Below are 72,089 nucleotides of genomic sequence, written 5' to 3'. Positions count from 1 at the left end.
AAAGGAAGATGTGTGGCGCCACATCATTCAAGCCCTTGAATCAGCCCTTAAGGGAGTTATCTATTTGCTTACCCCTGCTTCGGGGAAGGAATGAATTCCATCTTGTGTAGCTGAGTTTCCAGCTCCCAAATCAGACGAATCATTAAAATGGTAGGTTTGGATCGGCGACCTAGCCACTTGTACCCATACAAATCAAAGGACCCCCCCTCAATGACAGGAGTTTCCAACTCACTCAGGATTGAGGTCATGTTACCTATTGTCATCCTTGTGAAGGGAAGTCTCTGTCGTGAACGATGTTATATAACGAGACTTTAATATTTCGTGGTTAGGTCTTATACAAACTCTTTGTATAGGACGCTCCCGCTCGTATGTCCCCTACACGAATGATCAGGATCAGACCATCTGTGACAAGTCACTATATTTGTGACCATTCCACAAAATGGGTCGCATCCATAGCATTACCAGGATAAGGTTTCCCTCCTATATTCATATACTAAAGACTATTTTGGTATCACTTAAAACATGATCCACTTGTATGTCACCACATACATACTTAAGGTACATACAGATAACCAAGGATTTTATGTTTATTGGTTTGTGATAAAGAAAATAAAACATGCAACTGAGCAAAAACAAGATGTGAAGTAAATATCATATATTATACAACACAAGCGTTCGTACAAACTACTTACAAACTACAAGACATGAGACTTTAGGGTATCAACCCCACAGATAGGTTGTTCCCTTAAGTACTGACTCCTAGTTTTGAACAAGGGGTCCTGTTCTCTCTATGTCTGAGAAGGACTCGGTTTATTGGTAGGACCATAAACTAATTGTTCATTAATGGATCGGTGGAGACTTAAGAAGCAAGATGTAATACAGGGGTAAAGTGGTAATTTTGACCCGATTGTAAATACGAACAACTTATGAAGGATCGACTTATCAATTATTGTTAAATCAAGTGGACATAAATATATCTACAGTGAAGAGAGTGTAGCTACTGGGCTTTAGTGAAGTGTCCCGGTAGTTAACGAATGTTGGTTGATTTGATTGAGAGAGTTTAACCAATTAATCTCGGATCGTTGGAGCTCATGACTTGTAGGTCCATTAGGTCCACCTGCTAGTTCATATCGGACTAAACCTTGGAATAGTTTGTTGAGAAAATTTGAAACTTTCAAATTCGAATTGGAGATTAGAATATCGTATACAAAATAATTAAGACGTTTAATTACCAAATTAAACTAATTGGAGAGTGGTAGATATTTAAATGTGATTTAAATATTACATACACGAATAGGGATTTGTGTTCGGGATGGGTATTTTATTAATTTAATATTTGATATTGGATTAATTTAGTTAATTAAATTGTTTAATTTATTATATTTAAAATTAATTATTAGAATTGATTTTATTTATAAAAAAAATTAATGTTTTTAATTTTATTTAAAGTTAATTAATTGAATTAATTTTATTTAAAATTAAAATTAAAAATTTGGATTTTTAGAAATCCAAATTTAAAAATTCAATTTCATATTTATTTGAAATTTAATTTCATATTAATTTGAATTTTGAGAAAATCCAATTTTGAAAAAGAAATTAAGGTTAGTGGTTTTATCCAAACTTCTCCACTAACCCAATGTCAAATTAATATAAAATTAAAGGTTAGTGGTTTTATCCAACTTTCTTCGCTAACCCTCACACCTTCAATTCCACTAAATTTTAACTTGTTTTGGTGTCAATTTTTAGTTACATGCATTTGCATGAAATTTATCTATAAATAGATTAATATTATTTCTTTTTGAGGTTCATGCAACTTGAATATTAAGTGATAATTGTTATTTCTTATTCTTAACTCCAAACATTTTCCAAATCTCAAAACTTCATTCAAATCTCATCAATTTTGGGTCCCAGAACCCATTTCAAGGCCAGAGGATAGCGGGAAAGATTCTTACGGTAGTCCTTATTGAGTTTGTGACTAGAATTAAAGGAGAATTTGGAGCAATCAAGGAGTTCTACAAAGGTTACCCTAAAACCCTAACTAGGTTTATTATGAATTTGCATGCTTATTTCATGAAATTATTATAATTAGAGTGTTCTTGATCTAATTGGCTTTTACTACCATATTCCTATGACTATCACCTTCGTAAATGAATCAACGATGTTGTGCTCCGAAGCGATATTTATGACGATCACATCTCTTCCTTGCACAATCTCCCTATTAAGTGATATTTCCTCTCAATATGTTTTCCTCGTCTGTGGCTGAGGCTCTTTAGAATTGGCCGCTCCACTGTTGTCACAATATAAGGTGATTGGAAAGTCCATGTTTGGAACTATTTCCAAATCACTTATGAACTTCGTGAGCCAAATAACTTCCTTTGCTGCTTCACAAGCAGCTACATATTCAGCTTTTATATGGAGTCTGCAGTGCATCCTTGCGTGATGCTACGCCATACTACAGCTTCCTCATTCAGGGAGAACACTAATCTTGACGTGGATTTTCTAGAATCCTTGTTAGTTTGGAAATCAGAGTCGGTATATCCCATAAGCATTAAATCCTTAGTTCCATGCATCAGCATGTAGTCCCTCGTTCTCCTAAGATACTTGAGGATGTTCTTAACCACAGTCAGTTGGTTTAACCCTAGATTAGGTTGGTACCTACTAAGTATTCCCACTTCATAATAAATGTCTGGCCTAATGCAGAGCATTGCATACATTAAGTTGCCCACAACTGAGGCATAGAGAATACGTCTCATATCCTCAATTTCGTGAGGTGTTTTAAGACACCGTTCCTTAGACAAGTGAACCTCGAGCCTGAAGGTAATAAACCATTCTTAGAGTCCTACATCGAATATCGAGTCAAATTTTTGTCGATATAATTTTCTTGAGACAGAGCCAACGTTCTGTTTTTTCAATTCCTAATAATTTGGATCCCAAGTATATACGCGCCTCTCTGAAATCATTCATTTGGAATTGGGCTATTAGCCGTTTTTTATTATCAGTAAGGTACCCTACATCATTCTCAATGAGTAGGATATCGTCTACATAAAGTACCAAGAAAGCTACTTTGTTGTCGATGATTTTGTTGTAGACACAACGTTCGTCAATGTTTTGATCAAAACCAAAAGATTTTATTGCAATATCAAATCTAATGTTTCAAGATCTGGATGCCTGCTTAAACCCATAAATGGATCAATTCAACTTGTAAACTTTTTGCTGATAGCCTTGGGCCATGAAACCCTCATGCTGAGACAAAAAAATGCTTTCTTCAAGATTTCTATTTAGAAAGTCGTCTTGACATCCATTTTTCATATCTCATAGTCATAATATGTGGCTATAAATAAGAGAATTCTTATAAACTAAAGCATGGCAATAGGGAAAAAAGTTACCTCCTAATCAACCCATTCTCGTTGGGTATAACTTTTTTATACAAGTCTTGCTTGGAAGGTTTGTACATTTCCAGCTACATCTCTCTTTCTTTTATAGATCCATTTACACCCTATGAGTTTAACCCCTTCAGGTAAATCTACAAGTTTCCATACTGAATTGAAATACGTAAACTCCATTTCTAGGTCATTGGCTTTGACCATTGATCCTTGTCTATATTATTCATTGTCTGCTTATAGGATAATAGATCCTCAATGCCATCATTTGGCATGACAACCTGAGTTTTAGTTAAACCCAAGTAACGGTCAGGTTGTGATATAACCTTCCCACTGTGTCGAGGCACTCTCAATGATTGAGAAGGACGAGACTGACTTAAAGTGCTGGCTTTTTCATTAACTCTTGATGAAGATCCAACTTCATCAACAACTCTTGTTGACTCTTCAGTAGCTTCATTCAATACTAATTTTCTTCATGGTTTATGATGTTTCATGTGGTCTTCCTCCAAGAATGTAGCGATTACCCATACAAACACTTTGTTTTCTTGAGGGACGACGAACAGACCACCTCTCGATTCCTTAGGGTAATCAACAAATTGGCATAACCTTGGACGACATTTCGATTTCTTAGGATTTGTCACTAGCATATGTGTAGAACAATCCCAGATTCTGAAGTAACGTGAATTAGGTTTACGCCCCCTTCATAACTCGAAAGATGTTTTAGAAACACTCATCAATTTCAAGATGTGAACTGCAGTCTCTATTGCATACCCCCAAAACAAGCTAGGTAGTTGATCATAGCTCATCATAAAATGAACCACGTCTAACGAGGTTCTATTTCTCGTTTTTGATACATCATTCTGTGGAGGTGTACTAGGTTCTGAATGTTGGGATTGGATTCCATGTTCAATCATGTAGTCTTGAAATGTTAAATCCATGTACTCTCCACCTCGATTAGATCAATGTGTTTTAATCGTTTTACCTAACTTGTTTTCAACTTCAGTCTTATACTCCTTGAAATTTTCAAGGGCTTCAAACTGATGTTCCATTAGGTATAAGTAACCATACCTTGAATAATTATCTATGAAAGAGATGAAGTATTTGTACACTCATCGAACTTTTACATTCATTGGACCATGAAGATCTGAATGTATGAGCTCTAAGGGCTCTTTAGCTCTATAATCTTTTCCACTAAAAGGTATTTTAGTCCTTTTTCCTTCAAGATAGGATTCCTAACTCGCTTGAAGTTCACTCTTTACCAATCTTTCGATCCTATCGAGATTCATGTCGCCTAATCTTAAATGCAAAAGATATGCATTATTGTTACTTGGAGAAATTCTTTGCATTTTTGTTTGAGTATTAGCAGTTTTAAATATCTCATGATTTAAAAGTGTTTTTGTTTTAGTTGGTCTTAACACTACAAGTTGTTTTTTAATTTAGCTGAACAAATAGTCACACCATTTTTCATAATGAATGCTTCATTAGATGAAAAAGAAACTAAATATAGTTTTTCAATTAAGCAAGAAATAGATACAGTGTTCCTTTTAATCTTAAGAACTATATACAAGTTTTCCAAAAACAAGTATCTATTTCCCAAAAACAACTTTGTAGCTCCCACTGCACGAGCTGAAATGACGTCTCCCACCTTGAGCATCATTTCACCCTCATCGAGCTGCTTGAAGAAACTAATTCCCTGTAAAGAAGAATAAACATGATTAGTGGCTCCCAAATTAAGTATCCAGGCATTATGGTCATTTTTCACAAAAAAGTTTCAAGAACGAGTGAATCATATTTAACTTTCTTTTCTTTCTTCTTCTCAGCAAGGTACTTAGGGAAATTGCATTTTCAGTGACATCCACATTGCAGTGGAAGTGACACACCCCCTCCCGAGCTTATTTCTTGCCACACCCCCTCCTAGATTACTCTCTTAATCCAGGAAAGAATGTGATGACAACAGTTATCAACCTTTTTATGCCACTCACTGCCCATATATATTTCCATAACCTGTTTAAATAACCCTTGATACAAGCTAACACCATATACAACTCTCAAACATCATTTCCATAATAAACTGAGTAACATGGTCCAACACATAATGTGTACAAACATATTTACATATACAAAACCTAGTAGGTCCTGACATTTCCTTACTAGTCCCTAAATATGTACACGACATCAGTACAGACATAGCCAAGATAAATACCTAGTTTTTCTTTTCCTTCTTTACTTTAACATGTACTTGAGTAGAAGAGCAGCATCGCAACTATCCTCTGAGAGTTGACTTTACCTGGGGAAAAAGGAAAACATTTGAAAAGATAAGCTATTAGCCCAGTGGTGACTATTGAATACATATATATTGAATACCAAGTAAACTTAAACTTAAAACTTTTAGAATTAAAACTACTGAAACTCATTAAAACAACATAATTCCTTAGTTGAGAAAGAACCCTTTTGCTCAATCTCTCAACACCAATCCTTAGTTGGTGTGGAGTAATCTAAACACAACCAACGTCAATTATACCTGCGTGCAGTGCACATGGTAATAATTGAGTACTATCATACCTTAGGTACTAGGGTCCGGATACCTTATCAAAGTCCTTTAGTATCGTGTTCAACATTAAAGCATCATAAAAACTTATTCTTACAAGAAAAGCATACTTTGAATGCATAAATAAGCTAAAATCATATGCTGAAAGATAGCATGCCATATCTAGAGCCAGTTTGTTAGGACGACGAAGAATCTGAGCCTAAAACCGTCAATTTCCAGGTGATGGAGTTAGATGTTGAAAAACCTCGCGCGTTCCACCCTTTGGAATATCATTTATTTTTTTTAGTTTTGTTCTTCTTTTTCTCAAGAGTCTATTGAGTCTTTTCTTTATTTCGACTCTTTTGGGCCGCTTGAGTCTTTTGATTCTTTCCTTTTACCTTTATTGAATAATATGAAAATACCAAATTTGACCTATCTGGTTCTTCAAAAGATGTAGAGCCTTATAGTCTTATCGGGCCATATTGACTCATCTAAGAAGGGGCTTGAGAAATACGAGAATTTCTTTGTGCCTTGACAGAGGACAAGTCACGTCGACTATGTTATGAGCTGAACTTAGCCACGGTTCTCCATTTTCTCTTAAGCTATGAAACCAACTTTTATTCTCATAGTATAGTTTGGATACTTAGCCACATTTTTTTTACTCCAAACTACTATGCTTCCAACACTTAGAAAATTTTCTTCCTCCAAGGCATAGTTTAAGTACTTAGCCAAACTTCTCCCTTCTAAGGCTTAAAATCTGAGTTCTTCTCTCCACCTAAGGAATTCTTTGAAGGCTCGGGTGTTATAGGAAGCATTTTTCTTTCCCGATCACCTTGCCCTTGCCCTTGCATTTCCTAACAGCGGGAGCCTTCCCATTCCCTTCTTGTTTCCTAACAGCGGGAGCCTTCCCGTTCCCTTCTTTCTTCTTCTGGATATTTTTAGAATCAGACAATGAAGGAACAAACTTACTTCTAGAGGATGAACCCTTATGGAACTTCTTGGAATGGGCAACATTTTCCTCTCCTTCTATCGGTCCCTTATTTTTCATAAGAGACTGATACATCTGTAAATCATTCAAGAGGGTAGTTATGGTGTACTCTATTTTATTCATAACAATATTGCTGTAGAATTGAAGGGAACTCTTTGAAAGAGATTTTAGAATAAAGGACACCTGACTTTGCTCGTCAATGATCACGTCGTTCATTTCAGCGACATTGAAGTGGACCATCAGGTCAAGAACATTTTCTTTCACTGATTGGCCTTCATTCATTCGCGCATTATAAATGTACTCGAAGACCTCATGCCGGATCTGAGAGGATGGTTGTCCAATCATCTCCTAGAGGGACTTTATGATTTGACGTGCAGTGATCATGGCCTTGTGTTTCTTGGTAAGAACGTCAAACAGAATTGCAAGACTCGGACCTTGTCATTGGCCTGTTTCCAGCGGTCATAAGCATCCCTAAATGCTTAGGATGCATTTCAAGCGAGGATTGGAGGAACTCCTCCATTAAGATGAACTACAGATTATCTATAACTAGAATCGTATTCAAGTTATATTTCCACGTCACATAGTTTTCATCGGTTAGTTTTTTGCTCTTAAGCAAGGATATAATTGTGAAAGACATGCTGAAACGAATAACAAACAATTGATCGTATCAGTTATATTTGCTTTAACTCAATACACAAAATACATGTATCCAATGAATTCAACAAAAACAATCAATCAAAGAACCATAATTTGACAATTGATTTAGTTTTTGCAATGATATTTCATAGGTTTAGAGCAACAACAACGAAGGGTGATCAACTATCCCCCCCCCCTCTCTAAATTGAGACAATCTTAGCTAATTACTAACCAGAATAACTCTTATTACTATAGTTTTTTGCCACCGTCTTTCAGCCGAGGATTCATTAACTAGCTTAATTCCTTTCATAAGTATAAGCTTACCATTTTCGGATCCCAAAGGTACGCTTCAATAGGCTACTGTAAGGAAAGGCAACTGTTGAAGATTAACCTAAGAAACCTTATCCATTAATGGAGTTTGCATTGTTCTGTATATTTTAAGAAGAAAGTTATTATTTCAAGAGACAAATTTGGTCCTTAAATTTTTAAGATTATCAATTATATTCAGATGTATTAATGATTAAATATTAAGTTATTGTATACATGATACATATATACACAAACAAATGTTCAACCTAATGGAGGAGATCGTAGGATACGTTGATATGCATCCTTCTCCCACATACTATAAACACTTTCCTTATTCACCTTGGTATTGACCCATATAAATACTTTCCAAAGGGAGGTTGTGTCTTGGGCGACATGAAGCCGAGCATGGATCTCATGGTATGAACTTATAGGGACGTGAGAGCTAAAAAATGATATATCCCATGTATCATTTTTCATCCACTAAAGTGTTTTATCGCTTTAGGTTTTTATTATACTTAGTTAAATTCCAGCTAATGAATCTATTTAAGTCTATGCCTATTATAACTCTTTTAATAAAATCTTTACTATGTTCTAGGTGAATTAATTAACTTAGTGACATTGCATGCTAACAGGACTAAAGTTAATTCAACTAAAGTTTTGGGTTAGTTTCCAGGTAGGAGGTGTTCCATAAACCATCATCTTAAGAACCCCCCCAACCTAGACAGAACTTCACCTGTAGAGTTCCCTTATAACTTAAAGTCTGGTTTGTCTTATTAGTCATATTTTAAATCTATTAGAAACAATAGGACTTAATTATAATCTTATTAGAATTAATGTGATCTAAGGTCTAAATTAATTTTAAACACTTTAAAATTAATTTCAATTCCTTAAGATCTTATGTTTGCATGCAACTTTGTACTATAGGTTGATGGTTATTAAATAGTAATTTTATAACTATTAAAAAGTTAATTATTAGCCATATAATCATACTTTCTATGGTTTAATTGAATAACAATCAAATTCTAATTAACAAAAAACCGTATTACATGCGTTTCATGACTTTAATGTAACAATTATATTAAACTATGAATGTGTCACGCTCAATACAAATTGATTTTACTTTATTAATATAACACTTATGTTAAAGAACTCATCAAAATCAACCATGCATACACAAAACATAAATAAATATAACTCTTTATATTTATCTAATTAATATCATGCATCATGCTTTTCCAATTTCATATATTTACATATCAAAATATATTAAATAACTCATGAAATTATATACATATCATGCATTAATGTCATACCTTATAACGCTTATAATATATTAAAAATGCATAAAAATGCTTATCCTATGGTGAGATTTATTTAAATGTCATCTACAAAGCATTTAAATAGCAAATGAATCGGTAATTTGGCCTTTAGGATAAAATAAAGCTATAAATTACAATAAATTGCAAATTTTATCCTAAAAAAATGCTTATGCCACTCTAAAACTGGATTAGATCAACTCGAACCAATCCAGATCGCTTTGAATCAGACCCCAAAACCACGAATCATGCCAACCTAGTATAAAATCGGACCAAACCACTTTGAACCAACCAAACCGGATTGAACCACCTTGGACCGGAGTTGGACCGTGCAAAACGCAACCCTAGAGTTGCACGTGTCGTAGCGTTGCAACGCCACGACACCATAATTCAATTATGGACAATTCATCGATTGTTCTTTCGTTTTTTGCCAAAATTGGTCTCGGTTTTCATTGTTTAGAGACCTAATTCTAGACATAGACTTACATAAGACTTAAATTACATGATTAAATGCCAAAAAATATAGGGACCTTTACAAATTGATTAATCAAAACATGAAATTCTATGGCCATAAATTACCGTAAACATTCATTCGTAAAACCACATTCATAATGCAATTCATCCCACAAAACCTAATGCATATTCCAAAATTCTAAATTAATCCTACTAGATGACGCTGAGTGGAATTAATATTTGCTATTGGAATAAAAGCCCAAGCGTAGTGGAATTAATCAGAACCTTTTCTCGACATTAATTTAGAAAACGAAATACTAGTACACTGGGAAATAAAGAATATCACAGAGATTTAATAAAATTAAACATACTTTAAAACCCTAGGTTAAACATGTTTAAAAATAAGTTTAATTCTAGAGAGAAAAGGAAACAAACTTACTTTTGTAGATCACTCGAATGAAATCGCCAATTCTCCTTTTGGATTAAAATCAACACGACCAATAGATTACCTTTCTATTCTCTAAGAATTCTTGGTATTGGTTTCTAGGAACCAAAATGAACGATGTGAAGAAAAAAGGAAGAGTATTGGAGAATCTATTTTTTTCTACAGAACGTTTCTGTAAAAACAAGAAGCTCAACACTAACCTCTGTCTTCTTCAATTCTTTTTGCAGATTTTTAATCAAAGGAGAGAGAGATGAAGGAAACGTGGGATACATCCCACGTTTCAAATAACTCCCTAAATCAAATAAACTGATTTAATTAATCAATCAATTAATTAATTAAATTAATAAATACATTATATTATTTTCCTAAGTGAATTTGAATATTTCAAACTCTATTCAAGATATAGCTACCTCAATTTTCTTTACGAGCTAGGAAGGGGATTACATGAACCTACATATTAGAAGCTCCAACTATATGAGATTAATTGGCTAAACTCATTAACCACATTAACCAATCCTTGTTAACTGTGGATATACTTCACTAAAGACCCACAACTGCACTCTTCTCACTGCATATATATTTTTGTGTCCATAGATATAGACCGATAATAGCAAGTTAGTCCTTCACGAGTGTTTGTAACACCAGCTAGGTCAAATTACCATTTTACCCCTAGGTTACCTCTGTATCCTTAAGTACCAGTGCTCTTCTAATGAATAGCCTATTTATAGTCTAACCATTAAACATAAACACTTATCAGGCCAGTGAGAGGGTAGAACCCTTTTTTCAAGTCCCGTAGACACCACTTAAAGGAACACTCATCTACTTATCTTAAATTCGAGAATGAGTGAAATTCATCTTGTGTTATTATGTTCCCAGCTCCCTACTTAGTCTTGTCCCCAAAATGGTAGGTATATTGACTCGACGAGCTGGCCACTCTCACCCATATAAATCAAAGGGCAATCCCTCGTGAATAGGAGTTCATAATAGACTCAGGATTAAGACTAAGTTGCCTAGGTCATCCTATTGAAATAGAAATCTAACTAGTCAATGAAGTTACATCTAGTGGTTACTATTTCACGGTCCAGTCTTATGCAAACTCATTGCATAGGATACCTCCACTCGTATGTCACCTACATGAATACGTTGGATCATTGTGTTTGTATCAAATACAAAGTGGATTGTATCCATAATAACACCAAGATAAGGTACTCAGCTTTATCTCTAAAATATAGACCCTTTAGACTGTATCTTGAATATTGATTCTTGTATGTATCTACATACAGTTCAGGACTCATAAGACAACCTAGAATGTTAATTTATTGGATTTAGGATTATTAAGACAAAATGAATACAATATAATAAATAACACTTATTGGAATAACATTGATAACTCTTTATTGATACAGTCAATTATTTACATTTACTATCTACGAGTTTTAGAACATAAAACCCAATAGTGGCAACATTTACCACTCCTTCAGTAAGACAAATCTAAGGTCGTCGATGACAAGTACAACGTTTATCATGTTTTTCCATGTTGTATAGTTATCTCTTGTTAATTTATCAACACTGTCATTTTGAAGGTAGCGCTAGTCATTTTGAAGTTTGCTGAAACCAAGCAAATTATTTATATTAAAAACATGTATAACCCTTTAAAATCAATCAAGCTTAGCAAGATTTTAATGTATCCTATATGACATCTAATTTTGTAATGATGGTTTAGTGATTTAGGATAAAAGTGTTGAGGTTGATACCCTAAATTTTGTGGGTTTTGTAGTTTGTAAATTTTGTACACGGTTATTTAATAAAATAATTTGTAAGTTGTTATTTTATTCGAAATTTAGTTTGCATTAACCCGATCCACTAAACTAAGATCTAAGGTTATTTTATGTAATTTAAAAATGTATGTGGTTGATATACAAGTAAATCATGTTTAAGTAATAATCTAAATAGTCTATAGTATATGGATAAGGTTGAATACCTTATCTTGGTGATAATACGAATGTGACCCACTTTGTAATTATCACAATAGTTATAAAGTGTTACAAACGAAGTGATCCTAATCATTCATGTGGGAACATGCGAGTGAGAATATCTTATACAAAGATTTGTATAAGACCAGACCGCGAAATGATTAGTCTTTCTTTATAATGTCGTTACTTGAAGTGACTAATATTTCACTAGGATGACATTAGGTGACTCGACCTTAATCCTGTGTGAGTTGTGAACTTCTGTTGGTTAGGGAACTCCTTTGATCAGTTTGGGTGAGAGTGGTCAGTTTCACCGACTCAATAAGCCTACGATTTTGGGAATTTGTCTAAGTGGAGAGTTGGGAACACAACTATACAAGATGGAATTCATTCTTTCCCTTCTTGAGGGTAAGTAGATGAATTGCTCCCTTAATAATTGATTCCGAGTTTAAAACAATGAGGCCTCACCTTCTTTCTGATCCAAGAGGGATTAGTTTATAGTTGGACTATAAACTATTTGTTCATTAGAGGGAACAATTATTGGGGTCGATGCCATAAATCTCATGAGTTTCTTAGTTTGTAAATTATTTGTATACAAATTATTTATTTAATAAAATAAAGTATTATTTTATTTGACATTTAGTTTGCATTAATCCAATCTAATAAACTAAGATAAAATATTATTCAATATAACTTAGACATGTATGTAGTTGACATATAAATGGATCATGTTTAAGTAATAACCTGAACATTTTGTAGTATATAGATAAGACTGGGTATTTTATCTTAGCGATACTATGGATATGGTCTACTTTACAACTGTTACAATAGTTATAAAGTATTACAAAGGATGTGATCCTGATCATTCATGTAGAGACATGTGAATTTGGGTATCCTATATAAAGAGTTTGTATAAGACTGGACCGTGAAATAATTAGTATTTTCTTATAACGACATTACTTGAAAAGACTTACATTTCACTAGGATGATCATAGGTAACTTGACCTTAATCTTTGTGAGTTGTGAACTCCAGCCTATGAGACAATTCTTTGATCCGTATGGGTGAACGTTGCGTGTCTTGTTTGGTCTTTTGAAGTCTTTGGTGAAAAGAAATGTGTGGTTTGTATTACAAAATTACATTATTCTCCTTTCCAACCACTGACGTTTCTCCTTCATCTTTCTTTTTGTCTTTTTCAGCCATCTTTTTTTATTTTTAATTGCTTGGGTCATCCCTTCCTTAGATTAACATTTATTGATCCTTTCTAATGACTCAGATCTTGCTCTTCAGGCATTTTTGGCCCTTCATAGTTTTCACCTGACACCAAGAGTCTTACTTTAAAAATCTTTATCTCCAGGTACTACACTTTCAAGTCTCCCCTTTTGTAAATCTATTCATGTCCTTTGAGATTGTCCCCATCAATAAAAATCTACAAAAAACTAACTGAGATTAAGTACACTACTTTATCTCAAATTTATGACTTTAACAAAATTTCTCTTTGTCAATTTCCTTTAATTGTTATCATCTAGTATGCTAGCTTTGACTTCCAATAAGTCCCAGCGAAGGTTGAGTGATCACATAACTCTCTCACTACTTAAAGGTCTATAAGTACTCATCTTGTCATCTTATATGACAATAAAGACTTAAAGTAAGCATTTGAACAGGTTGAATTATCTCATAACTCTCCTACTATGATGAAGAGCATTTGAACAGGTTGAATTATCTCATAACTCTCCTACTATGATGAAGACTTATCTGTATGACAGTTAGAAATTGACGTTCAAATGAAAATAAATAGTTAACGACACTTGTTAACTATTACGTGGTTTTACTTGAAACAAATTCATCAACATAACTTGATCATTTTATAGGTTTCTTTTCAAATGAATCAATATTTGTCACACAAATACATCAATTTTACTCTGGACTGTCCAAAAGGCCATTTATTAACTCCTCAAGGATTGCCTACATCTAGGCATACTTTTGAACATTTATTTCATCAAGGGATTGTCTTGACATAAGTATCTCAACTTACCCAAAACCTGAAAATGTCATAGATAAGTTTTACAACACTTTCATAATCCAACATTGTTTCACAAACATTTTGGAGGAAATAACGTTCAAAATTTGCAATCTCCATTGCATATCCTTAGTGGAGTGAGGCATCAGTGTAATTTTATACGATTAGCACTATGTTTAACAAAGTACTTAAAATGTATTAAGTTCAACAGGGCCACATTTCTCCTGTTGCAGCATAATTTCATCCAAATTGTACCTATGCTTGAAGTTGAGATCTCATCTCATCTCTATCAACTAGGCTTAGTACAACTAATATCTTGTACTTATCATTATGATATAATCATAATGTCAACAATACTCTTGCCTAAATGACTTAAACTTTCATTTCAAAGAAAATAAGACTTAAGTTGCATTAGAATAAGATACATTTATTCATAAATACGCATCAATCATGTTAATGACTTATTTATGAAGTCAGACTCATGCTTTCAATCATAAGACCACCTGGGTCAAAGAAAGTTCGACATTGGCCAAGTAACCTTATCTGATAAGGTGTTAATGACACACCTGCATGAGAAGGCTCTTAACAAGTAATGATAATTTAACTCTAATTCTTAGAGAATTACCTGTAACTGTTATTTAAAAGCCAAATACATGTATCTCTTTAAGGGAATAGAATTTTTCTTTCTTTTTGGATTCATTAATCCTTACACTCTCTCAGTTTAGTATGCAGATATGTTCTTTAACACATAAAAATGTATTTATTTAAAATTGAACATATTTTCAAAACGACTTTTGAAAACATGTATTCACTAGAACTATTCATACTCTATGAAATATTTAGTAATAAAGTTTGAAGAAATTGAATATCTCTTATGGTGATTAAAAACACCATATTCAGTATATAAATAATATTTTACTTTAACACACAAAAATGTATGGAGAAATTGAATTTCTCTTATGGTGATAAAAGCATCATATTCAACATAAATAAACAACATTTTAATGCCTCCCACTACTTTAACTGAGATGGGCTTCCTGTACCAACTAGTAGAACTTTTTTACCTAATTAAGTATTCAGCAAGATTTAAAATCTAATTATAATGAAGAAAAATTCTGACCATAAATCATTATTCAACCATCAAGTGTGAATTTGTATTGTCCACTAAGAACTTAGTAAATCAAAATTAATTATTCTTATTTTTCTTCCTTTTCAGGTATTTTTAAAATTCCTCATCACGTGACATTCCAAACTAATTTGGAAATATTTCATTCTTTAGCTCTAGTCATTATGATTTCCTTGGACTCAGATAATACTTAACTTTGGAGGTCATATAGTTTCCCATGACTCTAACATATAATATGTTTCATCATGACTCTATCTTATAGTCCAAACACATCATATGTTATCTGGACAATAAGAGTAGGCTATCACATGCAAAGATTATTTATGAACACTTCATGAATTGGCAACAATTCCTTTTGAGAACATTTCCCAAATAAAAGACAAAAGTACACTGTTATTATGTGTTGATGACGTTTTAAAGTAACATATTTATCAAACCTTTTGACTTATATTAGTAGTTAAAAAATTAAAATATTGAAAGAAGACATAACTTTGAATTATATAAACTATGTTAATTGACTATATGCAATCTATTATCCATTATTATTCAACATATTGTTGGGTTTTTAAGTCCTAAAACTCATGGTTTGTAAACAATAAACTCATTTTGTAATCGATAAAGTTGTTATTGAATATATGAATTGCTTATTTCGTTTTAGAAATAAATCCAATAAACTAAAAGATCCATGAATATTACATGAGTACTTGAACTTTTTGTGGAGACATAAAAGTGAATCAGATTTGAGTAAATCGTCAAAATGATCTATAATATACGAATAAGGTTGGATGCCTTATTTTGGCAACACTATCGATGTGGCCCACATTATAGTTGTTACAAAAAGTTGTAAAGTGCTACAAACGAAGTGATCCTGATTCGTTCATGTAGTGACATGAGGAGTGGGAACATCCATTGCAATGAGTTTGCATAAGAACGAATCAAGAAATAAGTCACTCTTACTTTAATGTTGTTTACTGTTTAAGATTGACTATTTCATAACAATGACCTAGGTAACTTAACCTTAATCTTGATCTAACTATGAACTCATGTTTATTCAGAATTATCCTTAGATTTGTATAGGTGAGTGTTGGCTCAACAGTGCCGGCTCAATGAGCCTCCCATTTCAAGGGTAAGACCGGGTAGATAGTTGGGGACATAAGGTGCAAAACGGAATTCACTTATACCCATTTTGCTAGTAGAAAGGTTAATCCCTTAAGTGTTGATTTCAAGTCTTGAACAAAGCGTTCCACCCTCTCATTGGCTTGAGAGGCACTTAGTTTGATGATCGGATTACAAACTAATTGTTGATTACAGAATCAGTGGGACTTAAGGAACAAGAAGTAATCTCAAGGGTAAAACAGTCTTTTGACCAAACCATTGTACAACCCATGAAGGGATAACTTACTAATTATGGTTATATCAAGTGGACATAATATATCTACAGTGAAGGGAGTGTAACTACTGGGCTTTAGTGGAGTGACCCGACAGTTAACGAATGGGGGTTAATTCGGTGTAAAGAGTTTAACCAATTAATCTCGGATCATTGAAGCCCATGTTCTGTAGGTCCATTAGTTCCCCTTACTAGCTCACAAACGAAGTAGCCTTAGAATAACGTGATAAGTTGATTTGAAACATTCAAATTCGAATTAAGTGAATTAGTAATTATATGTGATATAATTACACGTTTAATTTTGGAATTAAACATAATTGGAGAATCGGTTAATATATAAATATGATTTAAATATTAAATTCATGAATAGGGATTCATGGTAATGGAATTGGTGATAAATTAATTTAAAATTTGATATTCAATTAATAGAATTAATGAAATTGTTTAATTAATTATTAGTTATTAATTCTATTAGAAAAATTGATTATTGAATTAATTTTTGTAAAATTTATAAAATTTCAATTTTAATTAAAGAATTAAAATTGGAAGAAGTTTTGATTTTGAAAATAAACTTCAAAATTAAAAAAAAAAAATAGGAAATTGAAAAATTGGAAAATCCAAATGTGGGATTTTCCCACTTTCAAGCAAGAAGGTTAGTCACCTTCTTACACACAATTCCACCACCAAATTCAAGGAGTAGCTGGAATCACTTTAAGTGATCAGTTTGCATGAGAGTCATGTAATAAAACCACTCTTGATTGAGTGGAAAAGCTTATGCAATTATTGAATTGCTGAGTTTTTTATGGTTGAAGAAGTTGTTCTTCAACAAGCTAAAAAACCAAAAAAACATGTCCTTCAATTCCCTAAGTTCAAGCTTATTTTGAGTCTTACAACTCAATCTAAGGCTCCTAGAGAATAGTAAGAAAGCTCTACTAGTGGTCCACGACTTCAATTGGAGAAGATTGCAGCTTAAATTCGTGTTTAAAGATGATCTTCAAATGTATGTGTTGAAACCCTCTTATTTCTCTATGAAAATGCTTATTTTGATGTCAAAATTGAGGAATTAGAATGCTTAACGATCCTGTTTTCTTCTGCTGCATGTTTCTATATTCCAACAATTGGTATCAGAGCATTATTTAAGTATTCAATTCAAGTTAATTTTGGTTGATGGGTGTTTTTCATAAGTTGTATGAAAATGGTGAACTGATATGGTTTTTCTGAGTTTTGGTATTGAATTCTCTTCAATTATGTTGTAATTCTTGAAATTGGCTCTTGATTGATGGGTCTTTTAAGTGTCTATAATTCTATTGGAGTCATTAGAGTTGCAATTAGGTTGTAATTAAAGAAATAAGTGAAGAAGGTCGAGCAGCATAAACTGTTTTTTTAGCCACTGCCCCATACTCAATGCACGATGCCATACTCGATAACTCGATGGCATTTTCTTGATAGCATACTCGATGCTCGATGGCATATTCGATGACTCAATGGCATTTTCTCGATGGCACATTTGATGCTCAATATCATACTCGATGACTCGATGGAATTTGCTTGATGGCATACTTGATGCTTGTGCTCGATGGTTTCTTGCCCTGTTCAACTCAATTTTCGGCATTGGAGGTCCGGTTCAAAAGGTTCGAGTTCGATTCAAGGTGGTTCGAGCGGTCCAAAGTGTTTTGGAGCTAGGTTTGGTTATTATTGTAATAATTAGACCTTTGTTTGCTTGAGAATGCCAAAACTAAACTATATCAGTTTGTGTTTAATTATTTATGCATGTGATGTATATTAAAATTAAATAAATCTTGTATGTGCATATAGTATGCCATGTAAATTTAAAATCCCACCATAAGAAGCATGTTACAAGCATTGAAAGTATGTTATAAGGTGTTATAATATATATGCATGTTTAGGGTTTCAGATATTTTTATATAAGTGTCATATTAAATCATGTATCTGTGTATGTTATGGATGTACATCATGTCTAAAGTTTTATAAGTTGTTACAAAATTGGCTTAGACATTTAAAATCCATAACAAAGATAAGTTGCATACTCACGTAGGTTAACCACTTGTTTTAATAGTTAAAATAGGTGTTATCTTATAAAACTTGGGTTACAAACTCAACTGGTATATATTCCTGTCTAAGGCTGGAGGTATTTAAGTTGACAGTCTACATAACACCTCCTACCTGGGATTATGACCGAATAATTGAGCGTTGTTAATCAGTTTTATGAGCAAACGTGAGCGGTGTGAGGTTTTAAAACTGATTTATCACCTAGGCATAGCAGGTTAAATTCAAATATAAATGTTATACTTGGATAAACATATAGACTTAGGTTGTTTAATTAATCGGAACAAACCTAAGTAAAGATATACCCAAACAAATGTTAGGACACTTCAATGGGAGTTTAATAGCATATATGATATGCTATCAGAATATTTCAGTGGGAATTTAATAATGCTTCAATGAGAGATTAATAATATATATGATATGTTATTTTTAGTTCTCACGTTTCTAAGAGTTCACTTCGAGATTCATACTTCACTTCGTGTCGATTAGACCTCAGCTGCTCCATTCGAAAAGTATTTGCATTAAAGGAATGAACCCAATTAATATGAATCTCATTCATATTAATTCAAAATTTCAATTGCTATGATACTCCAGTGAATCAGAATAAAAACCACCGAAGGGTGATCAGTCATGCCTTCACTGGATTGAGACATTCTCAACCAATTGTTACACCAGAATAACTCTTATTCCTATAACAATTATTTACCATTTATTTGGTCAATAAATCATTAACTTGCTTAACAATTTCTTGTAAATGTGACTCTCCATTTTAGACTTTAGAGTTCTACCCCAATGAGTCAATCGCAGGGAAAAACCGATTGGGGTAAAAACTAAAGCAATCTTATCCATTTATGGAGCTCGACCTAATATTGACCTAATACACAAACCATCAAAATGGAATGCTCTCGGGGTGCCTCAAGGCCGTGTAAAAAGATCTCATGATGCAAACAAATGAAAGAGATCTAGGATATGTTGACACATATCCTTCTTCCACTTACTATAAATACTTTCTCCATTCACCTTGATATTGACCTATGCAAACACCATCCGAAGGGAGAAGCTTCCAGGGCGTCTCGAGGCCAATCATGAGCCTCACGGTGTGAATTTTTATGGAGAACGTGAGTGAAAAATGACATATCATATACATATTTTTCCTCCCACTAAGTATTTTACAAACGAGGGTTCATTATTTAGGTAAATTAGACTAATAAATTTACCAAAGTGAATTTTTAAATTGACCAAATATAATTCTTATATTGATTAGTTTAACAATATATGATTCTTGTTTATTAAACACTTTAATAAACCTAATCATTCATTGCATGCTTATAACATTATTGTCTAATTCACCTTTCAGGTCGGTTCCTAAGTAGAGGTGTTCCGTGTCCGTCAGCTTAAACACTTATATCAATTTAATTAATGAAAAATAAACAAATACATTTAGTTATTACAAATTAATAATTAATAAATCATAAAATTGCATTGAAGAACTGCTTGGAGCACTTGAAACCAAGACTTGGAACTGCCTCACGTTCAGAGCATCACGATGTTGGCATTTGATTTGCCGTAGCATAGCACTACGCTGCTCATAACATTACGATGCTCTGCATAGCATTGCAATGTTGTGACTAGAGCGTTGCAACGCTGAGCCCTCTGCCTTAAGGCAAACATTGTAACGCTCTAGCCTTTTACGCTCCAAGGCAAACTATCTGCTATGCTTCACCCGTTCATCTGAATTTCTCTATTCTTGCTCCAAATTTCTCCAAATTGAAGGCAGAACACCATCACAAACGACACAAACTTATATACATACTCGACTGTAAGAAATTAATGCCCAAAAATACGATGGGCCCTTATAAACCGACTCCATTAAGCAGTAAATTGCTATGCCAATTTCAAAACCATCCAATATGCAAAAACCAGAACATTCAACATTCATAATGCAGAACATTTACTCATAATACTGTGAAGTAAAGTTCGAAAACAAAATTTAGAGATTCGAGATGGCTCTGATACCAATTAAAGAGATTGGAATTTCCTGCAACGGAAGCAATTGGTTGTCGTTGTCTCTAAATTTTGTTTAACATAACATACAGAATAATCCAGAGTAATAGAAACTAACGAATGTACATTAACTTAAGCATGTTGCTATTGAGAAAATACAAAGAGGAGAAGAGGGATAGGATATCACATACCATTGAAGAACACTGTCATTTTCCCTTCCTCTCACAAACACAATCACAGGTTGCTTCTCTCGATCTCTCGAACATTCAACCACGAACACAACGTACGGGATGAAGAGGACACTACCACAAAGTCTTCCTCGTTATTCTCAGGGACAAGAATCATGTAGAGTTTCATGGGCTTACACTCAATCTTGGTAAGAGGGGAAGAATGAGAGCTTGAGAGATCACAGCGAGACCTAGAGGAAGAAGATGACCTTCTCTCTCTTTTTTCCCCGTCTTTTTCACGCTCTTGAGAGGTTGAGGGGGGTCGAGCGAGTCAAAATAAACTCCCTCCTTTTTTTTTTCTTAAATTTCAAAATTCAAAATAATATGAATTTCAACATGATATATATATATACACACACACAAAAAAAAAAATTAAACTATATATTTTATCACATATAACATATAACCTATAGTTTATATTATATCACATACAATATAACCTAAGTTTTTATATAAATCACATTCATATAAATTAATATTTGAAACACATTCAAATAACAATCTCTCTCATCAAACTATATAGTTTCAATATGAATCATATTCACATTAATTTTAACATATAGTTTCTATATGAATCATATTCATATAACTAATATTTAAATCATATTCAGATATTTATTTCTCTCATAAAGCAATATAAATTTAATATTAATCATATTCATATTAATTTTAATATATAGTTTTTATATGAATCATATTCATATAAATAATATTTGAATCATATTCAAATATTTATTTCTCTTATAAAACTATAAATTTAATATGAATCATATTCACATTAATTTTAACATATATTTTCTATATGAATCATATTCATATAAATAATATTTGAATCATATTCAAATATTTATTTCTCTCATAAAACTATATAATGTATCAACATATATTATTTAATTATATCTTATACAATTAATTCCCTTTAATTGATTTGAACAATTCAAATTAAACCAAAATCAATTTGATTCTCATTAGATCTTATTGAACTAACAATGAGATCTTATGGACCTATAAATTTAAACTTCAATGATACTTGATAATTAATTAACCTCATTAATTGAATTAATAGACTTTCATTAATTGTCGATCGATCCACTAAAAACCGATAGTTGTAGTCTTCGCACTATAGATATATTTTTGTGTCCATTGAATATAACCAATCAACAGTGCATTGACCTTTCACAAATTGCTCGTAAGTACAGTTGGGTCAAATTACAATTTTACCCCTATAGTTACATCAAGCTTTTAAGTACCACTGATCCCTCTAATACACAATTAGTCATAGTCTAACTATAACTGAACCCCTTTCGGGCCAGAAGATGGTGAGGCGCCTCATTGTTCAAGCCCCGAAATCAGCCCTTAAGGGAGCAATTTATCTACTTACCTATAACAATAGGGAAGGAATGAATTCCTTCTTGTGATGCTGTGTTTTCAGCTCCTCAATCAAACAAATTCTCAAAATGGTAGGCTTATTGAGTCAGTGAATTTGGCCACTCTCACTCATATAAATCAAAGGACCGCCCTCATAGGCAAGAGTTTACAACCCACTCAAGATTCAGGTCAAGTTACCTATGGTTATTCTAGTGAAATGTAAGTCTCTCCTAGCAACAGTGTTATAAAGAGAGACTATGCATTTCGTGGTCCGATCTTATACAAACTCTTCGTATAGGATACCCTCGCTCACATGTCTTCACATGAATGATCAGGATTAGATCAATTGTAGCACTTTACAATAATTGTAACAACTACAAAGCGGGTTGTATCACGTAGTGTTACTAGGATAATGTATCCAACTTTAACCATATACTACAGACCATTTAGATTATCACGTAAACATGATCCACCTGTATATCTCCACATGCATGTTTAAGTTACATCAGATAATCTTTGATCTTTGTTTAATCGATTATTGCATATTAAATTAATCGACCATTGATTCAAATAACATATAACTACGAGGCTTCAGGGAAAACATCCTAACAATATAGAAAGAACAATCTCAATTAAAGGAGCATATCATTAACAGAAATTACAGGTTGAAAAACCTCATGTAAAGGAGAAAAAGTAATCTCAGGCTAACAGACAGAAACTATAGGCTAAGAAACTTCATTAACACAGTCAGAAGACTGCACAGTCTGATAAAAGGAAGCATCAAGAGCAGGATATGGCAACAAAAAATCAATAAAGTCATCAAACAACGAATTTGTATCATTCAAACCTTGAAAATGAAATTTTGTCTCATGAAAAAACATCATCTTTGGAAATAATAATATTCTTGTTGACAATGTCGTAAAGACGATACCCTTTAATACCAGATGGATAGCCAAGGAAGACATGAGCAACCCACGTGGATCAAATTTCGAACAGTGCACTAATAATGTAGAAACATAACAGAGTTATCCAAACACTCTTAAGCAATCGTAATAAATTGGAGTCCCATATAGAACTGTAGAAAGATTCGAGAGCAAAGGCATTAGAGTTTGATTAATCAAATAAGTTACAGCTAATACATAATTTCCCTAAAACCTTGAAGGTACCCAAGACTAAAAAATAATACTATGACAACATCAAGAAAATGTTGATGCTTATGCTCAACAATAGAATTTTGCTGAGGCCTCTCGACACAAGAATATTGATGCACAACCCCTTTGGTAGCAAATAAATCATCAAACTTAAGTTCAGGGGTATTGTAAGATCTAAACACCTTTATAATTTTAGAATATTGGGTCTCATTCATTTTAAAAAAGGAAGGAATGAGATGAAGTGCATCAGATTTTTCTTTCATAAGAACAATCATCAACTAAAGTTAGAAAAATATCGTTGACCAGAATATGTAGGCAATTTGAAGGGTCCCCAAAGATCATAATAAATGAGATTAAAGAAAATATGAGGAGATGCATGATTATGTGAAGTAAAAGTCAACCTTTGTTGTTTAATAAGAGGACAAATGTCACAATCATTATGAAGAACATCAGTAAATGACAAAACATCTTTCAAAGTCAGCAAACATTTATTTGATAAATGTCCTAATCTATTGTACCAAGCAATAGAAGTAAAAACAGAGGTCACAATAGAAGAAGAAACATGTTGCATATTTGGTGTGCCACAAACCATAAGCAAGGCTAATTTTTCCTGTATCATACGATAAGTGTTATGATTGATGCCCTAAATTTCGTAGGGTCTTATAGTTTGTAAACATTTTATGAATAAGCTCTTATGTGATTAATAATATATGATATTTTTATTCACTTTGTCTATAAAATATGTGATATTTTAGTTGCATTAACCACAAACCAATAAACTAACATCCAAGGTTATCATTGTAACTTAAACACGTATGTGGTGACATATACATGGATCATGTTTAAGTGATAACCTAAATGGTCTGTAGTATATGGAAAAGGTTGGGTACCTTATCTTGGTGACACTACAAGTATGGCCCGCTTTGTATGTGTTACAATTGTTATAAAGTTCTACAAATTATATGATCCTGATCATTCATGTATTAGACATACGAGTGGGGATATTCTATACAAAAGAGTTTGTATAAGATCGACCACGAAATTTTTAGTCTCATTATATAATATCGTTCATAATAGAGACTTTCATTTCACTAATATGACCATAGGTAACATGACCTAAATCCTGAGTGGTTGTGAACTTCTGCCTGTAAAGGCGGTCTTTTGATTTGTATGGGTGAGAGTGGCCAGATCGCAGACTCAACAAGCCTACCATTTTGGAGATTCGTCTAATTGGGGAGCTGAGAACACAACTACACAATATGGAATTTATTTCTTGGCCAAAGCAGGGGTAAGTAGATAAATTGCTCCCTTGAGGGATGATTCCAGGTCTTGAACAATGTGACGCCACACCCTTTCCTGGCCAGAGAGAAGTCTAGTCATAGTAGAACTATGATTTATTGTTTATTAGAGAGATCAGTGGTACTTAAGGAGTTAAATGTAACTATAGAGGCAAAACGATAATTTGGCCCAACTGTACTTACGAGCAATTTGTGAAGGGTCGTCATACTGTTGATTTGTTATATCCAATGGACACATAAATATATCTATAGTGCAAAGAGTGCAACTGTCGGTCTTTAGTGAAGTGTCGGACAGTTAACGGATGGTGGGTAATGTAATTAAATACTTTAATTAATTATTCATGTACCATTGGAGCTTCAAGCTACAAGTCCATAAGATCCCCTTAGTAGCTCAAAAGGATTTAGTTGAGAATCAGTTTTTGGGATAATTTGAATTGTTCAAATTAATAAGAGAGAATTTAAGTATATATGATATAATTGTTATAATGTATTTGATATATTATAGTTTAATTCGATGAAATAAATATTTGAATGAGATTCAAATATATTTTCTATGAATGTGATTCATAGTTATTAAATTTAATATAAATATGATTTATATTAAATGTCATAAAATAGAGAAAATAAACTATATTTTATATTGTATATGATACAATATTAAAACTATAGGTTATGTGTTATATTTGATATAACATATAGTTTAATATAAATATGATATAATAAGTTAGTTATCATATTTATTTATATTGTTTTATTATTTTGAATAATAAATTTCTACTCTCTCTCTAATTACCTTAGTGGGTGGTTAATTGGTTTTGTGGCAAAAAGGAATAAAAAGAAAAATAAGTTTTCTTCTTCTTGCTAGACATATGAACTTATACACAATTGAAGTTTTTGCAATACGATTGAATCACATAAATGTTCTGTGTTTCTTCAATCTTCTTCCTCCTCCAAACTCAAACAAACCCTCCAAACCATAATAGTCAGAGCCCACCACTGCTAGGTTCTCACCCTAAGAATACCAAGGTTTCATTGTGGTAGTGTCTCCATTTGGTTCGTGAAGTTCTTGAAGAAGGTCTTCAAGTTTTTCTTGAGTTCGAGGATCATGACCATTCGAGGGATATACACGAAGAAAGGTTCTTCAAAGGTGATATCTCTTAAACCCTTTTTCTTTGTAAAAAAAAAAACATGTTGTAATTTATTTATAAATGCATATCTTGTATGTTTACTGCAAATTTAGTTTTCAATAAAAATAAATTTAGACGATTCGTTTCTGCTTAAGGATCTCTGTAAAACGAGTTCCTTTAATAAACATAAAAAAAAGCCAAGGAATAAGGCCCATCTTGCAACAAACAACCGATAGAAATGAGGTTAAATTGAAATTTAGGAACAAACAGAACATCCTTTTATACTAACTGGTTAGAAATATGAATATCATTAATATAATCAACTTGAATCTTGAACTTGGTAGGAAGTACATAAATATTCCTAATTTGTCGCCAATTGCGAAACAACTCACGATAATAAGAGACATGTCGAGAAGCCCCAAAATTAAGTATCCAAACATTATAAGACAATGTAACAGGATTAGAAGATAGAGAACATATACCTGTTACATGAGCAGTAACTGAAGCAACAACAATAGATTTAGTCTTAGCAGCTTGGAGATGAGAAGAAAGCATATCCATGAGTTGATATATTGAGAAGCATTCAAGCTTGAGAAAAAAATTGGAGTTCTTGAAGTAATTCCAGTAGCAACAGGAACATAAGTACTCTTAGTAGTAGTAGGGGAATTCAAAGATTCATCACCAGCAAAAGAGTTCCAAGATCAAAACTTATAATCTGGAGGATAACCATGCAATTTGTAACAATGATGAATAGTATGTCCTTTAATACCATGATTCAAGCAAACAAGAAGAGAACGTTGATTATCTTTTTTGCAGTTACGATAAGAAGTGACCTTTAGAGAATCAAAATCAGTCATAAAAGCAGGAATATCCACAGAGGAAACAATATCAATCGATCTTTGATGTTCTCTTGAATAACAAGGGAAAAAACTTTAGAAATTACAGGTAGGGGTGTACACAAAGTCACTGTAAACCGATCCGGTTGGCTGAAACTGATCGTTTTGAAGGCTTCGGCCAGAATTTTAACATGGTAGGTCGGTTGTTGGTTTCTTGAAGTAATTTTAGCATGGTCGGTCAATTTTTTATTATTGGTTCCAGTTCCAATCTAGAGTTCGTGTTTCACTACTTCCGATCTGGCGTTCGTGCTTCCAGTTCAGGCGTTTGTGTTTCACTGCTTCGTACTTCCAGTTCTGGTCCGACGTTCATGCTTCACTGCTTCCAGTTTGGCGTTCGTGCTTCCAATTCCAGCATTCATGCTTCCGGAGTTGGAGAGTTCGTTCTTACTTGCTTCTGCCGTTCATTCTTCCACTGTCCACTGTTGAGTGTCCAACCTATTTCTAACAGTGTGCTTCCAGTGTTCCACGACCACCAACAGTGTTCGTTTGCAACTTTAAGTTGGATTCTTCCTAAGAGTACGTTTCATTTCATTCTCTCTAGTCTCTATTTTGGAGCTTACTGTTTTAGTTTTAATGTTGTATTTTTCTAAGAATAACTAAAAATGTTTGTTTTATAAGGTAGATATGGATACACCAGAAAATTTAGCAACAACTCAGGATCAGGATCTAACAGAGGTTCCAATTACAATCAAAGCAACAGCAAGTAGTCCAATAAAGAAGCGTAAGAATACTAAGACCTCTATTGTCTAGGACCATTTTGAGAAAATTAATGATTGTGATCCAGATGACCCTTACGCTAAATGTAAATATTGTGGATAAAGTATGCTTGTCATTCTAAACGAAATGGGACTGGAACCTTGAAAAACCATTTATCAAGTTGTAAGAAAATCCATATCAGAGGAGAGAACCAGTACAAGCACAATTGGTATTCAAACCCAAAGAAGCTATTGGTGAGCCTTTAGTTTGTAGAGTTGTTAGAGAGCCCTTGCTAAGATAGTGATTTTAAATGAATTACCTTTTAGGTTTGTGGAGGGCATTGGTTTTCAAAGATTCATAAACAAATTGATTGCAACTTCCATCCCGAATAACCATGGCTAGGGATTTGCTTAAGATTTATGTTACTCTCACTACTAATTGTTGGACTTCTGGACAAAACATGAATTATATGGTGTTAACTGACCATTTCATTGATTTACATAAGAGGATTCTTAGTTTTACTGCCATTGAAAATTATAGAGGTGAAACCATAGATAGGACCATTGAAAATAATTTAAAGAGTTGGGGTATTGATAAAGTTATGACTTTGATTGTTGTTAATGCAAGCTCAAATGATACCGTTGTGGCTTATCTTGTTAAGAGATTTAGTAGTGGGTTGTTATTGAAAGGTAAATTTTTGCATATTAGATTTTGTGCCCATATGCTGAATCTTATTGTTTATAATGCATTTAAGGAGCATTATGAGTGCATTAGTAGAATTCACAATGTCGTTAGATTTATGAGGTCTTCTCCTGCACGAGCTATAAAATTTAAATAGTGTATTGAAATTGAAAAGATTGCTTGTAAGAGTTTAGTGTGCCTTAACATTAGCACTAGATGAAACTTTACGTATATGATGCTTAATACGGCTACTAAGTTTGAAAAAGCATTTGATAGATTGGAGGACGAAGAACCCACTTTTGCAAGTGAGTGGCAACCTACCAAAGATGATTGGGAGAATGATCGGATGTTGGTTAGGTTTTTGGAAGTGTTTTACAATTTCACTTTAAAAAATTCAGGCTCTTTGTATAGTACTTCCAATGTGATTTTCCTCCAAATTAGCACCATTCATAATTGCATACAAGAAAATTCCATGGATAATGAAAATCCAATTCTTGTGAATGTGGCTAAGAGCATGGAGACTAAGTTTGATAAATTTTGGGAAAATAATGAGAAGACTAATTTGCTATTGTATGTTGTTGTTGTGTTAGATCCACGATATAAGTTAAGTTTTTTATCATATTATTTCAACAAGTTGTTAGAGCCAACTGAAGCTAAAAACATGACAAATAAAGTGGAGGATGTTTTGAGAAGACTCTTCAATGTATATAGTTCGTCTTGTTTTTGTGGGAATGGGAATAATAGTGTGTTTGCTAATATGGCTAGGGATGGGGTTCCAATTCAAACAATGGGTGTAGAGGAAAAATATAGATTTGCTTCAAGATTCTCAAGTGTTGACGCGACCCATTTTGATAAGGCGAATGAACTTGATGTGTATTTGTTTGAAGCTCTTGTTAAGAATGATCCAACCTTTGACATACTTAATTGGTGGAAGCATAATAGTCATCAGTTTGAAATTCTTAGTACACTAAGTAAAGATATATTGGCAATCCCAATATCGATAGTAGCATCTGAGTCCGTTTTTAGTACTGGAGGATGTAGTTGACTCATCATGTTTTTCATTGGCTCCTACAACGGTCGAGGCTCTTATATGTACTCAAAATTGGCTCAATTCTAAATCGATAGATATTGATCTTTACAAACTATTCGAGGAAGACTCAACGGTTGAAGAAGGTATTGTATTGGTTTTACTTTTTTTTTTTTACAATTATTAAGATAAGAATTGAGAAATCATAAATGATGTTGACTTATTATTATTATTTTTGTATATTTGCTAATTTTGTAGGATTCAGAATGATCATGGATGAGGAAAAAGACATTGAAGACTCTGAAGACTTTTCGACTTTGACTTCTTAGATTGAATTTTAATTTGGACTTGTTATGTATTTCCCTTTTCATTTGGACTTATGTTATGTGGTGCCATGGTGTGTATTTCTTATGTTATTTTGGACTTATGTTATATAATATCTAATATGTAGTATGTAATATGTATTTTCTATCTTGTTTGGTGGCTAGATGTTATGTCTGACTTTGACTTATGCAATATGTATGAGAAAAAGAAATTGAGAACATGACTTAATATGTATTTGTATGAGTCTATGACTTATTTTGTACTTATGTAATATGTAATATGTGTGATTCTTTTCTAATGTTTTTGTTTAAAACGCCGATTTTAAAATAACTTCCAATGGCACTTGGCAGCCCTAGATTAGATGTACAACCTTAGTTGTGGTCCACATCTAACAAAATAAGGAATATTGGGTCCAAATTTGAAATTCCTAATCAAATGACCAACACTAAGTATGCTTGCCAATTTTCAAAAAAATTTGAACAAAACGAAGTCATTATAATTTGGATAGGAAGGAGGAGGGAAAAAAGAAAGGAAGAAAAAAAGAAGAAGGAGACCCCCCCCCCCCCAAAAAAACCGACCGATCGTCGGTCAGTTTTTAAAGTAGAATTCCTACAATTTGGTTCCAGGAACATACAAATCGACTGGTTGGTTTTCGATGTCGATTTCCTCTAAAAATCGACACCGACTGACCGATGTATAACCCTAATTGCAGGAATTGGATCCATAAGCAATATTTGTGTCCTAACAATAGTATATTCATCATTGAGTCCCATTAGAAAAATCATGACGAACTCAACATTGAAGTGTTCGAGAAAGGACTTTAATCCACCATAAGTACAATCATTTGGGGGATGAAAATCAACTAATTCTTGCCAGATTGTTTTCGACTTTGTATAATAAACTTCAATCAACTGCATACTCTGACGTGTTGTAGCCAATTCCTTGTGTAACTGATAAATTAGAGGACCATCACCTTATTTGAAACAATTGCGAAGTTCATCCCAAATTTCCTTCATCGATCCATTATAGACAAGGCTCGCAATGATATCCTTAAAAACATAGTTCAAGATCCATGAGGCTATGATGTATTGTTACATTCCCAAGAAAAAAGTAAACTTCCTTCCGATTTTGGCTTCTGGATAGATCTGCAAATGAAACCTACTTTGTTTTTTCCAGAAAGCACCATTAACAAAGCACGACTCCAGGAAGCATGATTACTCACTCCAAGAAGAGATTGTGTGACTAAAACAGATGTAGGCATAAAAGAATGGTGAATTAGGTAAGTATTAGTTAAGAATGAAGAAGACCAAAGTTTGGCTGGGAATTTCTGAGTCCTTTGGACTTCCCTTTTCTCTTTTTCTTGTATGTATTATTACCTCAATAATCAAATGAATTCTACAGCATACTCTTTATACAAGTTTTGACCTAATTCTAGCCATGGTAATAATACAAGAAGAGATAGGAATATTACAAGTGGCACACTGTGATTGGAGAGTGGTAAACCAATTTCTAACTACCTTGGTGAGTCACCCTTCTTCCTCTTCCTTGGCCTTTGCTTTTTCATTTCTTATTTCTTTTCTAACATCCCCCCTCAAACTAGAGGGTACTTCAAGTACTCCTAGTTTGGCTCGTAATGTATAGAAGTGTGTGTTGTTGAGTGGCTTTGTGAGGCCGTCGGCAATTTGATTAGTCGATGGTACATAGTGAATATTGATATGGCCTTTGAGATCATGGTCTTGGATGAAGTGAAGATCAATTTCGATATGTTTAGTTCAAAAATGAAACACCGGATTTACTGCTAATGCACCTGCGCCTAAGTTGTCACACCATATAGTAGGTCTAATGTTGGACTTTAATCTCATTTCACCTTATAACGACCCAAGTTCAGGAGGGGTACATGAATGAACCAGTATCACATCCGAACGAGAAGGATCCTGAGGACATAAAAGTATGGTTAAGAAAGGCTTAAAAGAATTGAAAGTTACTACCTATACCAACAAGGTGTACCTTCTTTTTCGGTGGCTCAATCATAAAAACTCTAAAGTTAAGCGTGCTTAGCTTGGAGCAATCCTATGTTGGGTGACCTCCTAGGAATTTTCCTAAGATGTATGTGAGTGAGGACAAGGTGCACTTTACATAGCCTGGTGGTTGGCTCATATACATTTACTCAGTTAATCGACCATTTAGGAATGCATGATCGTTGATGATTTTACCATAGGGCTAAACGTTTCAAAGAAATCAACTCCATGATGTTGATGAAACCCCTTTGTTACCAATCGTGCCTTGTACCTCTATATTATTCCATCCATGTTTCTTTTGAGGCGAAATATCCACTTGTTTCCAACAACCATCTCAAACATCCAGTTTTAGCTCGAGTGATCATAGGATGAGTCGGAGCAGGTGGGGGATGGGTGGTGATGGTTGGTTGGGATGGACCTGTAGGGGCTGAGGTAGATTGAGGATGTAGTGTCTAATGTAGGACTGGGCTGAAATGTCGTCAGAGAGTGTTTGACGTGGGGTCTCAGATGGGGGTTGGTGTGATGCATACTATTGTGAGGGTGTCTGGTTTTTGGAGGGTAAGGTTCGAAGGATAGTCGGTGACTAAGGTAGAGCATTGAGGATGGGTTGAAGGCTCGGGACTAATGATTCATTGAGGTGTGTAGATATGGTTGGGGTTGTCGCATAGACGATCGTGTTAGACGATGGATGGTCCACGATCAATGGGCTTACTGCAATTGTCTTGTCTTTGTTCTGTACAATCAATCTACACGATAAGGACTGGGCGATCGTCTTGTCTTTGGCCTATGCGATCGTACTAAAAGATGAGGTCTGAACGATCGTGTTGTCTTTTGGCTGGACGATCGTTCTAGACGATGGACTCTAAACGATCGTATTGTCTTATGTCTAGGCGATCGTTCTATACAATGGGACTTGAACGATCATATCGTCTTACATCTAGACGATCGTTCTACATGACAAGGCCTGAACGATCGTGTTGTCTTTTGTCTAAGCGTTCGTACTAAATGATGGAGGCTGAATGATCGTATTGCTTGCCATCTGGGCGATCGTTCTCTGCGATCATGTTGTCGCAACGATTGTTCTCTGCGATCGTGTTGTCTCAACAATCATTGTGTCTTTTATAAAGCCTGTCATCTGGGCGATCGGACTCAACGATGGTTGTTTAACTATCGTTAACCCGGTCGTCTGGACGATCGTTGTGCACGATTGATTTGCAAATGGAAATTCTTGTTCATTAAACTTCACATGTCGGCTTATATAGATCCTACCGGATGGACTGAGGCATCTGTACCCTTTGTGAAGTGAGCTGGGACCAATGTACACACATTTCTCTTAGTATAATTGGAATTTTTTACTGTGATAAGGCCGTAGATGCGGGTAGCAGGCACACCCAAAGGTCCTGAGATTAAGAAAATCAAGGTTAGACCCAAATAATACAGCAGCGGGTGATTTACCTTGTAAGACGGAGGTAGGCATGCCATTAATGAGATAGGCAGCAGTGGAGAATGCCTCCCACCAAAAGCTTAAAGGCATGGACGCCTGTGCAAGCAGCGTGAGCCCTGTTTCTATAATGTGCCAATGCTTGCGCTCGGCCCTGCCATTTTTTGCTGAGGTATATGGACAGGACTTCCGAGTTAAAATCCCTTTGGTCTGACATAGGTGATGTATTTTGTCATATTCTTTCCCATCATCTGACTGTAATTTCTTTATGCCGATGTTGAATTGAGTTTGTATTAGTTGTAAAAAATGTTGAAAGGCTACCAGTGTTTCACTTTTCTGTTTCAGAGGATATAGCCACACATATCTGCTATAATCTTCTAAGAAGGAAATATAATATCGATATCCATCAGTGGATTCAAAAGAAGCAGACCCCCATATATCAGCATGTATTAATTCAAGTATTTGAGAAGCTTGAGACTGAGAATTTGGAAACGGTAAGGCAGATAACTTTCCCAATTGACAAGAATGAAAAAACTGATTTCCTTCATTTGATTTAACAGGGAGTTTACATTCTCTAATCACATATTCTAAAATTTTGACTGATGGATGTCCTAATCTCCTATGCCAAACAGCTCTTGACTCAACTACATTAATCTTCACTCTTGATAGAATTAAGGCAGTTGACTGATTATTTTTGTACTGACTGATCTTTGGTCCTCTGCAGCATCATGTTTCACTCCAGCCCTTGGTCAAGCTCCCATTTCAGCAATATTCTGCCCGTATCCTTCTCCTTAATGACACAACAACCAGTGTAAAATTCAACTACCACAGCATTATCATGTGCTAACTTTGATATACTAATGAGATTCTTGGCTATATTAGGCACACACAAGACATCATGCAAGATAAAGTCATTCCTTCCATCAGACAAGTAAGATTGACCAATGTGAATTATGTGTAGTTGTTCACCATTACCTACAGTTACCAATTCATTACCTCCATATTCAGTTGGATTATTGATATTGTTGTAGTCTGGAATGACTGGTTGGTAGCCCCACTGTCTATGTACCAATTTGGATCAATTACCGTTTCTGGTGTGGCCATGAAGGGGTTGGAGGGCTGAGCTGCCGTGAATAGGGCAGTTGTGTTGTTGTTGAGGCCGACTGACCCTTGGTTTCCTCTACCTTATCCAGTCGTCTGTGAGTATTCTTTTTCATATCTATGATAACACACCAAGGCTAAGTGACCATACTTTCCGCAAACTTGGCATGTTGGTTTGTTTGAATTATTGTGGTGACCTCTTCCTCTACTTCGACCACCTCCTTGTCCATTAAATGGGTTTTGATTGTTGTTACTGCCTTTGGAGCTATTTTCCTATTGTCGACCTCCATTAAATGAGGGATTGAAGTGTGGTTTGCCACCATTTGGATTCCTGTTAAATGCTACATTGACAAAAGGTTGTTGTGCAAAGGTACTATGTATTTTGATAGAGTTTTGATGCTTCAATCTTTTTTCATAAGACAATAACTCAAATTGCATATCTAGCCATGATATACCTGGTTTACCTTGGATGCCTACTAACCGGATTGGATTCTTCATCTAGCCCAAGAAGGACCTGTGAGATAAGAGCTCTTGTTGATATAGGGCTGCCAGCTTGTGGTAGATTGTCGGAATGAAGTTTCATGAGTTTGAGATACTCACTCATCTTTTGGCCTCCTTTCCTTATTTGTTGAAAGAGTTGTCTCAGGTAATCTTCTTCTACTCTTGATTGAACTCTAAACAGCTCCTAAATAGCCTGCCACAATTCCTTGGCAGTTTCATATCCCATGAGTTGAACAGCTACATCCGGTGTCATCGAATTGTACAGCCATCCCAGCAAGAGTTGGTCGACTGCAAGCCAGAATTCATATTGTGGGTTGAGTGATCGTTCCTCTAATGAGCTCACTCTGTCATCGCTGGTCAGTTGAGAGCTTGAACTTGCTTCAGAGGTGATCGGAATGAACATGGGTGGGCAGGGTATTTTATCGGAGAGGTGGCCTTCAAGTTTGTAACTCCTGAGGATCGGAAATGTGAGGGTCTTCCACAACATGAAGTTCCCTCGTTCAAGCTTTGTGGTGGTGAGTTGATTGAGCGGCAGTATAGTGAACTTAACAGCTCCTGCGGAGGTATTGTTTCCGATGAAGATGGCGTCGGACATTTTTGGCTTTGATACCAAGTTAAGAATAAAGAAGACTGAAAGTTTGGTTGGGAATTTCTGAGTCCTTTGGACTTCCCTTTTCTCTTTTTCTTGTATGTATTATTACCTCAATAATCAAATGAATTCTACAACATACTCTTTATACAAGTTTTGACCTAATTCTAGCCATGGTGATAATACAAGAAGAAATAGGAATATTACAAGTAGCATACTGTGATTGGAGAGTGGTAAACAAATTTCTAACTACCTTGATGAGTCACCCTTCTTCTTCTTTCTTGACCTTTCCTTTTTCATTTCTTATTTCTTCTCTAACCGTATTCAATTACGCGTCTATAGAATTGTTGAGCGAAGAATCAACAATGGAATCAGAAAATGGATTGGCTGCTACTTTGTCCGCCATTGATGTGCTTCGAAGAAGGGTAGGTAGCGTGGAAAAAATTGAATCAAAGAGAGAGAATGTTCTAATACCATTTTATAGAATGAGAGGAATAATACTTCTCTCTCTTAAATCTTTATTGATATTTGTCGGAATATAAATACATCTCGGAAACATAAGAAAATGATAGTTGTACAACAATACAACTAATAGTCTCTATCTTTTTATTTTCATTTTAGTCTCTATAATTTTAGAATAATATTCTTGACATTTTCTACCTACCCTCTTTAGTTTGAATATATTAATGAGAACAAGCATTTTGAAAATGTGTGAACTAAAATAAATTAAAGCTTGAAGCATAAAGATAAATATGGTATTTAAACATAAATTATCGGTTTAATTTCAAAATCTGTCTTTGAAATTAACTTAATGATATAAATGTATCTAATAGGCCGAATAGTTTTTAATTTATTACCTTATAAATTTATTAACTTTACAAATGTTCGTAAATTTCTAAATTTTTAAATCTTTGACACATTAGATATTTTAAAATTCACATACTTAATAAAACAGTATATTAGAAATTTGGCATTTCATTCAGCACACAATTGAATATTGTGTCTAAGAAGACGACCATAAAGTAGAACTTTTGACTTTACCCATATGTTTATTAATTATTCTAAATTAATTAATAGACATTGACACCAAATATTAAAAATGAATATTTAGTAAAAAATCAAAATTAGGAGTGCAAAATCTGAAATTTAGGATCAAATTGAAACAAAACTCAAATATGAAGAATAAAGTTATATCATTTTAAAACATAAATACTAAATTGAAATAAAAAAATATATTTTTTTCCCATTATTATTATTATTATTATTAGAAGTAAACCAATTACAAGATGTGAATCAAACCTTCGACATTTAAAAAAGGACGACCATATCAATTATCATTGAGATAAGTTTTATTTTGACTGTTTTTATTATTTATTATTATTATTATTATTATTATTATTTGATTTTATCTAATATAATCTTTTTTCTTTTTTTTTTAAGATACCTCTTCAAATATTTTAAAGGCAAAACTGGCCCCGGGGGGGGCGCGGCGTAGAGACCTTTGTCTATCTTAAAACCACTTGTAACTCTAAATTCATTCCCTTTTGCAAATACGACGCCGTTGCCTAATTTTTCAAATAGAGTTCCAAGGGTTTCTATTGGAAAGAGACATTTTTGGCCCTGGACCTGGAGTATTAATTTCTATAAATAATAATAATAATAAAAAAGAATAATAATAATAAAAAAAAAAGAATAATAATAATTAGGCAAAATACGGGAAGGAAAAAAGGATCAAACAAATAAAGATGAAACAGAAAGTTCTGGAAATTTTTGGAAAATTAAAAATAGAGCAGCCGCAGCCTATGAGATGAAGATTAGTCGGTGTAAACTTGGAAATTCAAACAAAGTACAAGGGTAAAATAGGAATTGTATTAAAAAGTAGGCTCGTAACGAATGGGGTTCAAAGTGGAGGCCCAACGGACGACACGTCCATAATAATTCCAAAACCCTAACTAAGCCTGTTCGATACTTATTATTATTATTATCATCATCATTTTCTCAATTTTATTATTATTATTATTCTGAATAAATATCAATTTATATTCCTAAGAATTTGTATTGATTTAAACCCTAAATTAATAATTATATCTATTTAAACCTCAAACTAATAATTGTATTAATTTAAATTCCAAACTTTCATAATTATATAAATTTAAAGTCTAAATTTTCATGAGTGTATAAATTTACACCTTTCTTCAGATCTAGTTTAAAGAATATCATGCAAAACTTTTAGGTCTCATTCGATAACCATTTCTTTGTTTAATTTTTGTTTTTTAAAATTAAGCCTACTTCCCCATTTGTTACAATGATTTTCATTTTTTTTTTAAGTATAGTAGTTGAATTTTTAGTCAAATTCCAAAAATAAAAACAAGTTTTTAAAAGCTATTGTTTTTTAGTTTTCAAAATTGGATTGGTTTTTTTAAACTATTGGTAAAAAGTAGATAACAAATGAATAAATTTGTGAAAGTAGTGTCTATAAGCCTAATTTTTAAAAAAACAAAAATAAAATAGTTATCAAACGAGATATTCTTTTTTTTGTTTTTGGTTTTTGAAAATCAAGCTCATGTTCTTTTATTTTCTTATCATGGTTTGCATTTTTTTTTCACACGAGAGTTGAATTCTTAACCAAAAAATATAAAAATAAAACAAGTTTTTAATTTTTTTTTTTTTTTAGTTTTCAATTTTTGGTTTGATTTTTAAAAACGTGGGTAGAAAATAGATCACAAAACAAGAAACCTAAAGGTGGAATGGGTGTTTGTAGGCTTAATTTTAAAAAACTAAAACAAAAACTCAAATAATTACCAAACGAGACCTTAGTTTTTTATTTTCAATTTTTAAAAATTAAGCCTATAAACACTTATCCCATCTCTAAATTCTTTGTTTTGACATCTATATTTTACCGATGTTTTCAAAAACCAAGTCAAAATTTGAAAACTAAGAAAAAATAGTTATTAAAGCCTTGTTTTTGTTTTTTTGAATTTTTGATAAGAATCAAAGTCTTCTATTCAAGATTGATACGAACTATGGTAAGAAAATTAGAGAAAATAAACGTAACTTTAAAAAACTAAAAATAAAAAATGAAATGATTACCAAATGAGACGTTGATTTTTCAATCAATCTTTTAAATTGTTATAAACGAATTAATTGAAAACCTTTATTATGATTATATTTGAAAATTGTCAATGCATAGATTCTTAAACGTGTTTAGATTTCTACAAATGTCAATTTAACAAAAATGACAATTATAATTTGAATTGACAAATTTCAAATAAATCTTAAGTGAAGTCTAAATTAATTTACTTATATAAGTTTAGAAATTTAATTGAAAAAGTTATAAGGCTCCGTTTGGAATTGTTGTACCTTTTAAAATAATTACTGGTAGTTGTGCTTTTAGAAAAATCAGTTGTGAAAAAAAAATGTAAAATAGTATTAAGTAAGTTCAGCTTAAACTTGAAAAGTAGTTAAAGCGGTTTTTGGTAAATAAATATAAAAACATCTTATTTTAAACGTAATAACTAAAATAGACCTATATTCAACTTCTTTTAAAAAAAAATTGTTTAATTTAAAATTTTAAATAATTGTTTAGTATGATAAATTTTGTTTGTTATAGATTAATTTTTAAATATTAAGAAAAATAGTTTTAATTAAAAAAAATGAATATGTGTTATGAAATTGAGGAGCACAACGAGAATACGGATATGAAAAATATTATAATAAATAAATAATAACTAAAAAAATAAAATAACCAAAATCATGAAAATTGAATAATATGAAAATTAGTGGAAGTGGAATTCTCACTGATGTAGGTGTAATTTTAAAATTCACCAAATGTCACTATTTATAAGCAAAGTGGCAAGTAAGATGCGGACTTACATAGACACAAAGCATAAATAACTACAAGGCACATGAAAATCATGAATGGTGACACATGGTATTTGAGACACTAAGCACATCTATTTTCTATTATAATATTCATAATACTTCCCCTTCGATGCCCATATATATATATGAAATATGTCTCGTTAAAACCTACTAGGAAAAACCCAATGGAAAAAAACCCTAGTAAAGGAAAAATAGTACACATTTTATATAATACATATTCCTAAAAAAATAATATATTTATCACCCTCATGAAAACATCACTTAAGATCTTTGAGTCGCCGCATTCTAATGTTGTGTACCAATTTTTCAAAAGTTGTGATTGGTAATGTCTTTGTAGTGCTGGGTTATCCTTCGACAAATTTATTGTACAATGATGTCCCCATTTTCTTCAAGATCATGAGTGTAGAAAAGTTTCGGTGAAATATGTTTTGTTCTATCTCCTTTAATATATCCTCATTTGATTTGGGCTATGCAAGTTTTGTTGTCTTCGTATAATATTGTTGGAAGGTTTTTATTAGAAGACAAGCCACACGTTTCATGAATGTGTTGAGTCATTAACCTTAGCCATACACATTAAAGACTAGTCTCATGAATTGCAAAAATTTAAGCATGATCTAAGGAAGTGACCGTTATAGTCTGTTTCGCCGATCGCCATGATATAGCAGTTCCTCCACACATGAACAGATAACCTGTTTGGGATCTAGATTTGTGTGAATCAGATAAATATCTAGAATCTACATACCTAACTAGATCAAAATTTGATTTATTTGAATAAAACAAACTCGTATTAGTTGTTCCTCGGAGATAACTGAGTATATGCTTAATTTTGTTCTAACGTCTTTTTGTAGGAGAAAAACTATATCTAGCTAATAAATTTACTAAAAATACAATATCGGGTCTTGTATTATTAGCAAGATACATAAGTGCATTAAGTACACTAAGACATGGTACTTCAGGACCAATAAGTTCTTCAAAATATATCTTTTTTTATATCCAAGGGACGGATTTTCATTAGAATATTTAATGGATGTGCTTTGTCCATATAACATCTTTTCAAAAAAATTTCTGTATAAGTTGACCAGTGAATAAATATTTCATCTGTCAAATGCTCAATTTGCAAATCAAGGAAAATTTTTGTTTTTTCGAGATCTTTCATCTCAAATTATTTCTTAAAATATTCTATTATCTTTGAAAGCTTTTCACGAGTTCCAGTTATATTCAAGTCATCAACATATACAGTTAATATTGATTGTGATTTCTTTATAAACACGCAGACATATTGGATTGATATCTTTCTTTCAATAAATATCTACTCAGGCAATTGTATCGCATCCATCCTGGTTATTTCAATCCATATAGTGATCTTTGTAACTTTATTGAATACCATTCTCAGGAATTTGATGTATATGTTTCAGGTATCTTGAATTCTTTTGGGATTCTCATATAAATATCATTATCAAGAGATCCATATAAATATGTTGTGACTACATCCATAAGATGCATATTCAGACTTTTATACATAATCAAGCCAATTAAATATCTTAATGTAATTGCATCCACTGCCGGAGAATACGTCTCCTCGAAACTAATACTAGGTCGTTGTGAAGAACCTTGTACAACTTTATATCTTATGATCTCATTATTTTCATTTATTTTCCTCACAAATACCCATTTGTATCTCATAGGTTTAACACCTTCTGGTGTTCGGACTATAGGTTAAAAAACTTATGTTTTGAAAGTGAGTTTAATTATGTCTCAGTTGCTTCTTTCCACCGAAACCAATATTTTTTATGTCAACATCCTTCAACAAATTTTGGTCCAGGATCCTCATTTTCAGATATAATATCAAAAGCAACATTATACACAAAAATATTGTTAATAATTACATTAGTTCGTATCCATCTTTTTCCTGTTGTGACATGGTTTATTGAAATCTCATTATTATCTTTAGACATTTCACCGTCTTTACTAATCATGTTGAGGACTTCTTTATGGGTATTTACATCATCAATCAAGCCTTTTTCACTATTAATTATTTTCCATTTTCGATGATTTTTATTTTTGGAACCCACTGGTCTACCATGCTTCTGGCGTTTTTCAGACTCATTAGTGAAAACTTGTTGTGCTGGGATATTAATTTTTGATGAAATATTTGCAGATGGTATATGTGACTTAATTACTTTATTTGCATCTATAATACATTTGGTAATTTATTTGCCATATTTTGCAAATGAATTATTTTTTGAACTTCCAAGTTCACATTCATGGAATCTAAATGAGACAATAACGATGCATTCCATGTAATTTCTTTTGCCAACTTTTTAATTCCTCCCCTTAATGTTGGAAAAATTGTCTCATTAAAATGAAAATCAGCAAATCGTGCAGTAAATAATCACCCGTTAGGGGCTCAAGATATTTAATAATTAACTGGAAATCATATCCAACATATATTCCTGATCTCCTTTGAGGACCTATCTTAGTGCGTTGTGGTGGAGCAATTGGAACATATAATGCACATCAAAAAATTCTCAGATGGGAAATATTTGGCTCATGACCATAAGCTAATTGTAATGGCGAGTATTTATGAGATAAGCTATTGGCTTAATGCGTACAAGTGACGTTGCATGCAAAATAGCATGTCCCTATATAGATGAAGGAAACTTAACTGTCATAAGTAATGGTCTTGCAATTAATTGCAAACATTTTATAAATGATTATGCTAAACCATTTTGTGTATGAATTTGAGTTACGAGATGTTCAACACTTATCCCAATTGACATACAATAATTATCAAAAGTTTGAGATGTAAATTCACTAACATTATCAAGACGAATTGTCTTAATTTTATAATCAGGAAATTATGCTCTTAACTTAATTATTTGAGTAAGTAATCTTGCAAATGCAAGATTTCAACTTGATAATATGCACACGTATGACCATCTGTTAGATGCATATATTAATACCATAAAATATCTAAATTATTCACTTGGCAGGTTAATAGGTCAATATATATCACTATGAATTCGTTCTAAAAATGCAGGTGATTCAGTCCTCACTTTAGCTGATGATGGTCAAACTATCAATTTTTATTGAGAGCAAGCATCACACGATAATTTTCCATGACAAATAATTATTGTCGTTAATATCAAGAGCAACAAACTCTAATTTTGTGAGATTTGTCATGGCAGCACCATAAAATATTGTACTTATGTTAGAATTTTAATAGATATTGAATATGCAAAATAACATTAAATTTATTAATTATAACGAAGAGGGAAAAACCGACATACCTTATCTTTAGCGAGGAAAAAGACAGAGCTGGTACTGATAATGTGTTATGAAATTGAGGAGCATAATGGGAATATGGATATGAAAAATATAATATAATAATATTTTTATATAATAATAAAAATAAATAAAAACTAAAATAAAATAAAATAACTAAAAAAATAAAATAACGAAAATCATGAAATTAGATAATATGAAAATTAGTGGAAGTGAAATTCTCACCAATGTATGTGTAATTTTAAGATCTACCAAATGTCACTATTTATAAGTAAGGTGACAATGGACTTACATGGACACAAAACATGAATAACTAAAATCATGAATGATAACACATGACCTTCGAGACACTAATGAATATTTATTTTCTATTACAATATTCATAATAATATGGTATTTTTTTATAAAAAAAAATAATATAATAGATAGATATATAATCCTAAGTATAAAACTGAAAACAAAATATTAATTAAAAATTTTACCCAATTTTAGGATAATCTAAAAGTTAAATGGATATTACTTTTAAATGACTTCTGGACACAACCAATGCAATGATGTTTATCTAAATAAAATACAAGGGAGGATATCAACTCCGAATTAAGCGGGTATAAATCGATATATATATTTTTTAGTATTTATTATTTTGTTTGTAGAAGAAAAGAAAAGACAAGTTTTAAACCCTGAATTGAGGTTTTCAGTTCTACGGCGAGAAATTTCAGGGACTCACTGCGCCAAGTCGCTCGCCATCTTCTCCTTCCTTCCGCTCCGCCATTTGGGTTTCTGAAAACAAGCTGTTTCGGTGTAAGTTTCTCCTTTTTCCATTAATATATTTCTTTCGCTTGCTGGGTATTTTACTCTTTTTGTATCTTTTCCAGATAGTTTAGTCGAAATTTGGTGTGCTACAATTATCCGAGGATGACAATTAATCTTCGTTAGTTAGCACTGTGGTTTTCGTCAGCTGATTTATTTGATTTTTCACTTTTTCATATATGTCGGATGGCCAAATTTTGTTTAGTTTATCGTCTCTGCTTAATTGATGAAGTATGCATTTGAAGGATTACGAATTAGAGAATGATTTGGTTCATAGTTTTTTGTTTCGAAAGTTATTCTTGTTTACTCATAATTTCTTTACTATCATTAGTTCTCACCTTTTTTTCTTTTTTCTTTTTTTAAAAAAGAAACATATGAATTCTCAAATTCCAAAAACTATAACATGATCTTAGAAACTACTTATTTTAGTTTTCATAACTTGCTTGAATTTTGACAAAATTGTTAGGAAAAGATTACTAAATAATGAAACTCATGTATGGAAGTAGTGTTTATTAGAAGCTTAATTCTCAAAAACCAACAAAATCGAAAGCCAATGGCTATCCCATTGGGGGTCTAAATTGTTTAGTTTTACATCTTATGCTCCGATTTTTGCTCCACCACCGATGATTTAAATTGATGTATGGTCAGAGCTCTTTTCTACGTGGTGGGCAGGGCCTAGGTGGTTATGGTTTCTGTTGGTTCGAGAGCTCTAACATCGAGGAGACATAGAACCTTTGTCTCAGCTGAAGACCACTTAATGGGTGAAGATAAATTAGCACGTAATAGTGGGAGAAAGAAAAACGCCATGAACAGGAAGGCTGAGCGTGGAGGTCATGGCTTTGATGGGAATAACACCCACAAGAACGCTTCTGGGAGGATGGATGGCGGAACCTTGAACTCCAACAAAAAGTTCTCCAATAACAAAAGTACGTCCACACCACAAAGTTCACTCATTAGGTAATGTATCTCTTGTACAAGTAAACTAGGTTTTCTTGGACGTTCCATTGGCTTTAGAGTGTACTTTTTCTTCAACTTTGTGCAGTTTTGAGCTACTTATTCTCTATACTCAAGGAAGTTATCTTATATAGGAAACAAGTTGATCCTGAAACAACAAAATACTTCACCGAGATTTCCAATTTATTTGAAAGTGAAAATGTTGACTTTGAAGAACGATCGGTAATTTGTGGTAATGCTCTAGAGGAAGCTGCGGGGAAAGAGTTTGAACTTGCTACTGATTATATCATAAGTCACACTATGCAAAGCCTTCTTGAAGGCTGTAACGTTAATGACCTTTGTAATTTCCTCCATGGTTGTGCCAATCAATTTCCATTTATTGCAATGGATAGATCTGGCTCACATGTTGCTGAAACAGCAATCAAGTCTTTAGCTATGCACCTACAAGATGAAGATGTATATCCTCTGGTCGAAGATGCTTTAACAGTGATATGTAAGGTGTGAAATTTTAGTCATACGTTTTTCCTTTCTAGATTTTGGACAATGAACGTTCACTTTGTATTTCTTTGGTTTTTATGTGACATTCTTCAAAGCATTTGATAATTTCTTGCTTTAGGCGTGAAGTTTCTTGGTTATCATAATAATTAACTTGAATAATCAATAATATGCACATTGCATGAGTGTGTGGGTATATGTAATATTATATGCATATACATAACACACTTTCTCACACATAATTTGTGCCTTAAGTGTATAATTCATTTTCAGGAAATTGTAGCAAACTCTCTAGATGTGATGTGTAACTGTCATGGTTCACATGTTCTTCGAAGTCTTCTTCATCTTTGTAAAGGAGTACCTCTAGAGTCTTCAGAATTTCATACCAGAAAGTCATCAACAACGCTAGCAGAGCGGCTGAATGTCAAGGCACCTCGTTTTAATGGAGATCATGGGTTTCATATTGAGGGAGGCTTCCCAGAATTACTGAAGCTGCTTATCTCTGGGATGCTGAAAGGTGTAAGAAAGGATGTCAGGATCCTGCAAGTAGATCAATACGGAAGTTTGGTTATTCAGGTTTTGTTTTACAAAAATAAATTAGTATTTTTGTGGTTTCATAAACTATTTTTGTTAACGCTTTTTCAGAATTTCAAGTTAATTGAGGATAATGGGTAACGGTCCATGATTTCATACATTAGGCCACTTGATGGTTGGCTTCTACGACAAACATTTAGGGGGTGTTTGGGCTACTAACATGAAGTTGGTGGGGTGGGCTATTATAACCTACAATTTGCTACAATATTACTAATTCAAATCCTTCTTTGTTATAGTGTTTACTATTTTCTATTCATCCTCTCTTTTCCCCTTTGTTACGATATTTAATGTTTCCTACCTAGACTAAAATAGTCTGCACCCCAAACATAGACTATTATAACCTACAGACTATTATAATCCAGAACTATAATAACTACAGATTATAATAACTAACTCGGAGTCCCAAACGCCCTCTTAAGGTGTATGGGTAATTCATATTTAGTTATAAGACTATAAGAGGATTGGCCTCTGTGTCAATATTGGGCCACTAGCTCCTAATTATTAAATCTGCCTGGAGAATGTGTATTAGACATGTGATCATGTCTTTCTTTTCCTCTCTTTCTATTGTGCTTCCCATTCATTTGGCAACTCGCTAAATTCATCTTTGTAGGCATGAAAATGCAGAAAAGTTAAGTTAGAAATTGACTTTAGGTTTTAAAAAAGTGCAGAAGAAATGATTGACATTGAGGTTTGGTTACTGTTAATAATGAAGGGCTGATGGAGCGATTATGATAATGTAAGCAAAGACTTAAGAGTCTCAAACTCAAATGTAAAAAAGAAAATGCTCGAGGTTTCCTTGGTAAATGCAAAAGAGGAATTTGTATTACCTTGCATTCAAAACCAAAACTCCTTTTCTGTACTCATTGTAGGACTAGAAGTTGAGGAGAAGTGTTTTAAGATTGTTATTTTTATCTACGAGAGCTTCTTTGCTCATTAATGGTAGAGGCAGGTTTCTTGATGATTTTCTAGCGTCTTGGTTGGAGAGAAATAGGAAAGTTATTTTAACAGCATTGTTCTTGTTTGGGAGGAGGTTCCAAGTGTTCTATAGTATATGCTTCGTCGGGTACTTTTAGGAGAGCTGGCTGTCTCCATCTTTATCTAATGGTTGGTAATTGAGATATTTTAACGTATATATGGGTTTGGGTCTTCTGCTTTTTGTATAGCCTTTTGACTTCTTTTTAGATGAATTTGTTTTGTATTTTGTTGTTGACCTTGAAGAAAGTTTTGTTTATTTTTAAAACATATATGAATAAACAAATTTGAATGGGGTTATGAGGTGAATGGTGGATTCTTTTAGCTAAAGTGTTGCCATCCATCTATCTTTCATAAATCTACAACTTTTATCACCTTTGAAACTTTCAGGTTTATCAATGGGTCGTTATAACTGGCATCCTACCTGGTTTGTTTTTCAGCTTGCTCATTAATTATGCTGAAGTGATATTTTTCCACTCTCTTACAGACTATTCTGAAGTTGTTGGTGGGGCAAGATGACGAGCTGAGGCATATAATTCCCACCCTCCTTGGTTGTAGTGAGAAAGATGTCGCGGAGGGAAGTTATGTACAAATATCAGCTGTTCCAGATGTTGTGGATTTGATGAAAGAGACTGCATTTAGCCATTTAATGGAGGTGAGATGGACCATCCTGGTGGGAATATTATTTGACCTTTCAAATTTTAGCAGTCAGGTGTTACATGTCTGCCAGAATAGATCTTTGTGTCTACCAATATTTTTGTGCAGACATCTTTGTGGTTCAAGTAGGAAATAAACAAACGAAAATATGGGAACAAATTACTATGTCCAATCTATATCCTGAAAATTTGATTATTTCTTTATGCAATTTTCTGTTATATCATTTTGTGGGTTTGGGGCGTTAAATACACTTGGGGCAATTGAAAAAACAAATAGAAATAAGATAGAGGCTTTAGAATGTGCAGAAGAAATGCTTAGTTATAGTGTCAAGCTCTATCTCTTGCACTTCAAATATTACCCCGTAAAATTAATTTGGATTTCTGGTGCATTCGTGAGATGGTTTTCATCAACAATATTTTGTCCATGAAAAGACATAACGCGTTCTTAGAATTAGATGTATTGATTCTGGTAGTGTGAATTTGCAGGTGATTTTGGAAGTGGCTCCAGAAAATCTGTTCGATGAACTTGTCACAAAAGTATTCCGGAATTCATTGTTTGAGTTGTCATCGCATCCCTGTGGAAATTTTGCTGTCCAAGCACTAATTTCTCACATAAAATATAAAGATCAAGTATGTATTAGCATTTTTTACTTATTGTTATAATTTGAAAATGGCGTTGATAATAAATATCTTATTTGATTTCTCTCCTCTCCCAGTCATTTTCACACATTAGACGCATGCTTATATGCTGACATACAACTGTAACAATTTTCTGCTGTTGCGCGTGTTGCATTACATAGATTAGTATGAACATGTTGTGTCAATACTGCTTAAGGAGTTGGCTTTTTTTGCTCATGTTTTTTTACATAGATGGAGTTGGTATGGTCCGAGATTGGAACAAAGGTCAGAGATCTTCTTGAAATGGGAAGATCAGGAGTCGTTGCTTCACTAATTGCTACTAGTCAGAGGCTTCAAACACATGAACAGAAGGTGTAAAATTTGGTTTTTGAGTATTTACTTACAGGTATTTGAATGTTGATGTGTACTGTTTTGATTTTTCGTCCATTTTTCTAATTATGAGTTTATGATATTTGACAGTGTTGCGAGGCTCTGGTTCGTGCTGTATGTTCAACTGATGAATCTCCAAAATGTATTGTTCCTCGAATATTGTTTATCGACAGATATTTCTTTTGTGAAGATAAAGCCAAATGGGGATTTCCTAGTGGAGTAAAAATGCATGTCATGGGTTCTCTAATTCTGCAGGCAGTTTTTCGATATCGAACAGTATGCTTCTTTTCCTTCCTGATCCTGATATTGCCATTTCTTTATTTCTTTGATTTTGGAAGGGCAAACAACATTCATTTTTTACCATTTCTGCAACAGAGCTGTCTATCCAGTACCACAGAACTGTCCATTCATTTTATGTGCGTAGATTTACGTGGTTTGTGTTACTGATGTTACTATTAGCGATTTTGTATTCTTTATTTCTTTGGGGTTCTGTTTTATGAATTCTTTTTCTCCACTCTTCCAAGGCATTGTCTCGATCAGATCTCTTTGAACAAGTATCTACAATTGTTTAAAGAGAATTTAGCCTCATAGGATCCTATGGCTTGTTCAAATAAATGTGGGCTTAAAATTCTCTATCAGTTATAGATTTTTGTTCTGTATCCAAATCTAGTGTTATGGGACAGTTTTCATGGAAGATCAGTTATTAAGGTATAGCAACCTAGTAAGCAATTATCTCAAATTTGGTTTAGTTGTATAGTTCGCATTCTATTCCATTAATTTCTCTATGTAGGAAATTTGTACCATTAACTTGTTAAGTCTATAGTTATCATATAATCTGCATCAACGGTCTTTGATTATAGGATGGAACCACTTGTATACTTTTGGGTGAATTGATCATAATCACAGAAAACATATTATTTACTGTGAAACAACATGAATTGCATCAGAGTTTGTGCGTAGATGTCAAGAACTTTCTAAACTTTTTTTTATTTGATTTATGAACTTTTTTTTTTGTGCATTACAAGTTTGATTTATTTACATGTCTCTTTGCATTTTTATGTTGCAGGCACTGATTCAACCTTACATTACAAGTATCACATCAATGGAAGACAATCATGTTCTTGAAGTAGCAAAAGACTCCAGTGGATCTCGTGTTATTGAAGCTTTTTTAAATTCTGACGCCCCTGCAAAACTGAAACGCAGATTAATTATGAAGTATGTCTGCTGAACTATTTTGATGGCTTTTATTGTAGTTTAAGTTTTCCTTTGCCGAGGTCCTTGATTTATCTTCTAAACATTATCACGTTTTCTGTAATTGTTGTCTCCCCTTTGAATAAAAAGCTTCAATCAGGCACATAGTTGTTCGATTGTTGATGTTTCATCTTCAAAGTTCAAATTACTTCGATTGCGTATGATAATCTTGTTGGTTGTAAATAACCGACGAAGTTTTTATTCAGTTTGTTGGATTTTTTTTTGTTAGTTTTTGCACCCAGTCAATGACAGCTTTTTCTATCCTGAATCAATAGGCTACGAGGACATTTTGGAGAGCTTTCAATGCAGTCATCAAGTTCCTTTACAGTCGAAAAGTGCTATAATTCCAGTAACTTGTCTCTACGCGAGGCCATTGTATCTGAGTTGGTAGTTTTACGAAGCGATCTCTCCAAAACGAAGCAAGGACCTCATCTCTTGAGAAAGTTAGATGTTGAAGGGTACACAACCAAACCAATGCCTTTTATTTTATGAATATGACCTAGATCTGTTTCCATCATCATATGAGTCGGTGATGTGTGCCTTTTCATATGTTATAATCAAATGTTGTAGCATATCATCAGAACAATGTTTAATGTTTTTTTACTAATTCTTTTTGGACTCAGGTTTGCATCCCGACCGGACCAGTGGAGATCAAAACAAGCATCGAGGGAATCAGCTTACAAAGAATTTCATGATACATTTGGGTCTGGCAAGTCCAAATCACTGAGTATTGAGGGCTTCCGAGCTGAGAATTCGAAGCATAGGTCACATCCAAAGGACGTGAAGACAACGCGGCAAGAGATTGAGCACCAAACAATTTCTGGCAAACCCTTTCTATCAATGGCTGGCTTTAAGGGCAAGTCAGAAAAAGGTAAGCACGGTGGTAAATTACATTCAAGATCTTCCATGGATATTGATATCTCAGAAGGGAAAACGAAAACTTCCAAAAGGAAACGGAATAAGGATCAGTTTGAGAACACTGTGGCGGGAAAAAGGAAACGGAAAATGTAGCTTGGAACCGGAAATAGTCCTTGTACTTGTACCCTGTAGCAGTCAGCACAAAAGCATTGCCTGGCAAAAAAATCTTCAAAGCTAAGCTATAGAAATTGCAGTAAGTTGTAGCTTAAGAGTTTTCACCAGGATCATCTAATCTTAGCTACAATTTTTTTGGAGTTGTAGCATAAACTTTGATGGGAATATAGAGGAAATGCCTTTCTATTTTTAGTGGGGCGGGAGAAGATATTATGATGGAGCATATACCATGCAAGATCTTCAGAGTAATCAAAGAAATATGAGAGGTCAGTAATCAATTTTTTTTTTCCAAGAAAAGATTGATCTTCATGTCGGATGATACTTAAACTTTATTTGCTAAATTCACTGTCCAAGATTATGTTGTCGGAGGACTTGGATGTTTATGCCTTTTATTCACAAAAGACGAGGACGTCGTGCATTGTGTGGAAGAAGAGATGATCAAGTAACGTATCATCGTCCTCTGTTTAATTTTATTTTCAATTTCTCATTGTTTCGTCAATTATGCAACTTTTTTTCATCTTTACATTAATGTCTCCCAACCCAACTCCATTACAAAATCATCCTTTCACTGAGTATTTGCAAGTTTCTAGAGATTTTCTGATGTCTATTTGGCCTTCAAATGTATTAAAAAAAAAGTAGTATATATTTTCGATGATGACACTTAGTCTTTCTCAACTTCGGGTAGAAAAGGAAATTTACTATGAAGTCAAGGTTGGTTAATTCTGCATATGTCATGTCTGGCTTATATGAAATTGCTGATATTGGTGAGTCAACTCTATTTCATTTTATTTTTGTTTTGTTTACTTTTAGGATGGTAATTGGTGTGCCGTATCTATTAAGATATGCTCGGATTAGGTTAGTGAGATAATTCTAATGAAGTTAGGCCACAATATTGGTGTAATCTTAATGGGATTTCAATGATAGATCAATCGTAATGGATCATAATCGCAAATATAATTGGATTGTTTTTAATTACATTTACTTAGAATTATAAAGATGCTACATTTACTGTTACTGTTGCCATTATCGTTTATGTGATAAATTCAAAATTCTCATGTTGTAACAGTAACAATAACGATAGCAATATCGTCGTAATTTTCAAATACAATTGGGTTGAGCACTCTCGTTAATCATTTTGCATTTTTTTTATTACATATTTGAAAGTGGGCTTTATGTCAATATGGGTATAAAACACAAATATCAAATGTAATTAAATGGGGTCTACTTTCTAGATTATCATTGATTTATTACATATTCTCTCGATAAAATGGCTCTATTTTCATATTCTTCATGCATAATCATTATTTTTGATTTTTAGACCTACTTTTCTCTCTCTTCGATGTCGTCTCTGTCTCTCTGTGTACGTGTGTTATGTATAAGTATACAAGTACTTAGGACAAATCAATCTGGTCTAAAGCTTTCTAGAATTAAAAGCAAATCAAGTTTTAGAGTCAAGTCTTTTCAACATAGATATTAAATATTAGTGAATAGCAACATGAAGTTTTGGTTTTTGTTTTGTTTTTTTTTTTTTTTTAAAAAACATAAATATTAAATAAAATTAGTGAATGTTATCCATTCCAATTAGTCTGAGTTTGACATGAAAATGTTTGATATTCTCCTCTGTTGTCCTTTGTTATTTAAGCCTTGGAGACCAAGAATTCAATCCTGCCAACCAAGGGCTTTCCATAAGAAACCAAATTCAAACCCACAAAATTTGAAGGAAAAAAAAGAAAAAAATGGTTTTCGTTTTTGGTGATCAAACAAGGCGGCGGGATAAATCTTTCAATAGACTTGTAATACTGAACTGTTAAGGCCAAACTAGTTCTTTGATTTTTAGTTTTTTTTAAATACAGGAAAATAAATCTAAATATTTATAAATAATAATAAAATATCACAATGATAGATAGTAATAGATATGGTAATATTTTGATATTATTTGTAAATATTTTCAATAATTTTGTTATCTAAAATAATTTTCCTTTTCAAAAATTAATTTTTGAACCCTACTTTTATTTATAAAGTTATTTCTTTGTTATTCATTCTTTATCCATGTTTTAAAAAATAAAACCTAATTTTGAAAACTAAAAAAATTATAATTATAAGGTTTGTTTGATTTTTAGTTTTTAGTTTTTGATAATTAAACTTATAAATTCTGATTTTACCTCTAAATTTGTTGTCTTGTTATCTGTGTTTTACTAATATTTTCAAACATCAACTCAAAATCTTTTGAAATTTCATTTATTTTTATTTTTTTTTTGAAATTTGGTTAAAAATTCAACTTCTTTAAATGAAAATCAAAGAAACTTGATATTAGATACGTTTAATTTTCAAAAATAAAAAACTAAAGGTGTGTTTAGGAAAACTCCACATTTGTTATAGGATTTACTATTTGTTAACGTTTTTACTTTTTTACATTCATCATTTTTTTTTCTTCTTTGTTTACATCTTAAACATATACTTTTATAATCAAAACCAAAATAATGTATACTTCAAATACAAACTATTATAACCCAACTATAATAACATCGAACTATACTAACCAACTCCTTGTCCCAAATGTTCCCTGAATAGTTAAAACGAGATTTGAAAAAACTTGTTTTTTTTTATTTTTTTTAATTTTTGAAATATACAAAATTCAAATGTTAGTTTAAGAATTGTGAAGACCATAATACAAAAGTGGATAGAAAACAAACATATAAATTTGAAAATTTGAAAACTAAAATTGAAATCTTTATTAAAGGGAGCTTTAATAATTTGGTTGGTTTCGTTATACAGTTTTACACAGAACAGAGAAGAATGAACATTCATCGAAACCCAAGAACCGAAGAAGATGAACTCTTTCTCTCAATCTTTCAAATTTAAACATAAATTAAACCCATTTCTTGTTTTTCCCATTACAAGCAAATTTGTTTTTCATCCATATAATTGCAGGTTTTACAATAGCAACAACCGGACTATGAAGATCACAGTCTCTGGCTTGAAACTCAAACAAATTTGAAAAAAAAAGAAAAAAAAGAAAAAACCCGATTCTTCTACCTCTATATGTGCAAAAGATTTTTTCTAAATTTTCTCTAACTCTGCACTATCCCTACTTGTTCAAGATCTGAAGAAGTGAGATTGTTGCCAATTCTTCTCTCTCTGCTTAAAAGCCTTTTCAACGTTCTCAATCTGTTTGTCACAACCGATCCCGTTTCTTCATCGGCGAAACAGCCGCCGGCGCCGGATGTAGAGGGCTCGTTGGGAATGTCAATTACCACCATTCCATTTCCATCTGCCCTTGTATTTGCTGAAGAAGAAGAAATTTGAGATTCTTCCAAACAAATCCCTCTTGAACTGACCTGCATTTGATTCCCCCAAAACAGAACATTTGTAGGAAAAATTGGAGACTCCATTGAAGACCCAGATTCCAAATTATGTTCAGAATTGGATTCCGTGGGGATCACTGGGTTTCTACAAAGAGGGCAAGTGGAATTGGATTTGAACCACATATCAATACAGTCCACATGGAAGCCATGGTTGCAGATCGGAAGCAACCGAGCTTTCTCACCCTCACTTAACTCCGACAAACAAACAGCACATTCTAATCCCTCTTCGAAATCCGCCGGCGAGAACACCACGACCGGAATGGACTGCAGCAGGGCGGAATCAAGCCCTTTATGTAATGTAGAAGAAACAGGGGATTCGTGATTGGCGGCGGAATCCGGCGAGGATTGGTGAATGTGAGATAAGAACCAGCGGGAGTAAAGCTGGAGAATGAGAACGAAGGCAATGACTAAACAGAGGATTAAAATGGCGGCGAGCATGATTTTGCCGGTGAGTTCCATGGCAAATGAACCCCCAAATGGGCGGTTGATTGTGGATGCGTGCTCTTCCATGGGGGGAAATTGAAGAGAAATTGGGAAATGTGAAATGGGAAGAAGAAGAGGGAGAGATTTAAAGAAGGAGGGAGAGGGAAGACTCAGGGGTGGACTTTTTATATTGCTCTGTTTGTGCAGAGAAAGTGGACGACGAAGAAGAAGAAATGTTGGAGGAGAGATGGTTTGTTATGGTTTTAAGTAGGACGGTTGAACGAACCGAAGTGCTTAACATAAAGCCATCACGTCGTCGTCTTTCGTTTCCCCTTCTTCACGAAATTGCGGTCTTGACTTGGTCAGTCCCTTTTGCCTGCTTTTTAGACTCTAAACACCACTTTTATATTCTTCCCTCCATTGCTCTCTTCAAATCACTCTTCAACCCCAACCATTTTGATTATGCAACTCCAACTATAAGGCTATAGGCCTTAGATTGAGTTTGTTTTCTTTTTTTCTTGATTGAGTTTAATGTTAACTTTTTCTATTTTGGTTGGATTGGTTTGGATCTACATCATCGACTTGGAAAGAAAATTACCTTACATCTCATCTCTCCTACCAAGCTCCAAAATATCTATCATTCTCCAAACGAGAACCTCCACCCCTCATCAAGCAAAATTATCCCTTAATTAAACAAATTAAACATCAGAATGATACCATAGAATGAGGAAATTGAACGAAGTAGCAAAGAGAATTCTTCGTTTGGAGTGGCAAGAGAATACTTTGTTTAAAATGGCAAGGGGAAGAAGGAACAGACGCGTTTGGAACAACAATAGAGGAGAGGAATTTATAGGAAACCCTAATCAGATCTAGAGAAAAACATGCAACGAGAGTACCACCTTAAACATAGATTTATAGATCTGTGAAGGGTTAGACGAAATAAAGTTAGAGGCTTTAAGGATCTAGATCTGGTTTCGACGGAGATAAAGAGACGTGAAACAAGATCCGAGGTGGCATCGACGAAGATGAAAGAGACGAAAACCACATTTGAGGAGTGGAATCGATAAAGAAGATAGAGAGAAAAAGCATATATGAGGAGTAGAATCGACGAAAATGGAAGAGACGAGCCAAGATCTTAGCACTACATTCGACAGAGAAAAAGAGAGATGGAAGAGATGAGCTAAGAGACGAGTGAGACGAAACCGGGAGGTTGCAAATAGTGAACATTGTAGAAATCGTAGGTTAGGGAATAGTAAATACTATTGTTAATTTGGGTATAATAGTTGGAGCCCCAAACTTGGAGTGGGCTATTATAGCCCACTCCACCCCACTCTAATCTGAAGCCCAGACAACCCATAAGGGTAATTGTAAGTATAGTAATTATGCCTAAAGTATTAGTAGATATAACATAATGCAAAATAATTTGGAGTATAGCAAAAGTTAGATTTAGCTTTCAAAGTCTATCAGTGAGACTTTATCACTAATACAAGTCTATCAACAATTGAGTCCACCAATTTTTTTTCCTAAAAGTGTTACTCATTGCTTATATTAAGGGTTTGATTGGGCTTCCAACTTTAAGTTGGTAGGAAGGACTATTATAGCTTAGTCTATGTTTGAGTTTTAAATACAATAGTAGTGTTTACAACTATTTATATCTTACAATTAACTATAGTCATACTATTTACAATCATTTTCTATTATAGTGTTTACTATTTACTACTCATCTTCTCTATCACTGTTTGTTACAATGTTTACTATTTTTTCTACCCAAACTAAAATAGTTGCACCCTAAATACAAACTATTATGACCCATATGCTATAATAATCACTAACTATAATAACCAACTTAACTCTGTAGACGCACTTAAGCGTCTATTAAAGTTTATGAAAATTTTTAAAATCTTTATCTTGTTTTGGATCAAAATTTTGAACTTTTGGTGTTTGAGCCTAAACTAGTATTTTTAACCATTGAAACCTTCACTTTTGCTTAATTAGTTTAGACAAATACTCTCAATTAAAAGTTAGAAATTTGAATTTCCATGACCCCATATATAGTTGAATTTAAAAAAAAAAATCTTAATCTTTCATAAGTAAAGTGCATTAATTTAGATCATTTCATTTTAAATCGTTAATGCATAACTTTCACCTGTGAATCTAAGCTACTTTTAATTAATGAATGATTTTTTTTTTCCATTTTTGTACTCCTTTATTTTTATGGATGGACCTATTTAGGAAGAGTTAAGTAGCTAGTAAGGTAGGATTATGAGAGAAGATTAATTTTATTAGGTGATTTGAGTCGACTTAAAATGAAATCAAGAGAAAATAGTTATAATCACGATATGATTTAAATTGATTCACTTATAAAGCTCTAAAATTTAAATTGATAGAATTATTTTTAGAAGTTCTAATTAAAGAAAATTTACTTAAATTGAGTCTAATTCCTTTTAATTTTTATGTCTCAAGAAATTATAAATTTTATGTATGGAATATATATTATAACTACTCTAACTCTAACTATATATAATATAACTCTAAAATATTAATAGGATAAATGATATAGGATTTGTTTGTGATGACTTTCAAAGCACTTTGAATGTCCATTCTAAAGAGACCATTAGTTTATTTGTTAATAGGAACACATATTTATTCTTTATTATTGTTTGCTACATCTTTCTCTACTCTTTTATTTATTTATTTTTTCAAAGAATTGAATGTATGTTAGTTTTTTCTTTAACAAAGAAAGAGAATAGATAAATTATTGGCCAACCAACCTTAAGAAAGACAATAGTAGAATGATGTGGGAGTGTGGGGATTGGCCTACAAAATTGAACAAAACTAATTAATAATTTATGGTGTAGACTTTGTAAAATAAGACTAAAAACAGTGTTACAGTGTTTATTTGTGTGGCTATCATATCATCATATTGTGCCCCATTCACCCAGGCATGCTCACGTGGAACCAACCCCCTTCACCTACATTTCTTTTCTTTTTTTATTTTTAAAATAACTCTCAATTTTTTTTACTCTTTTTATTGGTCTTTATTTAGAGTTAAAAACTCGTCTAAAATTAACGTTTAAATGCTTTGAATTTGATATTTGGCTCATTCACCTAATATGCTTATATAGAATCAACTTTTTAAATTTATGTCGTAGTTATATTTGTCATATTTACTTTATTTATGATTTTATCACTAGGATTTAGAGAACTGTACTATATAAACTCTCTAACTTTAAAGTGATTTATAATCTATAATTTGAATTATTCTCTCTAATAATAAGTTATTCTCCCTGGTGCAATGGTTGATCCTTGGCCTTTGATATTCTTTTTCAATATTAATAATAATAAGTTGCTCTCTTTACCATGGATGTAACTAACATATTGTTAGTAAATCACGTAAATCTTTGTATTGATTCTCTATTATTTTACTATTGTCGATTTCTTAGCGATTAAGTCTCTTTTTTTTTTTAGTCTAGCTACCATTAGTTTTCGTTTTTACTGTAAGTAGGGCAGATTAAATTGAGTTTGAAAGTTAAAAGATCAAAATCTTTCTTTTTAATAAAATCACATATCTCTAAAGAGATCTTGTCTAGTTTGGTTATTATTAATAATGAGTAAGGAAATATGATTACATAGAGTTGCTTATTTTGATTTATATATTTAGCTTCATTTTATTTGAATTGTATTCCTATAGGTCATCTTCTGTTTACTCAACTGAAAGGATTTTTTTTTCTCCCTTTTTTTTGGTCAAATCAAATTATTTTCCCCAAAGTAGATAGGAATTAGGATTTGAATGATGAAAAACATTTTAATTCTCATATTCACTCAATTGATTAAACAAACATTTACCAAAATCTTTTTGGAATTTCTTAAATTAATATACCAAGTCTTATATATTATTATTATTATTAGCATTGGAATAGATGAAAGGTAGTGATTGTAGTTCAATATCCACAATTCATTTGTGATTTTTATTTTTAGTTTTGAAAAAAAAAAAAAAAAAAGTTAATTGAGACTCAAGGTATTCTCTTTTTTGATCCACCCACACACCTCAATTATGACTCTCTATAACTACAATAGTAATTATAGCCATAGGTAAATGAAATGACTTTAAATATCATAAATTTTTTAAAATTTAATGGAAATTAAATATATTAACTATCTAAAAACGAAAGTTTGGGGTAATGAGTTAATTATTATACTCTAGGTTTTTATAGTTGGGTTTTAATAGTTTGTATTTGAGGTGTAGATTATTTAGTTTGGATTATATAGTATGTGTTTAAGGTGTAAACTATTTTAGTTTGAGAATGAAATAGTAAACACTATAGCAAAATAAAAAAAAATTGAGGAAAGTAAAATAGTAAAAATGGTCACAAATAGTAAATACTGTAGCTGGGGGTTTTGAAATAGTATTTATTGTAGCAAGAGGTGATTATTATAATCTTATGATAATCTTTACCCAAACACCTCTTAAAGAGATGTGCGACAGAAAAAACATGAAAACAATTAAAGAGATGTGCAAAAAACAATAATTTGTTTTAAAACAGTGTTTTTTTTTAAAAAAATAAGGTGAGATTTTATTTTATTTTTTCAATACAATTGAGATAAGAGAATTCAAATCACATACCTCATAATTACTAACACGTTCATATGATAATCGCTGGGTTTGACATAAGTAAAGTGAGATTTGGAACAGAATGATTAAAGTCCAATGATTTTTTCGGTGTTTTATATAACAAAACCATTATGAATGTCATGCAAGTGCCATTGAGTGGCTCTGCCTCATTTTTTGGAAGCTGTTTGTCTCTTTACCAAACCACAAGTGGGCCGCCCAAGGCCCTTAATTGGATAAAAGGGTCGGGCCCAGTTGCCTGTCCAACAAGCCTGTCTCGTTTGGTAAGCCCATTTAATGCCCCCATGTCCCACGTGGAAGGCCCCATGGCCGTATATAGGCCCACTTTAGATTCTGAAAAGCCCTCTTAAAATGCTCATGTCCTTCATTTGGATAATTGAATTGGGCTCTCATGGGCTGGGCTGCTTCTCCGTCCATTTGGATTAAAAAAAAGCCCAACACTGTATATTCAATTTCAATATTTTGAGAAATTGCTAACGTTTTTAGGTTTATATCCCATTGTAGTCTTTTAGCTTTTAAGATCTCTGTTTTAGCCAATGAGATATGTGATTTGAATTCCTTTATTTATATTGTATTAAAAAAAAAAAAGGGATTTTTCTATTTTATTTCTCATCTTTGTTATACTTTTAACAAAAAAATAGATGTAACATAGCGTAAGTATGTACATTAACACAAGGATGTAACTTTGAAGTGGGTATTAAATAAAGCGTTTATAACAAGGACAATTATTTATGCTTTGTTTAGTGTCAGGATTTGGATAGAAATGATTTTAAATTCTAGGATTTTAAATGATGAAAATTATTTCAAATTCTTATTTGTGTACGAAATTAAATTGATTTGAAATCGTTGAAACTAAATTTTATTGTTTGGATATTCACGAGAAAGGAAATGAAAGTATAGCATTATTACTTATTTACACTTACACTTATACAAACATTATATCAGTAATTATGAAACTCTTTTATATATTAGGTTAAATTATATAAAATACCACAAAACTTCGTATTTTGTGTAAAAATATCCATAAACTTTCAAAAGTTTTACAAGTATCTTTAAACTTCCAAAATGAGTTAAAAAAAATATCCTTATTAGTTTTAGAAGGACACCGTTAGTGTTTTATATCAAAGATACCCTTAAACTTTTAAAAGTTTCAAAAACATAAAAAAAAAAAAAAAAGTTTTAAAATATCCTTACTATTTTATGAATATAAACCGTTAGTATCGTCTTACATATTTTTCCATCTTTTTTCCTCCCATCCCTTCTTCAATACCCTCTTACTTCTTTTTTAACCCTTTGACATTTGTTAATCTAAAATAAGCAAATAAATAAAATTGTACACTCCAATTAAGAAATATGGACTATAGTAAGAAGAAAGAGAATAAAGAAAACACCAAAGAATTTTAGGACTTAAATGTTTTAACATAGTTGTACAACTTAATAAAACTTCAAACACATTGATTACCATATTAACAGTAGGAGCATTTTCATTTTATTTTTATTTTAAAGTTATTTTTGCAACGAGATATTAACCGTTTTTGTTCATATACTAACAGTGAAAGTGAAGGTATTTTAAAACTTTTCTTTAAATTAAGGGTATTTTTGAAACATTTGAAAGTTGATGGGAATTTTTGAAACAAAACTTTAATGATTTCCATTAAAAAAAAAACCAAGAAACTCGTTTTAAAAGTTTATTTAAATGGTATTTTTAAAACTTTTAAAACGTGAGAAGTATTTTTGACACACAATACAAAATTTAGAGACAGTGTTTATAATGAAGGTATTAAAAAATTCAACCTATGAGCAAGTCTAAAATAAGAAACAAGTGTACAAAAACGAAAATTATAGCAATCAAGGATTCTCAGCATTTAACCCAAATATGTAGGCTATGTTTGAGAGTTTCAAAGAAAGGATGAATGGAGATCAACCGTGAATAAAGAAGGGGCAAACTCGGAAACTAATTTTCAAAGTTTAAACGGAAAATTGTATAGGTAAAAACAATATTTGAAATTGTTAGATGAGAAATTTCGGCCGATTAAATTTTGCCACGTCATCACAACAGAAGCTCAAGCCCAGTATGAAAATTATAAATAGATTGAGTCAAGTAATTAAAATTGCTCAGGTCTAACCGATGCCCATGTAAAGTCCTTGAAATTATAACATGCTTTTACATAGGAATTAAGGAAGAAATATATTTAATTTTCACATAATTTCCATTTAATTTTCACATAATTCATTAAAATTATATAGCATAAAAATATGCATTAAGAAACATAAAATTACAACGTGCATTTACATAGGAATCAAGAAAGAAATTGACACTTACCCTTGAAGAATATCTTCTTCGCATAAATCCCTTGATCCAGATCACAAACCCTTCGTTCTGGATCTCAATCACCAAAATATGGAATCCCAATTGGGCACCACCACTTGAGAACCCTTTATATTCTCTTGGGAATGAGAATGTGCATGAATAGTGGGCTCTGCACAAACTTTTTGGAAAGGGGATAAAAGGATGGGAGGGAGGAGAAGATTTTTCCAAAAAGCTCTTGTCTATGATCTAGAGGAAGAGGAGGAACTTTTGAATTGTTCAACTCACTGCACATTATTTTTAGCTGAGAGAAATTAGGAGGAGGGAGTTGTAACTCTCTTCCTTTAAATTTATTAAATATAAATATAATGTAATTAATTAAAATAAATAATATATTATATATAATATATATACTATACTTTGTTATATCAAATATAACACATATCCTATAGTTTTATATTGTATTAATACATATAACCTATAATTTTATTTTCTTCTCACAATGCATGACATTTAATCTATAATATTTATATTAAATTTCAGTTATATGAATCTCATCCATACAATTAATATCCGAAATTCATATCAAATATTTTAATTCCTCTCAACTATTTATGATTTAACATAAAATATTTTATATTAAATTTAATTATATGAATCTCATTCATATAATTAGTATTTGATCATATTCAAATTCTTCTCAAAATACTTTATATTATAATTTATCAAATACATTATATTATTATATCACATTATTAATAATTAGTTAAATTAACTATAATCATATATAATTAATTCACTCGCTTAAATTTGAACAATTCGAATTAATCTAAATTAATTCTCAATTAAAACCCTATTGAGCTACAAAGGGGACCTTATGGACCTGTAGATTGAAGCTCTCAATGGTACTTGGATAATTAATTAATCTCTTTAATTAAATTACCTAACATCTGTTAACTATCGACCAAATTACCTTTTTGCCCTTGTAGTTACATCTAACTTTTTAAGTACCACTGATTTTCTCTAATGAATAATAAATGATAGTCCAACTATGACCAAGTGCTCTCGGGCCAAAAGAGGGTGTAGCCACATTGTTTAAACCCCAGAATCAGCCCTTAAGAGAGCAATTTATCTACTTACCTCGACATTAGGGAATGAGCAAATTTCGTCTTGTGTAGTTGTGTTCCCAACTCCCCAATCAGACGAATCTCCAAAATGGTAGGCATGTTGAGTTGACAATTTGGCCATTCTCACCCATACAAATCAAAGGACCGCCTTCATAGGCAGGAGTTCACAACTCATTTATGACTCAAGTTATGTCACCAATGGTCATCCTTGTGAAATGTAAGTCTCTATTAGTAATGGTGTTATATAATAAGACTAATCATTTCGTGGTCCGGTCATATACAAACTGTTTGTATAGGATACCCCCGCTCACATGTCTATACATAAATAATTAGGATAAGATCATTTGTAGCACTTTACAATACTCGTAACATCTACAAAGCGGGTCGTATCCGTAGTGTCACCAGGATAAGGTACCCAACCTTATCCATCTACTATAGACCATTTAGGTTATTATTTAAACAAGATCCACCTGTATATCTCTACATACTTGTTTAAATTACATAAAATAACCTGGGATCTTAGTTTATTGGATTGAGTGTATGCTCATAAAATAACAATTATTTTATTAATAACAATTTGTTTATACAATATTTATAAACTATGAGAATTCAAGAGATTTATGACACCAATCCTGACAATATGTAAGATCCATAACGAAAGGTTCGTGATTCAGATCGAGGGATTTACGCGAATAAGGTATTCTTCAAGGGTAAGTGTCAATTTCTTCCTTAACTCCTATGTAAAAGCATGTTGTAATTTTATGTTCCTTAATGCATATTTTTCTATTATGTAATTTTAATGAATTATGTGAAAATTAAATGGGAACGTTCCCCGCTTCCGCTGTGAAACCTTCGTGTGTTTTCCTTCAATTAGTATCAGAGCGATCGTTTTAATTCCTATTTTTTATTTCCATAATTTAATTACAGAATCATGGTGGGTTGCAATCTGTAAATTTTCATGTTGATGAATGGTTTGCATTATGGATGTTTTGGGGTTGGATCTTAGTTATACTACTTTGATTTTAAAAATTTGATTCATAAGAGTCCGTTGTTTTAGGCGTTAAATGCTATCAAGTTTGTATTTTTTAATGTCTTGAGTCAATCGTGCTGTTCCCGGAGACTTTCGGGCAAAAACGGGGCTCAAACCAGACGAGATTCGAAGAAGATCGAATCTGTACAGTAGGCGACTATACAATAGCGTCGATGTGATGGACGAAGTTTTTCTCCGTAGTGTCGGATGCTAGGGCACGACGTCACGACACTTCGAGACAGAGAAGAAGTGCGTTTCAGCACCAGTTCACATGCGATTCAGTTTGATTTGGAGCTGGTTCGAGTCCGGTTCGCTTGGTTCGAGCGGTTCAAGGGTGGTTCGGTTGCTGGAGGTCCTATTCATGCTGTTTCAAGACCCAATTCACCTATTTAGAACCAGTTGGATCTTTTATTAATATAATAGGTAGTTTTGATTAATTAAATTAATATAACATTAATATAAATGTTATATTAATTTAATTAATGCTTTAGAAGTCCAATCCCGCTCCATAATTTCTATTTAAATTATGTATATGATGTATGGTTTAATTTTGTTATATATGTCATAATGTATGTTATATAGTAAAATCCCACCATAGGTTATGCATTACTCGTGCATCATTTATATTATAAATTTTATAATATATAGTTGTACGTTTTAATTTTATAGCGCTCATGCATCATATAATATAAGTGTTATACTATATGCTTGCATGTATTAATAACATAGTCATGCATCATTTATATTATAAGTGTTATAATATAGTTGTATGTATGGATGGATGGATGTTATTAATTGTTTCATTACCTTATTGTATAAGTATTATATATGGTTTGTAATGAAATGGGAATTGCATGATGCATGACATTACTTTAGATAATTTTATAAAATATGTCATTCGGTGCAATGTATGGTTTTAATTTGTTTTATTTTTTATAAGATTTATAACTAAATAAAATTAGAAATTAAAATCAATAATTCAAAATTGCATGTAAACTTAAGTAAAATTATTTTTGTAAATAGTTTTAAAATTTGATTCACATAGATCTAAGATCACAAATTTTTTATGAGATTATAAATTGATTAATATTTTTAATCATTTTAATAGGATTAAATTGGTTATAATAAAAGATTAAAATTGTAGCAAATATATCTATAAGGGACCTTTTGTCTAAGGTTAGTTCTGTCTAGGCTGGGGTATTTACGTTGATGGAAATGTAACACCCCTACCTGGGAACTGACCTGGAAAGATGAATTAGATAGATTTTCTATAAGCATGCAATTGTTGATTAACGTTTGTTAAAGTGAACAAACATTAATCAAAATTGTTTAACTATCCAAAGTAAGTGTTACTTTTGGGAAAACTTAAACAACCACTTAGTAAAAATAATTAACTATATTTTTTTAAGTAAATTAAACCCTAGGTTATTAAAATACTCAGTGGGAGGAAAAAGATGTATATAATACATCAAATTTCACTCACGTTTCTCCTTTTATATTCACATTGTGGGACTCATGCTTGGCCTCAAGGCGCCCTGGGAGCGTCCCCTTTCGGATGGTGTTTGCATGGTTCAATATCAAGGTGAATGGAGAGAGTATTTATGGTAAGTGGGAAAGGGATGTGTGTCAACATACCCTACAGCCTCCTTCATTGGTTTACACTGTGAGATCTTCTTACACGGCCTTGAGGCGTCCTGGGAGCGTCCCCCTTCGGATGGTTTATGCAGTAGGTCAATATCAAGGCGACCTCCAGAAATGGATAGGATCGCTTTAGTTTTAGCCCTAATCGATTTTCCCTTCAGTTTGCTCATTGGGGCAGAACTCTAGGGTCTAAAATGAAGGGTCACACACTTACGAGAAATTGTTAAGCTAGTTAATGATTTTTTGGCCAAATAAATGATGACTAATTGTTATAGGAATAAGAGTTACTTTGGTGTAATGATTGGTTGAGAATGTCTCAGTATAGTGAAAGGACAAATGACTACCCTTCGGTTGCTTCAGTCCTAAGTCACTGAAGCATCATCGCAAAATTAGATGTTAAATGGGGTTCATTTAGTTTCTGCTAAATTTGATTGGATATTTTAGAGTTGTGCTAAAATCTAATGTAGACTAATTTATTTCTTTTTTAGCAAATATGTCAAACTGTAATTTTCCATTAGTTGCCTCTAATTTGACTATTTTTAATTATTCAATGTGGAAAGATTCAATTAAAATCTTTTTTGTGGTTAGCAATCTCAACATTGTCATGACTGAGGATTTTCCTCAAGTCCCAACCTCTAATGCAACACGAAATGTTTGTGATGCATATGAGATATGGACAAAGGCTAATTCTAAGGCCAGAGTTCACATTTTGGCAAGCATACCTAATGTATTAGCCAAAAGATTTGAGAGCATGGTCACTGCACATCAGATCATGCAATCAATGCAAGAATTATTTGAGTGGAAGTTCTCACAATTCAAGCAAAATGGGGTTGTGAAACCAGTAATATCAGCTCTTTAGATAAACTCCAGTCTATATTGAATGTCAAAGAACAAATATGGAAAGCAATTGTTGCTAGATCTAATGAAGTTAATCAACGAGGATCGTCCTCTAAGATGAAACTTGGAGTTTATGATATGAGTTGTGAAGTTGATCCCACTACTCTCCAGAGAAGGAAAAACTCCGAAAAAATATGATTTATTTGTCTTGGAGACATGCTTAGTAAAGAATGATGATTCTACCTGGATAGTTGATCCAGGAGCTACTAATCACACATGTTCTTCTCATCAAGGATTTAATTGCTAGAGACAATTGGTAGCTGGAGAGATGACTCTTAAAGTTGGTACTGTTGAGGCCATTTCAGTTGTTGCCGTAGGTAGGCTTAAGTTATTTTTTTTGACAAGAAACGATATATGTTATTGGATGATGTATATGTAGTATCTCAAATCAAGAGGAACTTAATTTCTATTTCTTGTCTGATTGAACAAAAGTACTCCTTATCCTTCTCTGAAATAAAGTGTTTATTTTTAAGAATGAAATGAAATTAGGCTTTGGTTCAATGGAAAATAACTTATATGTACTAAGGTCATTAGTTACAAAAGTCGTGCTAAATACTGAAATGTTCAAAATTGCAACAATTGTTAAAAGACCAAGAGTTTCTCCTAAAGAAAATGCTCATCTTTGGTGATGTGAATTCAACCATTGAACCATTGCATGTACCTAAAGGACCAATTACAAGAAGCAAGACAAAGAAGATTCAAGAGACATTCACACTACATCTTCAAAAACTAGCAAATTCACAAGAACCGATAAATAATTTTGAGACCAAAGTTTTATATAATGTTAGTTCAATGATTCAAGAAGATAATGACATGAAGATGGTATGGAAAAAGTTCTATAGTTTGGAAGATGGCATGGTGGTAAAAAAAAGTGTGCAGATTTTGTGAAGAAAATGTTGTCAAGTGTGCACTGCATGGGAAAATGTGATGTCAAACCTTATCAAACGTGCATAACTACTTTGCCGCCTTCTAGAGGAGATATTTAAGGCAATTTTAAGACTGTCTACTTTCTTAGTTTTGCATTTTGACTTATGATTTAGTATGCAATTAAGTTTCAAGTTTCTAGGTGTTATTTTCTACAATTTGCAATTAATTGTATTTGAATGACTTTTGAGTTTCTTAGTTTATCCACGACCATTTGGCCTATAAAATGGCTTGTAATGTTCTTCAAAACTCAGATGATTGATAGTAAAAAGCTTGTGCTTATTCAACCCTTTGGTGTTGTCTTTTTTCTTTCAAATCTTGCTTTAGATTTGATATTTAAATCAATTCATTAGATTAATCTCGATCAAGCTAATTCTGGAGTGAGTTGTCTTAGGATCTAAGAGTGACTATCATAGATTCTAAGTTTGATCTAAGTAGCTTTCTTTGTGAGTGTTTGAAAGGATCCTAGAATGACCTCTAGCTTTGTATCCAACAAGCATCGCGGGCACTTATCATTTGGCATCCAAGGTTAGGTCACATCAATCTCAATAGGATTGAAAGGTTGGTAAAAAGTGGACTTCTAAATGGTTTATAAGAAAACTCTTTACCTATATGTGATTCAGCCTTGAAGGCAAAATGACGAAACAACCTTTTAATAGAAAAGGTTATAGAGCTGAAGAGACCTTGGAACTTATACATTCAGACCTCTGTGGTCCGATGAATGTAAGAGCACGATGAGGGTATGAATATTTCATATCTTTCATATATGATTATTCTAGATATGGGTATCTATCAACATAAGTCTGAAGCACTTGAAAATTTCATGGAGTACAAGACTGAGGTTGAAAACTTGTTAGGTAAAAAAATAAAAACACTATGATCTGATCATGGTGGAGAATATATAGACCTATGATTCCAAAACTATATGATAGAACATAGGATTACGTCCTAATTCTTAGCCCCTGATACACCTCAACAGAATGGTGTATCGGAAAGGAGAAACAGAACCCTGTTGGACATGGTTTGATCAATGATGAGCTATGCTTAACTTCCTGACTTGTTTTGGAGATTGCAGTAGATACTGCAGTTTATATTTTGAGCAGCGTTCCCTCGAAGAGTGTTTCTGAAACACCTTTTGAGTTATGGAGAGGTCGTAAAGGTAGTTAGGCCACTTCAAAATTTGGGGGTGTCCAGCCCATATGCTAATGGCAAACCCCAAAAAGTTGGAACCTCGTTCAAAAGTATGCCTTTGTAGGTTGGCCCAAGAAACGAGAGGTGGGTACTTCTTTGATCTAAGTGAGAATAAAGTGTTTGTGGCAACAAACGCTAACTTCTAAGAAGACCACATACAGGATCATAAACCACGAAGCAAAATTGTTTTAAGTGAATTTTCTAATGAATCTACTGAGACTTCAACAAAAGTTGTTGAAGAGGCAGATACATCAACAAAAGTTGTTGATGTGGGATCATGTAGTCATACACATCCATCTCAATAGTTGAGATTGCCTCGACGTAATGGGAGAGTTATGAACCCATCTATACATTACATGGGTTTAACAGAAGCCCAATACATCGTAGTTGATGATGGAGTTGAGGATCTATTGTCTTATAAACAAGCAATAGAAGATGTTGACAAGGATGAATGGATTAAAGCCATGAATAAAAAAACGGAGTCCATGTACTTCAATTCCGTCTAGGAGCTTGTAGATCAACCAGATGGGGTAAAACCTATAGGTTGTAAATGGATCTACAAGAGAAAAAGAGGTGTAGATATACCCAATTTGAGTGCGTGGACTATGAAGAAACTTTCTAATCTATTGTCATGTTAAAGTTTATCAGAATTCTCTTGTCTATAGCCACATATTATGACTATGAAATATGGAAAATGAACGTCAAAACTGCCTTTTTAAACGATAATCTTGAAGATACCATCTATATGAATCAACCAGAAGGATTCATTGAACAAGATCAAGAGCAAAAGGTTTGAAAGCTTAATCGATCCATTTATGGACTGAAACAAGCATCTTAATCTTGGAATATAAGGTTTGATGTCGTGATCAAATCTTATAGCTTTGATCAGAATGTTTTTTGGGGTTGATGCCCTAAATCTCGTAGGGTCTTGTAGTTTGTAAACACCTGTATGAACAAACATTTTGTGATGTATAATATGAGATATTTTATTCACTACTGTCTATGAAATAGGAGATATTTTAGTTGCATTAACCACAAACCAATAAACTAAGATCCCTGGTTATCGTTGTAACTTAAGCATATATGTGGAGACATACAAGTGGATCGTGCTTTAAGTGATAACCTAAATGGTCTTTAATATATGGATAAAGGAGGGAAACCTTATTTTCATGACGCTACGAGTGTGACCCACTTTGTAGATGTTACAAGTGTTGTAAAGTGCTACAAATGGTCTGATCCTGACCATTCATGTATTAGACATGCGAGCAGAGATGCTATATACAAAAGATTTTATATAAGATCAAACCATGAAATGTTTAGTCTCGTTATATAACGTCGTTCATGACAGAGACTTTCATTTCACTAGGATGACCACAGGTAACATGACCTTAATCCTAAGTGAGTTGGGAACTTCTGCTTATGAGGGCGGTCCTTTGATTTTATGGGTGCGAGTGGCCAAATCGCCGACTCAAACCTACCATTTTGGGGATTCATCTGATTGGGGAGCTGAGAAATCAGCTATATAAGACAAAATTCACTCCTTCCCCGATTCGGGGGTAAGTAGATAAATTGCTCACTTAAAGGCTGATTCCCAGGCTTAAACAATGTGGCGCCACACCTTCTCTTGGCTCGAGACAGGTTTACTCATAGTAGGACTATGAAGTATTGTTCATTAGAGGAATCAGTGATACTTAAGGAGTTAGATGTAATTACAGGGGAAAAATGGTATATTGGCTCGACTGTACTTACGAGCGATTTGTGAAGGTCATTGTACTGTTGATTGGTTGTCGGTCTTTAGTGGAGTGTCCGACAATTAACGGATGGTGGATATCGTGATTAAAGAGTTTAGTCAATTATTCACGTACCGTTGGAGCTTCAAGCCACAGGTCCATAAGGTTCCCTTGGTAGCTCAATGGATTCATGTTGAGAATAAGTTTTTGGGTTAGTTTGAAGTGTTCAAATTAACAAGAGCAAATTTGATTATATATGATATAATTAAATTGCTTCAATTATATATGATATAATTGATTTTATGTATTAGATACATTAATTGGAGGGATTATTATTAAATGCCATAAAGGAGAAAAAGAACTATGGTTTACATATTACATGTGATGAGATATTAAAACTATAAGTTATGAATATATTAATTAAATCAATTATAGGATAATTGGTTTTGGTTTTTTCTCCTAATAACCAACTTAGTATGAAGTTGTGATTAGTTATGGTAACTGATGGATAAAATGAAAATCGTTTTCATTTTTTCATAATGCAATCATTAAGCGATCGATAATTGAACGCACAAAAGAATATAGCTATAGATAGCTTGAGAGCATAAATGATCGTGCATCAAGTTTGCTATACGATAGACACTTATTTCCTAAATGATTGAGTACTCAGTCTATACGATAGACTCCAGATATCTCCCACTTACTCTATCATCTATACGATATGTCAATTCCTCCTTCCCTATACCAAATCCATATAGAGCCCACAACTTCTGGATTCTCATACCGAGAATAGCGAGGTAGCCTCGTGGTGGTGTCTGCTTACTATTCAAGGGTCGAGTGTTACTCGTTTCTGTTCGAGGAGATTGCTGAGGCGTGACATTCGTGTTGTTGAATGTTCATGTTGTTAGATCGAGGGGAACGAGAAGAAAATTTCTTCTAGGGTAAGTTCACTTGATCCTTAGTGTTATTTTTATGAAGCGTGCTGTAATTTAGAGTTTATGCATAACTATTGCTGTTTGCTTGTAAATGTGTATGTTCTGTCACAATGGGATTTGGAATTATCTTGCTTCCGCTCACTGGTTCTCTTTGTATAGAGTTCCTTCAATATTGATGATCCTTGTGTTTACAAGAAAATCATCAACAGCTCAGTAGCTTTCCTCATGTTGTATGTGGATGACATTCCTACTCATTGGAAAATGTAGGTTTTCTGACTGATGTAAAGAAATGGTTGGCCGCCCAATTCTAAATGAAATATTTGGGAAAGGCGCAATTTATTCTAGGGATCCAAATCATCAGGCATCGTAAGAACAAAAGTTTGGTCTTGTCTCAGGCATCGTATATTGATGAGATGCTTGTCAGATATTCGATGTGCAATTCCAAGAAGAGTTTGTTACTTTTCAAGCATAGAATTGTATTGTCTAAGGAACAGTGTTCTAAGACTCCTCAAGAGGTTGAAAAAATGAGACGAATTTCCTATGCATCGGTTATTGGTATCCTTATGTGTCCAATGTTATGTACCAGACCTGACATTTGCTTGGCAGTAGGAATTTTTCAGTCAATATCAATCCAATCTAGGATTAGATCACTGGACAACAGTCAAAACAATCCTCAAGTACCTTCAGAGAACAAGGGACTATATACTTGTGTATGGAGATAAAGATTTGATCCTTACAGAATACACAAACTCTAACTTTCAAACTGATTAGGATTCTCAGAAATCCACATCAGGGTTAGTGTTTACTCTAAATGGAGGAGCTATAGTTTGGCGAAGCATCAAGCAATGATACATCACATACTCCACTATGGAAGTAGAATACGTAGCTACTTGTGAAGCTGCTAAAGAGGCTGTTTGGCTTGAGAAGTTCCTTAGGGGGTGTTTGATAAATGGGTATGAGTTATTGAGTTGGGTGGGTATTTATTACCCATGTTTATTAAGCCCATAAAGAAAACCTATGGGTTATTAAAACCCCATTTTTTACCCACTCAAAACTCTCTTTTTTTATCCCCTCAAAACTAGGACCTTTTATATCAATATGGTTGTTTTCAAAACTTATTATATTAGAGAAATATTAGATAGTCGAGGGTTGAGGATTCGACTAATGTAGAGGTCGAACGTTGAGAACTCGACAAACAAAGAAAAACTTGGAAACAATATGTATATTAGGGTTGTCGTAGGTTGAAGTTTCGACATACATAACTCGACAAACAAAGAAAAACTTGGAAACAATATGTATAAAGGGTTGTACATAAGTCGAAACTTCAACCCTCGCCAAGTGAAATCTCGCTAATTTTGTGTTGAGGATCTCGCTCTAGAAGTAAATCTCGCTAATTTTGTGATGAGGATTTCGCTCTAGAAGGAAATCTCGCTAGAAATGTGGGTTGAATCTCGCTAATTTTGTGATGAGGATCTCGCTCTAGAAGAAAATCTCACTAGAAATGAGGATCTCGCTCATGAAGATCCTCATGAGCGAGATCCTCATTATTTTTTTATTTTTTTTTATGGAAATATGTTATTTCTATTTACTTGACTTTACTATTTGTATTTACTTGACTTTACTAGCAACGTGGCTGCTACTTACTTTCAACTAACATTCAAATTAATTTCACTCTTTAATTAATGAGGTTAAATTAATTTCACTCTTTAATAAATGCACCCAACTCTCTCCAACAACCACTTCTTTCTCCCTCTTCTATTTATAGATGACTTCCCACTCATACGTTTTATATTTCCACTGTCTTTCTCCACCAAAAAATGTATGCTTTTGTTGGTTACTCTTTAGTTCAATTTATATTTTTTTGTTGGTTACTCCTTA

At 32.9% G+C, this 72,089-nt stretch overlaps 2 protein-coding genes across 5 annotated transcripts; one reads left to right on the top strand and one right to left on the bottom strand.

Annotated features, from left to right (window-relative positions):
* Positions 1 to 42,878: 42,878 nt before the first annotated feature.
* Positions 42,879 to 50,711, top strand: LOC120085960 (pumilio homolog 23). Of its 4 annotated transcripts, XR_005484094.1 has the most exons (12): positions 42,879 to 43,039; positions 43,721 to 44,005; positions 44,137 to 44,500; positions 44,771 to 45,073; positions 46,551 to 46,718; positions 47,206 to 47,349; positions 47,590 to 47,709; positions 47,818 to 48,003; positions 48,794 to 48,942; positions 49,254 to 49,436; positions 49,602 to 50,276; positions 50,365 to 50,711. XR_005484094.1 is itself a non-coding variant. In XM_039042308.1 (11 exons), the coding sequence occupies exons 2-11, from the start codon at positions 43,734 to 43,736 to the stop codon at positions 49,987 to 49,989; spliced, it is 2,277 nt and encodes a 758-aa protein (XP_038898236.1). In that variant the 5' UTR covers positions 42,879 to 43,039; positions 43,721 to 43,733; the 3' UTR covers positions 49,990 to 50,711. The 4 variants fall into 4 exon arrangements, 3 of the variants coding, with proteins under 3 accessions (XP_038898236.1, XP_038898237.1, XP_038898238.1); XM_039042308.1 differs by having other exon boundaries at positions 49,602 to 50,711; XM_039042309.1 differs by having other exon boundaries at positions 43,697 to 44,005; positions 49,602 to 50,711.
* Positions 50,712 to 52,836: 2,125 nt separating this feature from the next.
* LOC120085459 (RING-H2 finger protein ATL60-like) lies at positions 52,837 to 55,193 on the bottom strand. The gene has a single exon (XM_039041433.1). It carries the CDS (start codon positions 53,883 to 53,885, stop codon positions 53,082 to 53,084), a length of 804 nt encoding a protein of 267 aa, XP_038897361.1. The 5' UTR covers positions 53,886 to 55,193; the 3' UTR covers positions 52,837 to 53,081.
* Positions 55,194 to 72,089: the final 16,896 nt, after the last annotated feature.

Source organism: Benincasa hispida, chromosome 9, assembly GCF_009727055.1.
Source record: "Benincasa hispida cultivar B227 chromosome 9, ASM972705v1, whole genome shotgun sequence".
Lineage (NCBI taxonomy): Eukaryota > Viridiplantae > Streptophyta > Magnoliopsida > Cucurbitales > Cucurbitaceae > Benincasa > Benincasa hispida.
Note: the sequence above shows the minus strand (reverse complement) of the source record. Positions and strands in the feature narration are given on the sequence as shown.

What these genes read in the sequence shown, in the direction of transcription:
- LOC120085459 (XM_039041433.1), bottom strand. Translation starts at nt 53,885, where the DNA reads ATGGAAGAGCACGCATCCACAATCAACCGCCCATTTGGGGGTTCATTT.
- LOC120085960 (XM_039042308.1), top strand. Translation starts at nt 43,734, where the DNA reads ATGGTTTCTGTTGGTTCGAGAGCTCTAACATCGAGGAGACATAGAACC. An exon ending in TTCAAACACATGAACAGAAG is followed by an intron (nt 47,710 to 47,817) that starts GTGTAAAATTTG and finishes GATATTTGACAG; the next exon opens with TGTTGCGAGGCTCTGGTTCG. An exon ending in CAGTTTTTCGATATCGAACA is followed by an intron (nt 48,004 to 48,793) that starts GTATGCTTCTTT and finishes TTTATGTTGCAG; the next exon opens with GCACTGATTCAACCTTACAT.